This window comes from Triticum aestivum, chromosome 5D, assembly GCF_018294505.1.
Source record: "Triticum aestivum cultivar Chinese Spring chromosome 5D, IWGSC CS RefSeq v2.1, whole genome shotgun sequence".
Lineage (NCBI taxonomy): Eukaryota > Viridiplantae > Streptophyta > Magnoliopsida > Poales > Poaceae > Triticum > Triticum aestivum.
This window is the reverse complement of record NC_057808.1, coordinates 407,325,548-407,397,636: the sequence shown is the minus strand read 5'-3', so window position 1 is coordinate 407,397,636 and position 72,089 is coordinate 407,325,548. Positions and strand designations below refer to the sequence as shown.

The following is a 72,089-nucleotide window of genomic DNA, read 5'->3' as shown; positions in this document are numbered from 1 at the left end:
ATCAAACATGTCTTGACCATATCACATCACAACATGCCCTGCAAAAACAACTTAGATGTCCTCTACTTTGTTGTTGCAAGTTTTACGTGGCTGCTATGGGCTTCTAGCAAGAACAGTTCCTACCTACGCGTCAAAACCACAATGATTTTTCATCAAGTGTGCTGTTTTAACCTTCAACAAGGACCGGCCGTAGTCAAACTTGATTCAACTAAAGTTGGAGAAATAGACACCCGCCAGCCACCTGTGTGCAAAGCATATCGGTAGAACCAGTCTCATGAACGCAGTCATGTAATGTTGGTCAGGGCCGCTTCATCCAGCAATACCGCCGAATCAAAGTAAGACGTTGGTGGTAAGCAGTATGACTATTATCGCCCAAAACTCTTTGTGCTCTACTCGTGCATATAACATCTACGCATAAACCTGGCTCGGATGCCACTGTTGGGGAACGTAGTAATTTCAAAAAAAATCCTATGATCACGCAAGATCTATCTAGGAGATGCATAGCAACGAGAGGGGAGAGTGTGTCCACGTACCCTCGTAGACCGAAAGCAGAAGTGTTTAGTAACGCGGTTGATGTAGTCGAACGTCTTCACGATCCAACCGATCCAAGTACCGAACGTACGGCACCTCCGTGTTTAGCACACGTTCAGCACGATGACGTCCCTCAGACTCTTGATCCAGTTGAGGACGAGGGAGAGTTCCATTAGCACGACGGCGTGGCGACGGTGTTGATGATGTTACCGGCGCAGGGCTTTGCCTAAGCTCTACGACGATATAACCGAGGTGTTAAATTGTGGAGGGGGGCACCGCACACGGTTAAGAGAACAACTGTTGTGCTTTGGGGTGCCCCTGCCCACGTATATAAAGGAGGGAGGAGGAGGAGGCCGTCCAAGGAGAGGGCGCGCCTATAGGGGAAGTCCAACTAGGATTCCCAATCCTAGTTGGAGTCCCCTTCCTATTCCAAGAAGGGAGAGAGGGAAAGAGGTGGAGAGGGAGAAGGAAAGGGGGGCCCTCCAAGTCCTATTCGGACCAGCCATGGGGGGGGCGGCCCCCCGCCTAGTCCTATTCGGACCAGACATGGGGGGCGGCCACCCTGCAGCCCTCCTCTCCTTTTCCACTAAACCCCATAAGGCCCATTAATCCCCCGGGGGGTTCCGATAACCTCCCGGTACTCCAGAAAATGCCCGAACCATTCTGAAACCTTTCCGGTGTCCGAACATAACCTTCCAATATATCAATCTTTACGTCTCGACCCTTTCAAGACTCCTCGTCACGTCTGTGATCTCATCCGGGACTCCGAACAAACTTCGGTCATCAAAAACACATAACTCATAATACAAATCGTCATTGAACGTTAAGCGTGCGGACCCTACGGGTTCGAGAACTATGTAGACATGATCGAGACACATCTTTGAAAAATAACCAATAGCGGAACCTGGATGCTCATATTGGCTCCTACATATTCTATGACGATCTTTAATGGTCAAACCGCATAACCACATATGTTGTTCCCTTTGTCATCAGTATGTTACTTGCCAAAGATTCGATCATCGGTATCATCATACCTAGTTCAATCTCGGTACCGGAAAGTCTATTTACTCATTACGTAATTCCTCATGCCGCAACTAACTCATTAGTCACATTGCTTGCAAGGCTTATAGTGATGAGCATTACCGAGAGGGCCCAGAGATACCTCTCCGAAACACAGAGTGACAAATCCTAATCTCGATCTATGCCAACCCTACAAACACCTTCGGAGACACCTATAGAGCATCTTTATAATCACCCAGTTACGTTGTGACGTTTGATAGCACACAAGGTGTTCCTCTGGTATTCGGGAGTTGCATAATCTCATAGTCTGAGGAACATGTATAAGTCATGAAGAAAGCAGTAGCAATGAAACTGTAACGATCATAATGCTAAGCTAACGGATGGGTCTTGTCCATCACATCATTCTCCTAATGATGTGATCCCGTTCATCAAATGACAACACATGTCTATGGTTAGGAAACATAACCATCTTTGATTAACGAGCTAGTCAAGTAGAGGCATACTAGGGACACTTTGTTTTGTCTATGTATTCACACATGTATTAAGTTTCCGGTTAATACAATTCTAGCATGAATAATACATTTATCATGATATAAGGAAATAAATAATAAGTTTATTATTGCCTCTAGGGCATATTTCCTTCACAACCATCATTTAGTCTTCTATGATTGCTAACACTCACCGCGTACACATGAGCAAAACGTTTCAACCAGCCACAAAGAAAGATAGGGGCTTATAGTTTCGCGTCCCAACACACTCACCTCAAGGGTGATGTCAACAATAATAACTTATGCTACCCATATTCAACTGGACATATGTGCCTAGATCTTTCTTCACCACATGATGCTTGCCAAAGGAGAAAAATAAAAGGAATAGGAAGAGAAACTTTGACTCTTGCATAAAAGTAAATACATGAAAGAGAACGTCATGTTATATTGCCCCTTGTGATGGCAACCTTTATTATGCAGTATGTCGCTTTTATTCTTCACCATCACAAGTTCAGACAATGCTCAATTTTCCCTTACACTAAATGATGTCACATTTTTATAAGAAATTTTTATTGCCCTTTTTACACCAATGAAAACTTACTTGAAGGATCTTACTCAATCCATAGGTAGGTGTGGTGGACTCTCAAACAAGATTGGGTTTAAGGGTTTTGGATGCACAAGTAGTATCTCTACTTAGTGCAGAATTTTTGGCTATCAAGGATAGGGGCAAGCACCACATGTTGAAGGATCTATGACAGTATGACTTCTGTGTGAATATGAACAAACATAAATCATTAAGTTGTCTTCCTTGTCCAATGTCAACAATTTTGGCATATAATATTTTGATGGGTGCTCACAATCACAAAAGATTTCCATGATAATAATTTATATGTGAATATTCTCTTCCCTTATTAATTCTTTCATGTGTTGCATCATTGACCAATGCTATGTTTGTCAATCTACAATAAAATTTTCTACTTATATTTTTCCTTGTGTAATGTCGTCACTTACCATAAGATTAGCATATGTTCTTTTCTTTTTATTTCCTTTCTTTTTATTGCAGCAAGAAAGTAAAGAAGGCAAAACTCAAACTAACTTTATTATATATTGCACACGATTACAAGGATTGCTCACTAAGAAAACTCACAAAAAGCAAGGATCGAACTAAACTTTTATTCATCTAATAGCAAAAGATAACCATTGATAGAACTAAGAAAGTAAAGGCAAAAGATAGTGGAGGTTGATATGATACCGGGGCACCTCCCCCAAGCTTGGTGGAAGCCAAGGGGAGTGCCCATACCCAATACTCAGTTTTATTTTGGTGGTGATGAAGAAGATGGTGGTGATGAATTAGAAGGTTACTTGTCTTTCCTCCTTAGATTACGCTTGAGGACGGAGTTCTCATCTTTCAGTTCTTGGATCTCCACTCAAGCTCCAACACCTTTTTGCATAAATCATGCTTATTTTCCTACAAGAGACGAAAAGGGATAAACTGGATCTTAGGCCTCTTTTCTTTATTGGGAAGACTTGACTTCTTACAATGTGCATGTCCCCAGATTGGGGCAATGGAACTTCATCTTCCTCCGAGATTGTCTCCTCCTTCCTCTAAGGATCAAAGTCTTCTTCTTCTTCTTTCGAGGTCCAGCCATAGTGCTCCACATCCCCATAGGCCTTGGGGTTTGTGATGAGGTCAGCAACATAGCTCTCACCCTCCGAGTCTTGGGACGACATTATTCCAGATCTGACAGGAAAACAGAGAGAAAACAAAACAGGACATTTCTCCGCGATACGGAGGTTAACAGGTTTGGGAAGTATATATAGGTTCTTATCTTGGGGAACAAGCAAAACGGAAGAAAAACAGAGACCGGAAAGCACCCGATGTGGGCACAACCCACCTGGGGGCGCCAGGCAAGCCTGGCGCGCCCTGGTGTATTGTGCCCACCAGGGTCACTTTCCTGGAAGTTTCTTATTTTCCTACTTTTCTAAATATTCCAAAACTGACAAAAAATATTTTTACGGATTTTTAGGAGTCTATTTACTTACCGTATCACGTACCTCCTTATTTTCATGATTCTGGAGTGTTCCGGAAGGACTCTTTTATGTGTTCTTCCAGTGTCAAAGTTTGGAGAACATTGCTTTCAACATTAATGGGTGTACCTGAGATATAGTGTTTTATTCGTTGCCCATTGACAACCTTCGGGTTAGTCCCTTCGGCATTATTTATTTTGATAGCTCCGGATCGATAGACCTCCTCGATCACATAGGGTCCTTCCCATTTGGAGAGGAGTTTTCCTGCAAAGAATCTGAAATGAGAGTTGTACAAAAGAACATATTCACCTACTTTAAACTCACGCTTTTGGATCCTTTTGTCATGCCATCTTTTAACTTTTTCTTTGGATAACTTCGCATTTTCATAAGCCTGGGTTCTCCATTCATCTAATGAGCTAATATCAAATAACCTCTTTTATCCCGCAAGTTTGAAATCATAATTAAGTTCTTTTATTGCCCAAAATACTTTGTGTTATAACTCAAGAGGTAAATGACAAGCTTTTCCATAAACCATTTTAAATGGTGACATATCCATAGGATTTTTGTAAGCTGTTCTATAAGCCCAAAGTGCATCATCCAATTTCTTAGACCAATTCTTCCGGGACCTATTAACAGTCTTTTGTAAGATTAGTTTTATTTCTCTATTGCTAAGTTCAACTTGACCACTAGACTGGGGATGATGAGGTGACGCAATTCTATGATTAACATCATACTTAGCAAGCATCTTACGGAAAGCACCATGAATAAAGTGTGAACCACCATCGGTCATTAAATATCTGGGTACTCCAAACCCTGGGAAAATAACTTCCTTAAGCATTTTAATAGAGGTGTTGTGATCAGCACTACTGGTTGGAATAGCTTCTACCCATTTAGTAACATAATCAATAGCAACCAAAATATGTGTATACCCATTAGAGGAAGGGAAAGGTCCCATAAAGTAAAATCCCCAAACATCAAATGGTTCAACAGCAAGTGAATAATTCATAGGCATTTCTTGATGCTTACCGATATTACCTATTCTTTGGCATTCAACACATGATGAGACAAACTTATGGGCATCTTTGAAGAGAGTAGGGCAATAAAAACTAGATCGCAATACCTTATGAGCGGTTCTGTCTCCCATGTGATGTCCTGCATAAGCTTCGGAGTGACATTTCCATAGGATTTGTTCCTATTCATGCTTAGGTACAGAACGTCTAATAATACCATCTAGTCCTTTATAAAGATGTGGGTCATCCCAAAAGTAATGTCTTAAATCATAGAAGAATTTTTTTTTCTTTTCTTGGTATGTGAAGCTAGGTGGTTTGTATTTAGCAACAATATAATTACCATAGTGAGCATACCAAGGTGCACTATGAGAAACATTTACTGCAGCTAGTTGTTCATCAGGGAAGCTATCATTAATTGGTTGTGGGTCATCAAGAATATTTTCATGTCTAGACAAGTTATCAGCTACGGGGTTCTCTGCTCCTTTCCTATCAGTGATATGCAAATCAAATTCTTGTACCAGAAGAACCCACCTAATGAGTCTAGGTTTAGCATCTTTCTTTTCCATAAGATATTTTATAGCAGCATGATCGGTGTGGACAATTACTTTAGAATCAACGATGTAAGATCTGAATTTATCACAAGCAAACACCACTGCTAAGAATTCTTTTTCAGTAGTACCATAGTTTCGTTGAGTACTGTCTAGAGTTTTACAAGCATAATGGATAACATTCAGTTCCTTATGAACTCTTTGTCCTAGAACAGCACCAACAACATAATCACTAGCATCACACATAATCTCAAAAGGCAAGTTCCAATCAGGTGGTTGAACAACAGGTGCAGTGATTAAGGCTTTCTTTAGTGTTTCAAAGGCTTCCATATAATCATCATCAAACACAAAGGGAATATTCTTTTGCAAAAGATTAGTAAGAGGCCTAGAAATTTTAGAAAAGTCTTTGATAAACCTCCTATAGAAACCAACATGACCAAGGAAACTACGAATACCTTTGATATCTTTAGGACATGGCATTTCTCAATTGCATCAACCTTGGCTTGGTCCACCTCAATGCCTCTTTCAGAAATTTTATGGCCCAAGACAATACCTTCATTAACCATAAAGTGGGACTTCTCCCAATTCAATACAAGATTTGTTTGTTCACATCTCTACAAAACTCGATCAAGATTGCTTAAACAATCGTCAAAAGACTTCCCATAAACAGAAAAGTCATCCATGAAAACCTCAACAATCTTTTCACAAAAATCAGAGAAGATAGCAGTCATGCATATTTGGAAGGTAGCAGGTGCATTACATAAACCGAAAGGCATACGTCTATAAGCAAATGTTTCAAAAGGACAACTAAAAGTGGTATTTTCTTGATCAGATTGTAAAACAGGTATTTGTGAAAAGCCAGAGTATCCATCAAGGAAGCAAAAATTGTATGCTTAGATAATCTTTCTAACATTTGATCAATAAAAGGCGGAGGGTAATGATCTCTTCTAGTAGCTTTATTTAATTTTCTATAATCAATTACCATTCTATAGCCCGTGACAATACTTTGTGGAATAAGCTCATTCTTGTCATTAGGAACAACATTAATACCTCCCTTCTTAGGGACACAATGAGTAGGACTTACCCATCTACTATCAGCTATAGGATAGATTATACCTGCTTCCAGATGTTTCAGTATTTCCGTTCTTACCAGTTCTTTCATTTTCAGATTTAACCGACATTGGTGATCAACAACGGGTTTAGCATCAGGTTCCATATTAATCTTGTGCTGACATAGAGTGGGACTAATGCCCTTAAGATCATCAAGAGTATATCCAATAGCAGCCCTGTGCTTCCTTAGAGCTTTCAAAAATCTTTCTTCTTCATGTTTTGAAAGGTTAGCACTAATAATAACAGGATATATCTTCTTTTCATCAAGATAAGCATATTTCAAAGTGTCTGGTAATTGTTTTAGTTCAAACACAGGATCACCTTTAGGTGGAGGAGGGCCTCCTAGAGTTTCAATAGGCAAATTGTGTTTAAGCAAAGGTATTTGTTCAAAAAAGATTCTATCTATTTCATTTCTTTCACGCATATGCAAATCATTTTCATGGTCTAGCAAATATTGTTCCAAAGGATCAGTAGGAGGCACAGCAATAGAAGCAAGACCAATAATCTCATCCTTACTAGGCAAATCTTTCTTATGAGGTTGTTTCCTAAACTTGGAAAAATTAAATTCATGAGATTCATCACCAAAGCTAACACCGACAGTTTGTTTCTCACAATCTATTTTAGCATTGATGGTGTTCAAGAAAGGTCTACCAAATATAATGGGACAAATCAGTAGGGTATTTTATTTTCCCACACAAGACTTCAACATCTCTAAGAATCCCAATTGGTGATATAGTATCTCTATTAGCAAGTTTAATAGTAACATCTATGTCTTCAATCTCAGCAGGTGCTATTTCATCTTTAATTTCTTCGTATAAGGAGAAAGGAATAGCACTTACACTAGCACCTAGGTCACATAACCCATGATAACAGTGATCCCCTATCTTAACTGAGACAACAGGCATGCCAACTACCGGTCTATGTTTATCTTTTCCTTCAGGTTTAGCAATTCTAGAAGCTTCAGCACAGAAGTAAATAACATGCCCATCAATATTATCAACTAAGAGATCTTTAATCATAGCAACACTGGGTTCAACTTTGATTTGTTCAAATGGTTTGGGTGTTCTAACATAACTTTTGTTAAACACAGTTGAAGCTTTAGCATGTTCCTTCATCCTAACAGGAAAAGGTGGGTTTTCAATATAAGCAGTGGGAACAACTGGATCAACATTGTAAATGATAGTTTCTTCTTTATCTTTTACCGGTTCTTTAGTTTCTTCTTTAATTGGTGGGTGATATTTAAACCACTTCTCCTTAGGGAGATCAACATGGGTATCAAAAGATTCACAGAAGGAGCTACTATCTCAGAGCCAAGTCCATATTTAGTGCTAAACTTTCCAAAAGCATCGGTATTCATAAAGGATTTAACACAATCAAACTTAGGTTCAATACCTGACTCTTTACCTTCGTCGAGTTCCCAATATTCAGAGTTGCGTTTAATTCTTTCTAAAAGATCCCACCGGAATTCAATAGTCTTCTTCATAAAAGAACCAGTACAAGAAGTATCGAGCATGGATTGATCATTACAAGAAAGTCGAGCATAAAAATTCTAAATAATAATTTCTCTCGAGACCTCATGATTGGGGCATGAATATAACATTGACTTAAGCCTCCCCCAAGCTAGAGGGATGCTTTCTCCTTCATGAGGCCAAAAATTATATATATAATTCCGATCACGATGAACTAGATGCATAGGATAAAATTTCTGATGAAATTCCAATTTCAAACGGTTCCAGTTCCAAGATCCAATATCATCGCATAGCCTATACCATGTCAATGCTTTTCCCTTCAAAGATAAAGGGAAAACCTTCTTCTTAGCTTCATCTCCAGGCAAACCTGCAAGCTTAAATAATCCACATATATCAAGTGCATATCAGGATGTTCGGTTCTATCTCCTGCATAAGGATTAGCTAGCAGTTGTTCTAACATACCCGAAGGAATTTCATATTCAATATTTTCTGTAGGTGAAGTAGGTTGAGGGGTAACTAATTGTGGTTCTGGTCGAGGTGAAGATACCTCGAACAAACCCCTCAAAGGATTGTTTTCCATAGTAGCAACTGACAATAAATTTCAGCACGTAGTAATGATGTTTCCTTACCAATTTCCACTTACCAAGAGCGCTTCACTCCCCGGCAACGGCGCCAGAAAATTGCCTTGATGACCCACAAGTATATGGGGTCAATTGTAGCTCTTTTAGATAAGTAACAGTGTCGAACCCAACGAGGAGCAGAAGGAAATGACAAGTGGTTTTCAGCAAGGTAATGTCTGCAGGTGCCAAAATTATAAGTAGCAGAGTAGTTTGGTAGCAAGATAATTTGTAACGAGCAAGTAACAACAGTAGTAACAAAAGTGCAGCAAGGTAGCCCAATCCTTTTGAGGCAAAGTACAGGACAAAACAGTTTCTTATGATAAGCAAAGTGTTCTTGAGGGTACACGGGAATTTCATCTAGTCACTTTCATCATGTTGGCTTAATTCGTGTTCGGTACTTTGATAATTTGATATGTGGGTGGACCGGTGCTTAGGTGTTGTTCTTACTTGAAGAAACCTCCTACTTATGATTAACCCTCTCGCAAGCATCTGCAACTATGAGAAAAGTATTAAGAATAAATTCTAACCATAGCATTAAACTTTCGGTCCCTTACGGAATAGCACATAAACTGGGGTTTAAGCTTCTGTCACTCTCGCAGCCCACCATCTAATAACTACTCAACAATGCATTCCCTTAGGCCCAAATGTGGTGAAGTGTCATGTAGTCGACGTTCACATGACATCACTAAGAGAATGGCAACATACATACCATCAAAATATCGAACACATATCAAGTTCACATGATTACTTGCAACATGATTACTCCCGTGACCTCAAGAACGAAAGTAATTACTCACAAATGATAAACATGCTCAAACTCAGAGGGGTATTGAATAGCATAATGGATCTGAGCATATAATCTTCCACAAAATAAACCATATAGTAATCAACTACAAGATGTAATCAACACTACTAGTCACCCACATGCACCAATCTATACTTTTGATACAAAGATTGAACACAAGAGATGAACTAGGTTTCGAGAGGAGTTGGTGCTGTGAAGATGTTGATGAATATGGCCCTCCCCAAGATGGGAGAGTTGTTGGTGATGATGATGACGATGATTTCCCCCTCCGGGAGGGAAGTTCCCCCGGCAGAATCGCTCCGCCGGAGGGCAAAAGTGGTCCTGCCCAAGTTCCGCCTCGAGGCAGCGGTGCTTCGTCCCGAATGTCCTCTCCTTATTTTTTCTAGGTCAAAATGACTTATATACCAGAAGATGGGCACCGGAGGTGGGCCGAGGAGGGCAGCACCCACCAGGGCGCGCCTGGGCCTCCTGGCGCGCCCAAGTGGATTATGCCCACCTGGTGGCCCTCCTCGTGTACTTATTTGCTCCAATATTCCTTAAATATTCAATAAAAAATCCTCGGGGAGTTTCAGCTCATTTGGAGTTGCGCAGAATAGGTAGCTTGACGTAGCTTTTTTAGGTCCAGATTTCTAGCTGCTAGAATTCTCCCCCTTGGTGTATACCTTGCATATTATGAGAGAAAAGGCATTAGAATTACTCCAAAAAGCATTATTATACAATAAAACAACATAAATAACAGTAGGAAAACATGATGCAAAATGGACGTATCATGCCCCCGACATGTGTACCTACAAGAAGCAAGTAAATGTTAGAAGCCAAACTGCAATTGCACAAATGATGTAAAATACTGTAAGACATGGGATGCAGCTAACCTCGACGTCAAACAACAACATCGCCCATTATGGCCCTACGTAAGTACATGGATAGGCATGTTAAGTACAACAGGGTTAGCATCCATCCAAAATAGCAAATGGGCAGCATCTCTAGTATATCTTCATTGCGGAGAGTAGCATGGTAGCAAAGTTTGTTGCTGGTATTGGTGAAATTGAACTGAATAGTTAATGCTTGAACATCACACCGTGTGCAGTACAAAAATAAACAAGGCACAAACATACTTAATACATCAACCATACAAAACTAGCCATTGCAAGTGGTAATGGTAAGATTTAGCTGGTCAGATCATACCTGTTAAGTCCTGGGGGTAGTCGCCGGGGCACTTCTTCTGGGCCAGAGCTTGCACCATGTCGGCGGCGGCGGAGGCGAGGTGTTCCTCCGGGACAACAGGCCCAGCGGCCATCGCACCATGGACCGCCATCTGCTCCTCGACCTCCACGTGATATATGGTTGGGCTTGCGCAGTGATGCTTTGGAGGTAGGGACGGTGGGGATTTGGAGGCATGAGGATGTTTCCCAGGTGCCATTTAAGAAATCAAGCCGGGGCTGTGATAGAGATCGGTGGGTTACCTGACTGGATCCGAGCAGAACATAGATGTGGTTGAAGCTGTGGTTGCGGCAGCGGCGGTTTGAGCTGCCAGTAGGGGAAGGCGCGCGGGGGGCGGGGGGAGGGGGAAGTTGGGGTGGGGGAGATACTGAGGAAATTTGATGTGTGGGGATGTGGTTGGAGGAATAAATTCTAAAATCGCGCGCCTAATGAAAATTTCGCTGCGAAACTTGAAACTTGGGCGGGGGAAACACACAACGGAGATGAAGCGCGTAAAATACTCGTGTGCGAGAAAACAAGAAATTGGCAGTTCCCGTCGCCAAAAAAATGTACACGTGTATTTGATTTTTTTCGGTCAGTGGTACGCCTGGTTTATTAGGAACCATCGCAGAGGTAACACACTTATGGATCATTAACGCAAAAAAATGCACACGGGTATGGCATAGAAACCGTGTGTTTTGTGATCTTCTAATGATTAACGCAAAAAGCGCACACAGCCACACATGCTAATCAACGCTCAAAGCCCTCAAAGGATGCTCATTGTACGTTAATACTACAAACTTAAAGTACTACTGGTAATTTACTCTAATACTACAAACTTAAACTACTTCTCACATGCTGCCATCGGGGCATGTTGGCCAGACGCCAGCGTTCTCCTTCCTGGCCTTGTAGGCGGCAATCAACCGTGCTTCGATCTCCGCCAAGCTCTCCTCATCACGGTGTGCGGCCTCTTCTTTCTTGTGACGGCAGGTGACGGTGTCCTGGACCAGGGGGTACTCACCACGTCGTCTCCCGATCAGTTGGATTGGGCCGAGGACCCCCACGGCCATTTACTCATGGGCCAGTTCGGACAACCGAAGTATACACGAGGAAGATTCCACAAGACTTGGTGATCAAGACAAGGACTCCTCTCCACCAACGTATTCGGCTAGGACTCTTGTTATCCTAGGCCTCTGGTGCATTATATAAGCCAAGGCCAGGCTAGTCGATAGATGATTATGACATTATTCATCATACCTCAAGGGCTTAGACCTCAACATATGATCTCGAGGTAGATCAACTCTTGTAATCTCTATATTCATCAAGATCAATCAAGCAGGAAGTAGGGTATTACCTCGATAGAGAGGGCCCGAACCTGGGTAAACATCGTGTCCCCTGTCTCCTGTTACCCATCGATCCATGATCCATAGCTTGGGACCCCCTACCCGAGATCGGCCGGTTTTGACACCGACAATGGTGCTTTCATTTAGAGTTCCGCTGTGTGATCGGCAAAGGATCAATGGCTCGACTGCAGATCAACTGCGACGTCGGCATCTTCGTCGCCAGCTTGACTGGTCACCTTGGCTTGACTGAGGACTGCGCCCTACCTCCGATCATCATGTTCGGATGAGGGCCTTCATCAAGATCAACTCCGATCTCTATCATGATCATGGCGGAATTATCCTCGGAGCTCGGGGGCTCAACGTCAACATTGCCCTCGGGCGACCATGCTGTTTTTCCGGATAGCGAACTTGTATCCGCTGCCACCACCTCCTCAAGCATCGCTTTGACGATTCCTTCAGTGGAATTGTGCGGAATTAAGTCTACAAGAACTATGCAAAATTTCGTCGAGTTCCAATGGAGGAATCTCCGGCACTCTACGATATACCGGAGCCCTGTCAAATCTGGATGGGAATCTGGACGAGTTTAGGGCATGGTCTCCAGAGCCAAGCTCGGAGGTCCTTTGGAAGATTCAACCGTTCATCTGCGGTGGAATTCCCATATCTACCACCCCTAAAAAATTTAGCTCGATCCGACCGTCCAAACTCCCGGAACCTTCCGATTAGTGCATCACTTTTCAGATCTGTTTTCTGCACGAGAACGAATCCGACCCGAGTAAATATTTTTTTATGAACGGGATTTCGGACATCCTTTTGAAGGAAGTTTTGTATGGGGTATTGTGTTTTGTTCCCAAACACATCCCACCAATTTTAAAGTCTTTTCCAATATGATCTTCACCATCGCGCCAGTGTCAAACCAGCCCGACAACGTTGCTCCACGGCTGCTGACCTTCGCTAGACACGTCGTCGCTTTGTTGAGCCAAGCTCGACTTCTTCGGATCATCATCTCGGCAAGCCGAACAAGAGTTCGGCATTGCGAAGGATAAATCATCACCAACCTCGCCGCCCCACGGATTACACGGAGCGGGCACATCGGCATCGCCGCACGGTCACTTCATCAAGCCGGCATTGACCACGTCACGAGTTATGACCTGCATCGGCATGGCCGCACCGTTGCTTCTTCGAGCCGATGTCCATCACGCCAAACTACTTCAACACCTCGGCTGACATGGAAGTAGCGACATCTCCTTACCGACCGGCTCCATCACCTCGTCTGGACCGGGGGCTTCGCCATCCCTTCTTCAACCTACTCAGGAGACTTCGCCGTCGTCGGCCGACCGGCTTCGTCACGTCAGCTGGACCGGGGGCTTTGCCTCGGCGAGCCAATCTTTACCAACATCACCATGTCGTCGCTTCACCGCCCATCAGGCAATGGGTGTGCGGATCGATTCCCAATTTTGGGAGTCACTTTTCTTCGGACTGCTACAACAAATAAACCAAGTGCTATTAATCCTAGCAATTTTTGCTTGTTTGGGTTTATTTTTCTCAAGGATTATTACTCTGGTTTGTTCCGTCCTCTATACACAGGTCTATCAAATGGCGGCTGCATTAACGACGGTCGCGTGGTGGTTCGGTCAGTTTCCATACATAGTTCGGCGAAACGCTGCATCCGGAACTCGGACCGACCAGTGAATTCAGGCTTTGCCACGCCTTTACCGCATCACGCCGATGCCCTGCATCGACATTGACTTCGGTGCAATGCCACATATTTTTAAATAAATTATCTTGCGTAAATTAATTACGCGAGGATTTTTATATATTTATATTACTATTGTTGGCCTGCACTATTTTACATGTGCAGGTAATCGACTTCGACTGCGTCACATGGTCACTTCGGCAAGCTGACGCCGTCGTCCCAATCAGCATAAATCGGCTCGCGTGATCACCTTGTTGGTCGAATTGCCATACCGACATGCTCGGTTGCCTTGGGGACTTCGGCATCGCTAAGAGAGCTCTACCCTGTCGAGTGTTCGGCACACGGACCATATTTCTTTTATTACTCACTTTCCATAAATTATTAATTATGCAACATTTTTTATTTATTTATTATTACTACTATTATCTCTGGTTTGCACTATTTTCTATGCAAGGGTAAATGATCCGGGTCGGGCAGTGCTGTCTCCTCGGCGTACTGGCATACCACGTCACCTCGGCTGGACTGGGGGCTTCGTCATCACTTCATTAACCCATGCCGGGGACTTCGGCGTCACTCTGCTGGCCTGCATTGGCCGAGCTGTGTCACTACCTCGGAGTGTTGAACTCCTTGCTCGGACACCTCGGGCTTGGAGGCTGGGACCTCGGCCATCCCAAGGACTGCGCGCCTTGTCGGATCTGTCACCGAGCAATGGGCGTATTCGTCCCGCCACAAGCCCGAATCGCGTCATCAACACCGAGCACATTAACCAGCTAAGTCGCTTTCATGCTCAAAAACTTTCAGTTTTAAATTTTGTTCGGTTCGACCAAGCATTATCCTTTTTGGCAAAAAGTTGTTTGTGACAAAGTTCCTTGTCAAAACTTTGTTTGTGACACACAAATTCAAATACCTCGTTTATTTGGGGGCTTCCTTTATGAAGCCTTTCCTCTTGCATATGATTATACTTGTATGGCTTCGTTGCTTGTTCGTGTATTACGCCACAATATGCACCATGTTGACTTAAGTGTTCTGCAAGCTAGGTTGCCTTGCTCCTGTGTTTACCCCTACGTTCTCGATTGTTCGGCTAGGGAGTAAAGGGAGCACCTCTGCGATTGTCACGATCGGGTCATCCGAACTCGGACCTCGGACTGGGTGAAGCCGAAAGCTAGCGCTCTTATTGTTTTCAATCATGGTCGGCACACAACGGAACTCATGAGTACAAAAAATCTATTGCACAAGTCTCATAGTAACAATGAGCAACCAAAGAAATGTATCGGTGGGGTACTATTTTCTTCGAAGATGCTTCTTACACTTCGTCAGTAATATAGCATAAGTTCCCCGAGCGCACTTTGTCTGTTACAGCCTTATGGCCTGATTGCCTGGTTATCAGAAACATCATCGATATTCTCGACAGGTGGAGTACATAACACTTTTCGGCCCTTGACCGAAGAGGGAGAAGCCAACGGTCGGTTAAGACACGTATAAAGTTCGGGTGAACACATATATGATATAAGTACTTCGGTACATACAATCATTATACATAAAATTCTTTTACCCAAGTCACTTGGGGGCTATTAAAATTTATGTGAGCTGTTTAATAGTAAATGTGTTTTCTTCTTGGTCGTTGCCAAGTCTTTTTCTACCGCTCCTTTTTCGACTCGAGTGTATGGTCAATAGCATGTCTTCTCTCTAAAAGTCACTCGAGTTTAGTTTGCTAAACTGGCCTCGGAGAAGTACTACGCCTTTGGGATAAGGAGCTTGAAGCCGTAGGCTGACCCGCGTGAAGTCTTGAGATCGGATGTGTCATGTTAAAGCACGACAGAAGCACAATTTTTTCCAATTTTCGGATTGGCACCGAACACTTGATCTTGTTCGGACGCCAAGTTTTTACTGACGTTTTTTGGTTTTCCAAGCTTATGGCACTTTTAAACTATTTGTGTGTTTCCAGCATAAGTCTCGCAGTGCAACGCCGGACACCTTTAGAGATTCGGCAAAAACATTCTCGGATATTGCTATATATGCATCGGTTTCGAATTGTGTCTTCGGTCAATAGTTGGGTTGCCCGGCTCCTGTGCTTGCCTCCTACGTTCCGCTTTGTTCGGCTAGGTGCGCAAAGGGAGAACCATTGCGATTGTGCTTCCAGCTAGCATGGTTAAGTGCCTCAGTGGAGAAAGCCAAAAACTGACTGTCACAATAAGTGTAAACTGGTCAGTGATCCGACGACTGTGTTAAATTATAAGATCGATAGAGGTCACCCCATGTTAAATGACGGTCCGTTCATAACATTGGCCGAAGTGTTTACGGCTTGACCTTGACTGCCGCCGAACACTAACTGGGGGCTAGTAACTGGCCTCCCAACTTTAAGCTCCTATGACTAAATGAAAGTTATAAAGCCCGCATATCTGATTGCCTCGTTTCCGCTGACACAACTGCCTTCGGGCACCGAGACGTCGGCTAAGGGTTGTTTTGTTATTGCGAAAACACCCTGTGTAGCATATACAAGGGGGTGGAAGCCGACGATGGGCCACTTTCAAATGATAAACGGTCCCAACAGAGTCAAAATAAACATATCATCGGCATTTGTATTTAATATACGAGGGCCTCCTTTTGCAATCATCGTTATAAAGCCACAAATATGCATCAATTTGACTTAAGATTTTGGCCAAGCTGGGTTGCCTGGCTCCTGTGCTTACCCCTACGTTCCCGATTGTTCGGCTAGGTGGTAAAGGGAGCACCTATGTGATTGTTACTACCGGGTCATCCGAGTAAGTACCTCAGACTAGGTGAAGCCGAAAGCTAGCAATCTTAAAGGATCACATTTGTCGGCAACGACGGAAGTGAAAATTTTGGTTCATTAATACCATAGAGTTCGGGCTTTCCCCGAACTAAATCCTCAATATTTTCCTCCTACATTGACCAGAGATGAGGTTTCATGATCATGATAAGCATGACGACCCAAAGAAAGGAACCGATAGCGGGACTATTTTCATTGGAAGATGTTTCTTATGTTAAAATGTAATATAACATATCTCTCCATGTACCTTTGTTTATAAAACCGTATGGCCGGTTGCCTTGTTTTCCATAAATCTTTGCCCTTATAACGGCTTTATAAAGTAAGACAACACTCCTCGGCTAATGGCCGAAGAGGTTGAAGCCGATGGTCGGTCAACAAAGTCTTGTACAATGCAGATTCGAGCATTAATGATGTAAAGTACTTGGATACATAGAGTCATTACACATAATTTGTGATTTTACTATGGATATCGATCCTTAATTCGGCCACTCGTGCCCGCATTAAGGCTCGGGGGCTACTGGGCTTCGGGCTTGTTATTTACAAATATTAAAGGGGCACATCAATCCCCTGATCTGGTGTTGCCACCCGACCAGTGTCTCGGGGGCTACTGTGTTGCCTGTTCAATGCAGAAAATTCAAAGTGCTTAGTGTTCGGCTTGACCAAACTATGGGCAAACGCGTCTTCGGACAACAATATTTACCATCTGGACCTATCTGGCGTCAAGCTAATATATTGCAGCAACTTCTCAAGACCCTCTCTCAAGGGCCCATTCTCCGATCACTATTATCTCTAATATATTACACTGCGTTTCTATTCCTACGTATGCTGCCGAGCTAGGAGTTGATCCTCAGGCGGATTTCGCGCATCGACCTGAGTCTCAGGGGCTACTAGGATCAGCGGTTTCATGTTTTCCTTTAGGTGCATCTCGGGTTTTAGACTGACACACACCTTGAGGGCTACCGGATATACATATACTGGCTATATATCTCGGCAGAGAATAAATTGCACCAGTCAAAAATATTCACAAAACATCAGCCCACGGTCGGGGTGGTGCACCACCTCGGAAGCAGTCCAGCATAAAGCTCGGGCGCCAGTGGCTAGCTCCATAGAGGGCATTTCCGGCATTAAGCTCGGCTAAACTCCTTCAACTTTTTTGAACCAGGGTGATCTATGACACCTCCGATATAGTCCGGCGTTGGAGCTCGGATACATTCCGGCGTTGGAGCTCGGAAGCAGTCCGGCGTTGGTGCTTGGCTGCAAAAGATACCTCGAATGCAGTCCAGCATTGGGGCTCGGATGCAAGAGGACACCGCCGCATGGGAACAACTTCAAACCCGAGGTGTGGCGTAAAAAATAACAAGGCATTGACAAAGGCCGAGAACTTAAAGGGGCTCCTCGGATACCCGACGTGTAAACTCTTCGGACTCACCTCAGCGATCCTCAAGATCGAAGAGAAGATTTCTTGAACCAGTTTTCAAGACCGACGACTAAAGATGAGGAACAGTTCGGAAGAATCCAGGAGTGTCCCCAACTTGAAGACCGGTTCAGGGGGCTACTAACGGTGTCCTGGACCATGGGGTACTCACCACGTCGTCTCCCGATAGGTTGGATTGGGCCAAGGAACCCCATGGCCGTTTACCCATGGGCCAATTCAGACAACCGAAGTATACACGAGGAAGATTCCACAAGACTTGGTGATCAAGATAAGGACTCCTCTCCACCAACGTATTCGGCTAGGACTCTTGTTATCCTAAGCCTCTGGTGCATTATATAAGCCAAGGCCAGGCTAGTCGATAGATGATTATGACATTATTCATCATACCTCTAGGGCTTAGACCTCAACATATGATCTCGAGGTAGATCAACTCTTGTAATCTCTATATTCATCAAGATCAATCAAGCAGGAAGTAGGGTATTACCTCGATAGAGAGGGCCCGAACCTGGGTAATCATTGTGTCCCCTGTCTCCTGTTACCCATCGATCCATGATCCACAGCTTGGGACCCCCTACCTGAGATCTGCCGGTTTTGACACCGACAGCGGGAGTATCTTTTCTTAACTGCCTTCTGCCTTTTCCGATCCTCCTGTGCGGCTTTGGCCGCCTCTAGATCCACCGCCCATTCGGCCATGGCAGCCTCAAAGTCCACCCACGTAACTGTGTGGACGCCGGCGGTGATGAACTCGGCATGGCGAGATGCCAAAGCTTCCTTACCATGTGTGCGGTCGCGCACGGCGAGGAATGCGGCGCCACGGGATGCCATCGCTTCCTTACCAGTTATTGTGCGTCGCGGTGCCATGAACATCGCTTGGAGAGAGCTCTGGGATGGACGGGCCGGGCAGCCGTACTGTGCGGTGGTTTTTAAGAGCTCAACGACAAACGACAAAGGAAATTTGGCTTCCCTTACAATTTTGCTCGTTCATTATCGCACACGGTTCATCTCGGTCGCTTCTGGAAACAGTGTGCGCGAAGGCTATTGTGTGTTGCGTTATGATTGGCCGGAACCCCAGCCACGTGAATCGCGCGTGTGCACCGTAGGATGCACCGCGATCGAACGGCAATCCATGTCCCTCACATCACATCTGTGCTGCTGTAGCTGGATTGGATTTATATGCGCCAAATGCCTAGATAATGCACATAATCCCTTAAATATGGTAAATGAGCCTGGAGAAATGCCAAATTTGAACACAGCGATTTGTAGGGTGTATGTTCTTCGTAGAAAAAAAATCCTCGGCAAAGAACAAAGAAAATTTGGATTCCCCTTCAATTTTGGTGATTTCCCTCTCGAAAGCATGGAACTTCCCTGGCGATGGTTCGATTTATGAAGGGCGTGCAAGACGACATAAGCCAAACCTTCTCAAATTTTCACCAGGGCATGGTGAGGTCATACCATGGCACCATGCCAGGCGTCATGTTTTTCAATCATTTATTTCATTTTCCTATAGTTGAAAACCCAATAAACAAACGTTTGTGGCTGACTATTGCCACACATTTCATCCAAATATCTGTCCATTCCTTGTAAAAGGCATGAGAATTTACTAAATGGCACGAGCATCGTTTTCCAGACCATTCTTGTGCACCCTTTCATGCACCGATTGTTTGAACTTGAATTATGTGCATTAATGCCTAGAAAATGCACATAATCCCCTAAATATGGTAAATGAACCCGAAAAAGTGTCAAATTTGAACGTGGTGATTTGCAGGGTGTATGTTCATCTTAGAAAAAAACTCATGGACAAAGGACAAAGGAAATTTGGATCCCCCTTCAATCTTGGTAATTTCCCTCTCGAAACCATGAAACTTCCTCGGTGATGGTTCGATTTATGAAAGGCGTGCATGACGACATAAGGATAACATTCTCAATTTTTTAGCGGGGCATGGTGAGGCCATACCATGGCACCACGCTAGGCGTCATGTTTTTCAAGCATTTATTTCATTTTTGTATAGTTGTTACCCAGTAAACGACGCGTTTATGGTTGACTATTGCCACACATTTCCTCGAAATATCTGTCCATTCCTTGTAAAAGGCATGAGAATTTACTAAATGGCACGAGGATGGTTTTCCAGACCGTTCTTGTGCACCTTTTCATGCACCGATTGTTCGAATTTGAATTATGTGCATTAATGCCCAGAGAATGCAAATAATCCCCTAAATATGGTAAATGAACACGGAAAAGTGCCAAATTTGAACGTGGTGATTTGTAGGGTGTATGTTCATCATAGAAAAAAACTCATGGACAAAGGACAAAGGAAATTTGGATCCACCTTCAATCTTGGTGATTTCCCCCTCGAAACCATGGAACTTCCTCAGTGATGGTTCGATTTATGAAAGGCGTGCATGACGACATAAGGAAAACATTCTCAAATTTTCACCAGGGCACGGTGAGGCCATACCATGGCACCACGCCAGGCGTCATGTTTTTCAAGCATGTATTCCATTTTTGTATACATTAATTCCGAGTTCGTTTGGCCTTTTTTATACATTAATTGAATTTCTGCGCATGTAATGTGCATAATTCAAATTTGAACTACAAGCACATGCTCCAGTGCACTAAAGTTGGTTGAAAAGTCACATGTGTGTCCTTGGGTGAATTTCTAGGTCCCATGTAAGAAATGGGAATGAAATTCAAACATCTCGGCGTCGTGGCTCGGCCGGAAAGATTGAGAAACTTGGTTTTTTAATTCATGTAAATCCAAAACGCGCCTTAAAATCATGAAACTTGGAATGGTTTCATGACATGGCACCAACATGCTGCGGTAAATTTTTTGACCGAATTGGGACAAGCTTTGGTATAAGCTGCTTGCAAACTGGAGCTTCTCTCAAGAAGGCTCGTGGTTCTGAGAGGGAACGTGTCACCTCTGTGTGCGAAACGACATATGTACACTGCCTTCTCCCGCCTTAATTTGTTTACACAGGCAGATTAGACCAAATAGAAGTATCGTGCTAAATTTTGGAATTATTCCGGGTTCGTTTGGCCTTTTTTGTACATTAATTGAATTTCTGGGCCTTTAATGTGCATAATTCAAATTTGAACTACAAGCACATGCTCAGTGCACCAAAGTTGGTTGAAAAATCACATGTGTGTCCTTCGGTGAATTTCTAGGTCCCATGCAAGAAATGAGAATGAAATTCAAACATCTGGGCGTCATGGCTCGGCCGAAAAGATTGAGAAACTTTGTTTTTTAATCCCTGTAAATCCAAAACACGCCTGAAAATCATGAAACTTGGCGTGGTGTCATGACATGGCACCAACATGCTGTGGTAATTTTTCTGTCCGATTTGCGAAGGCACACACATTAAAAATCAACAAAGTCATTTTGGAACAAGTGTTGTCATGTTACAAATCGGAAACACAACTATTATTGAAACCGTGGGCGTTCTACTTACCAATTACGTGCCGCCACGCGTCCCTTTTTTTATTGGCTAGGAGGTGCCGTGCGGGGGTAGCTATTTGAGCACGGGAGGCGTGCGATCAGACCCCTGTGCATGCTCATCGGGAGGAGAGCCCTTTGACCTCTATCCGTCGCGCACCTCCCTCCCAACATCCCCATTAATGGCGCACGAGCCCCTGTTTCACGACGTGGCTATGTCTCACTGGACTTAGATTTAAGAGAGAAAAGTGAAAATCCGAAAAGAAAGTTTTGCACGGATCTTGATGTAAGATCCGACGGATCTATATAGCATCGACTGCGACTTATAGCAAGCATGATGAATATAAGGATGATGACAGTGGATAATAATTGTCTTACATATCTAGGAAGATAACTAAAAAGCCACATGCGGCTACGCCCGAAATACACAAGGGCAAAAGAAGAAGGAAGACGCATACAACGATCTGGCTCGCTGATCTCTACTTTCCTGATGCGCTGCAGGTCGCGGAGACTAATTCCCGCCGCGAGCGGCGATAATCTCTTTCATCAGCTTCATGTCCTTAATACGCTGCTCGGAAGCAACCACGGATTCCTCCACCAGCCTTTCGCGCTCGATGCGGAGCATGGCATTCTCATCCATAAGTTTCTTGACGATGATGCCCATCCTCTTCAACAAGGCAACAGTCTCCTCCGCCTGCTCCGCCCTTCCGGCGATCTTCGCCCTCAGCAGGTCGCGGTCGGCCCGGAGTTGTTCAAACGAGGCATTCAACTCGTCCTGCAGCTTCATCCAGCCGGAGATCTGATCCATCTGACTATGGACGATCGCATGCATGCGCCTGTAAGAGTCCTCGCCTGCCCGGTAGAGATTTTCCCAGGCCGCCGCGGCGCGGGAGGACATCTCTGCTGCTTCCGCGGCGCGACCGGACCAGTCTGCTGCATCGACGGCGCGGCGGGACCTCCGTGCTGCTTCGGCGGCGCGGCGAGACCTCCGTGCTGCTTCGGTGGCGCGGCGGGACATGTCGGCTGCTTTCACGGCTAAGCAGGACATCTCTCGTTCTTCCGCTTCCATGCTTGCCTCTCCGTGGTGGTAATCTCTTGACCGATAACTCAATCTGGCCATGGCAGATGCAAGAGAACGATGCTGAATGACTTATTTGCTTTTGTGGATGAGGAGTTGAGGAAGGAATGTGCAGTCATCTTGGCATAGTACAATATTTATAACTGAGTACTAATACGCTCCTAAGTGGGAAATCTTCAAGGTTTGATCAGTGTGAACAGGTTTGCAATTTGGAAGGTGAAGGGGCGCAGTCTCAAAATTTATTGACGGTTCTATAATTTCTAAGTGTGGCACTATTCCCGGACAGCGTAACATGGGCACGCTTTCTCGGCCGCGTACGTGGCATTTGGTGCACCGCAATAGGCAATGTCAGCACACGTCTTGTTCCAGGAACCGTGCACGCTCGTTATTACCATCGTGCACGCTTCTTTTAATTAGAATGTGTGCCCATCTAGTGCACACACGTTTCTGTCTAACTATTTCTGTTTGTTGTGGCTAATCGCAAACAGTTCATCCGTGTGAAGTGTATGCCATCAATCGCACACACCTTTGATCTGGCTGACCGTTTCTGTTCTGTTGCCTAATCGCAAACAGTTAATCCTTCTGAACGTATGCCCTCAATCGCACACACCTTTATCTAGTTGTCCGTTTATGTTGTTCCGCCTCATCACAAACAGTTAATCCGAGTGAACCGTATGCTGTGTATCGCACACGCCTTCATCTGGCTGCCCGTTTCTTTTGTTTCTCCTCAATGCAAACAGTTCATTGAACTGAACCATATGATGTGCATCGCACGCGCAACAAAGATCTGAACCGTGTTTGATGCATCCATCATCGCAAACGTTTTGGACATTTTTGACGGTTCTCTGACACCACCGTTTGCGATTATTGCATCGCACGCAGTTTCTTGAAGGGTCTCTGATCGTAGTGTCACGTTAGCAGCATCCTGCAGTAGTGTTAGTCCATGACACTCTTGCACTACTATTATTTCAAATCGTTCGCTCGTGCAAGTGAAAGGCAATAATGACGATATTAGATGAACTGGCTGTGGCAGAGAGAAACGGGTATGAACTCGACTTGTTCTGTTTTTGTAAATATGTTTAACCTAGTATCCATGCTTCAGCCTATTATGATCAAACATGTTTGCAATGACAATTAGAGATTATAGTTTCTCATGCCATGCATAAGCAGCTAGGAGTGAATAATGATTTATCTTGGATATCAACATTGCGTTAAAATGATTGTGATGTAGTATGATGATATGGTATCCTCCTCTGAATGTTCCAGTGGCTTGACTCGGCACATGTTCATGCATGTAGTTGAATGAAAACCAACATAGCCTCCGTGATATTTATGTTCATGGTGTTCATATCCTACTCATGCTAGTATCCAATGTTACTTATGCATAATGCATGTTCATGACCGTTGTTGCTCTCTAGCTGGCCGCTTCTCAACCTATTTGCTAGCCTTCGCCTGTACTAAGTGGGAACTCTGCTTGTACATCCAAAAACCTGAAACCCAAGTTATTCTAGATGAGTCCACCATACCTACCTATATGCGGTATTACCCTGCCGTCCAAAGTAAATTTGCATGTGCCACCTCTAAAAACATCAAACAAATATCCTTTTTGTGTGCCTGGATCGTTTATGGAACGACAGGAGGTGGTTGGTATCTTCCATGCTAAGCGGGTTATTCTTAGGTCGAGTGTTTATTCACTCGCTATCGCACAAGAAAAAGGGAGGTAATAGGGATGCCCAGTCCCAAGCTGCAAAAAGAAAAGAGCTTACAAATAATCAAACAAAAACTCCCAATGGAGTCATAACCTTTACCTTTCCGCTTGGAAACCGCCACTAGCGTGCTTAGCATGGAAGATATTGATAACTGATGGTCGTGAAGTGAATAAGAAGAGTGCATGTCTCAAAATATCATTTACCTATGTTTTAAAAACTTGAGGTCTGGCACCTCTGCAAATCACTGCTTCCCTCTGCGAAGGGACTATCTGTTTACTTTTATGGTGTGTCATCACCTTCTCAAATAAGCGCCAAAACCTGAGAGCACTGCTGTCATGCTGATGCATTGTGTATAGCTAATGTTGGGTGCATCATGACTGGATCCTTTCTACCATGAATTACAATGTTTAGTCGCTCCTTGAACTTTGGGGGGTGCTCTGCATTTATGTTTTGCGGTCTCAGAAAGGGCTAGCGAGATACCACTATTGTCATATTATATCATGGTTGTTTTGACAACGTGTTGCTATTTGAGATATTTATTATTTCTATCTAGTTGTTTATGTCATTGATATGAGTTATTATAATTTTTAAGAGTTATTGTCGACATGGTTAGTATAATCTTTGCTGAAAACCTGGGTGCTGTTTAAGCTCATTTATGAAACAAGAGCAAAAGAGTTCATAAAAGTTTTTCTTTTTCACTTTTAGTTTATCAACTAAATTGCTTGAGGACAAGCAAAGGTTTAAGCTTGGGGGAGTTGATACGTGTCCAACGTATCTACTTTTCCTAACGCTTTTCCTCTTGTTTTGGCTCTAATTTGCATGATTTGAATGAAACTAACCCCGGACTGACGCTGTTTTCAGCAGACCTACCATGGTGTTGTTTTTGTGCAGAAATAAAAGTTCTCGGAATGGAACGAAACTTTGCGAGGATTTTTTTATACAATAAAAGAGAATTTTTGGAGCCAGGATGGACCTGAGGGGGGCACCTGGGTGGGCACAACCCACCAGGGCGCCCCCCAGGCGCGCCCAGGTGGGTGCTGCCCACCTGGTGGCCCTGCTGACCCTCAAACTGACACTATAAAATCCCATATTTCCAGAAAAAATCAGGGAGAAAGAATTATTGCGTTTCACGAGATGGAGCCGCCACCAAGCCATGTTCTTCCTCGGGAGGGCAGATCTGGAGTCCGTTTGGGGCTCCGGAGAGGGGGATCTTCGATCTTCGTCATCACCAACACATCTCCATCGCTAATTACATGATGCTCCCCATAGTGAGTGAGTAATTCCTTTGTAGGCTCGCTGGTCGGTGAGGATTTGGATGAGAGTCATCATGTAATCGAGTTAGTTTTGTTAGGGCCTGATCCCTAGTATCCACTATGTTCTGAGATTGATGTTGCTATGACTTTGCCATGCTTAATGCTTGTCACTTTGGGCCCGGGTGCCATGATTTCAGATCTGAACCGTTTATGTTATCACCATTATATCCATGTTCTAGATCCGATCTTGCAAGTTATAGTCACCTACTATGTGTTATGATCCGGCAACCCCGGAGTGACAATAGTCGGGACCACTCCCGGTGATGACCGTAGTTTGAGGAGTTCAGGTATTCACCGTGTGTTAATGCTTTGTTCTGGTGAGGCCTTAATATCCCTTAGTTTCCAATAGGAACCTGCTGCCACGGGAGGGTAGGACAAAATATGTCATGCAAGTTCTTTCCATAAGCATGTATGACTATTTACGGAATACAAGCCTACATTATATTTATGAAATGGAGCTAGTGCCGTATCGCCCTAGGTTATAACTGTCTCATGATGAATATCATCCAACGAGTCACCGATCCAATGCCTATGAATTTATCCTATATTGTCCTTGATAATTTACTACTGTTGCTACTGCTATCGTTACTGCCACAATATCACTGTTACTGTTACCATTACCACTGCTGCTATCATCAAAACTATCAAACTATTGTGCTACTAATCACTTTGCTGCAGATAATTAATCTCCAGGTGTGGTTGAATTGACAAATCAGCTGCTAATACCTTCAAATATTCTTTGGCTCCCCTTGTGTCGAATCTATAAATTTGGGTTGAATACTCTACCCTCGAAAACTGTTGCGATCCCCTATACTTGTGGGTTATCAGATGCACAAAATCTTAATGCAAAATAATGTCAATTTATATTTCTGCTTGTGATAAAGACATTTATTATGCAGTCGGTCACTTTTATTTCTTCCATATCACAAGTTCGTATAAAGCTTATTTTCTTCACACTAATAGATCATACATATTTAGAGAGCAATTTTTATTGCTTGCACCGATGACAACTTACTTGAAGGATCTTACTCAATCCATAGGTAGGTATGGTGGACTCTCCTGGCAAAACTGGTTTAAGGGATGTTTGGAAGCACAAGTAGTATTTCTACTTGGTGCAAAGAATTTGGCTAGCATGAGAGGGAAAGGCAAGCTCAACATATTGGATGATCCAAGACAATATAACTTCTATTCGGATATAAGAAAACATAACCCATTAAGTTGTCTTCCTTGTCCAACATCAACTTTTTAGCATTTCAAATTTTAATGAGTGCTCACAATTACAAAAGATGTCAAAGATAGTATATTTATATGTGAAATCTCTCCTCCTTCAATATTCTTTCATGAATTGTTCAAGTGACCAATACCGCGTTTGCTAACTTTCAATAAATTTACCACCTATACTTATTATGTGTGAAGTCATTACTCCCCATGGTATAAGCATATGAAACATATATAATCCAGATTTATGATATTCAATTCATTGAACCATTTACTCATAGGATATACGTGAAGCACGTGAGTAAATGTCAAACTACTCCAGAAAGATATAAGGGAAGGGCAATGAGTAGTCAAATAATTAACTAGCCATGGGAGGATTCTCTCTCATTCAAGATTTCATATCCAATGGTTTTATTCAAACAGTAAGTAAAATGAAAATACGCTCCAAGCAAAACACATATCATGTGACGAATAAAAATATAGCTCCGAGTAAGGTATACCCATGGTTTTGAAGACGAAAGAGGGATGCCTTCCAGGGCATCCCTAAGCTTAGGCGCTTGAGTCTTCCTTGAATCTTACCTTGGGGTGCCTTGGGCATCCCCAAGCTTAGGGTCTTTCCACTCCTTATTCTCCTCATATTGACATTTCACCCAAAACTTGAAAACTTCAATCACACAAAACTTAACGGAAGTTTGTGAGATGGGTTTGTATGATAAAGAGCAAATCATTCACTTTGGTTCTGTCAAGACAAGATCCATAATTGTTCTCACACAATGCCTATGCTACCTCTTAAGCTTGCGTTGGTTTTTTCCATGAAGAGGAAAGGGTGATGCAGCAAAGTAGAGTAAGTATTTCCCTCAGTTTGAGAACCAAGGTATCAATCCAGTAGGAGACAACGCACAAGTCACCGAATACCTGCACAAACAATCAACAACTTGCACCCAACGTGATAAAGTGGTTGCCAATCCCTTCACGGTTACATGCAAAAGTGAGATCTGATAGAGATAGATAAACGGTAAAGTAAATATTTTTGGTATTTTTGGTTTATAGATCGGAAAGTAAAAGATTGCAAAATAGTAGATCAGAAACTTGTATGGTGTAAAAGATAACTTATATGATGGAAAAGAGATTCAATATAATGGAAAAGAGGCCTCGGGGGCATAGGTTTCACTAGTGGCTTCTCTCAAGATAGCAAATATTACGGTGGGTGAACAAATTACTGCCGAGCAATTGATAGAAGAGCGCATAGCTATGACGATATCTAAGGCAATGATCATGAACATAGGCATCACGTCCGTCTTAAGTAGACCGAAACGATTCTGCATGTACTACTATACTCCACACATCGACCGCTATCCAGCATGCATCTAGAGTATTAAGTTCATAAAGAACAGAGTAACGCATTAAGTAAGATGACATGATGTAGAGGAATTAACTCAAGAAATATGATGAAAACCCCATCTTTTTATCCTCGATGGCAACAATACAATACGTGCCTTGCTGCCCCTACTGTCACTGGGAAAGGACACCACAAGATTGAAACCAAAGCTAAGCACTTCTCCCATTGCAAGAAAAACTAATCTAGTAGGCCAAACTAAATCGATAATTCGAAGAGACTTGCAAAGATATCAAATCATGCATATAAGAATTCAGAGAAGAACCAAATAATATTCATAGATAATCTAATCATAAATCCACAATTCATCGGATCTCGGCAAACACACCGCAAAAGAATATTACATCGAATAGATCTCCAAGAACATCGAGGAGAACATGGTATTGAGAATCAAAGAGAGAGAAGAAGCCATCTAGCTACTAGCTATGGACCCGTAGGTATGTGGTAAACTACTCATGCTTCATCGGAAGGGTAATGGTGTTGATGTAGAAGCCCTCCGTGATCGAATCCCCCTCCGGTAGGACGCCGTAAAAGGTCCCTAGATGGGATCTCACGGGTACAGAAGGTTGCGCCGGTGGAAAAGTGGTTTCGTGGCTCCCCTGGATGTTTTCAGGGTATAAGAGTATATAGAGGCGAAGAAACTAGGTCAGGAGACCCACGAGGGGCCCACGAGGCAGGGGTGCACCCTGCCCCCTGGGCGCGCCCTCCACTCTCGTGGTCGCCTCGTTGAGTCTCCGACTTCATCTCCAAATTTCCTGGTTTGCTTCTGGTCCAAGAAAGATCATCGCGAAAGTTTCATTCCCTTTGGACTCTGTTTGGTATTCCTTTTCTACGAAACTCTAAAATAGGTTAAAAAAACAGAAACTGGCACTGGGCTCTTGGTTAATAGGTTAGTCCCAAAAATAATATAAAATAGCATATTAATGCATATAAAACATCCAAAACAGATAACATAATTGCATGGAACAATCAAAACTTATAGATACGTTGGAGACGTATCAAGCATCCCCAAGCTTAATTCATGCTCGTCCTCGAGTAGGTAGATGATAAAAACAGAATTTTTGATGTGGAATGCTACCTAACATATTTATCCATTTAATTTTATTTATTGTGGCATGAATGTTCAGATGCGAAAGATTCAAAACAAAAGTCTAATATTGACATAAAAATAATAATACTTCAAGCATACTAATAAAGCAATCATGTCTTCTCAAAGTAACATGGCCAAACAAAGCTATCCCTACAAAATCATATAGTCTGGCTATGCTCTATCTTCATCACAAAAAATATTTAAATCATGCACAACCCCAATGACAAGCCAAGCAATTGTTTCATACTTTTGATGTTCTCAAACTTTTTCAATCTTCACGCAATACATGAGCGTGAGCCATGGATATAGCACTAAGGTGGAATAGAATATGGTGGTTGTGGAGAAGACAAAAAGAAGAAGATAGTCTCACATCAACTAGGCGTATCAACAGGCTATGGAGATGCCCATCAATAGATATCAATGTGAGTGAGTAGGGATTGCCATGAAACGGATGCACTAGAGCTATAAGTGTATGAAAGCTCAAAAAGAAACTAAGTGGGTGTGCATCCAACTCGCTTGCTCACGAAGACGTAGGGCAATTTGAGGAAGCCCATCATTGGAATGTACAAGCCAAGTTCTATAATGAAAAATTCCCACTAGTATATGAAAGTGACAAAATAGGAGACTCTCTATCATGAAGATCATGGTGCTACTTTGAAGCACAAGTGTGGAAAAAGGATAGTAACATTGCAACTTCTCTCTTTTTCTCTAATTCTTTTATTTGGGCCTTTCTCTCCTTTTTTATGGCCTCTTTTTTTAGTTTATTTTTCATCCGGAGTCTCATCCCGACTTGTGGGGGAATCATAGTCTCCATCATCCTTTCCTCACATGGGAAAATGCTCTAATAATGAAGATCATCACACTTTTATTTACTTACAACTCAAGAATTACAACTCAATACTTAGAACAAAATATGACTCTATGTGAAGCCTCCGGCGGTGTACCGGGATGTGCAATGAATCAAGAGTGACATGTATGAAAGAATTATGAACGGTGGCTTTGCCACAAATACAATGTCAACTACATGATCATGCAAAGCAATATGACAATGATGGAGCGTGTCATAATAAACGGAACGGTGGAAAGTTGCATGGCAATATATCTCGGAATGGCTATGGAAATGCCATAATAGGTAGGTATGGTGGCCGTTTTGAGGAAGGCATATGGTGGGTGTATGGTACCGGCGAAAGTTGCATGGTACTATAGAGGCTAGAAATGGTGAAAGGGTGAGAGTGGGTGTAATCCATGGACTCAACATTAGTCATAAAGAACTCACATACTTATTGCAAAAATCTATTAGTTATCGAAACTAAGTACTACGTGCTTGCTCCTAGGGGGATAGATTGGTAGGAAAAGACCATCGCTCGTCCCCGACCGCCACTCATAAGGAAGACAATCAACAAATAAAACATGCTCCAACTTCATCACATAACGGTTCACCATACGTGCATGCTACGGGAATCACAAACTTTAACAAAAGTATCTCTCAAATTCACAACTACTCCACTAGCATGACTCTAGTATCACCATCTTCATATCTCAAAACAATCATAAAGAATCAAACTTCTCATAGTATTCAATGCACTTCATATGAAAGTTTTTATTATATCCCTCTTGGATGCCCATCATATTAGGACTAAATTTATAACCAAAGCAAATTACCATGCTATTCTAAAAGACTCTCAAAATAATATAAGTGAAGCATGAGAGTTCAACAATTTCTATAAAATAAAGCCACCGCCATGCTCTAAAAAGATATAAGTGAAGTACTAGAGCAATATTGCCTAGCTCAAAAGATATAAGTGAAGCACATAGAGTATTCTAATAAATCACGATTTTTGCGTGTCTCTCCCAAAACGTGTGTACAGAAAGTATGATTGTGGTAAACTAAAAATCAAAGACTCAAATCATACAAGACGCTCCAAGCAAAACACATATCATGTGGTGAATAAAAATATAGCCTCAAGTAAAGTTACCGATAGACGAAGACGAAAGAGGGGATGCCTTCCGGGGCATCCCCAAGCTTAGGCTTTTGGTTGTCCTTGAATATTACCTTGGGGTGCCTTGGGCATGCCCAAGCTTAGGCTCTTGCCACTCCTTATTCCATAGTCCATCAAATCCTAACCCAAAACTTGAAAACTTCACAACACAAAACTCAGCAGAAAATCTCATGAGCTCCGTTAGTATAAGAAAATAAACCACCACTTTAAGGTACTGTTGCAAACTCATTCTTTATTTATATTGGTGTAATATCTACTGTATTACAACTTTTCTATGGTTCATACCCCCCGATACTACCCATAGATTCATCAAAATAAGCAAACAACACGCAAAAAATAGAATCTGTCAAAAACAGAACAGTCTGTAGTAATCTATAACTCTCGAATACTTATATAACTCCAAAAATCCTGGCAAATTAGGAAAACCTGAGAATTTTGTGTACCAATCCAGAGCAAAAAGAATCAAATCAAAATCACGTTTCTGTGAATTTTGAAAACTAATTTACTGGGCACAAAAGTTTCTGATTTTCAGCAGGATCAACACAATTATCACCGTAAGCTATCCTAAAGGTTTAACTTGGCACAAACACTAATTAAAACGTAAAACCACATCTAACCAGAGGCTAGATGAATTATTTGTTACTAAACGGGAACAAAAAGCAAAGAACAAAAATAAAATTGGGTTGCCTCCCAACAAGCGCTATTGTTTAACGCCCTTAGCTAGGCATTGATAATTTAAGTGATGCTCACATAAAAGAAAAGAATTGAAGCACAAAGAGAACATCATAAAATACGTGATATACACATCTAATTCTAACATACTTCCTATGCATAGGCATTTTATAAGCAAACAAATTATCAAGGCAAGCAAAAACTAGCATATGCGAGGAAGAAGAAAGAGACAATAGCAATCACAACATGAAGAGAGGTAATTTAGTAATATAAAAATTTCTACAACCATATTTTTGTCTCTCATAATAATTACATGTAGGATCATAAGCAAATTCAACAAAATAGCTATCACATAACATATTCTCAACACGATCCACATGCATGCAAAGTTGACACCCTTCCAAAATAGTGGGATTAACATTAACAAAAGTCATGACCTCTCCAAACCAACTATTATCAAAAATTTCATAAGATTGAACATTCTCCAAATATGTGGGATCTAAAGTTGAAAATCTTCCAAACCACTTTCAATATTATTGCAAACATTATTATCAATCTCATATTCATCATGGGGCTTAAATAACATTTTAAGATCATAAGAAGAATCACCCCAATCATGATCATTGCAACAAGTAGTAGACATAGCAAAACTAGCATCCCCAAGCTTAGGATTTTGCATATTATTAGCATAATTTACATCAATAGAATTTATAGTAAAATAATTGCAATCATGCTTTTTATTCGAAGATCTATCGTGAATCACTTCATAAAGCACTTCATCACAATTTTCACATTCACAGATTTCAAGCAAAACGTCATAAAGATAATCTAGTGCATACAACTCACTAGCGATTGGTTCATCATAATTGGATCTCTTAAAAATATTAGAAAGTGGATGAGGATCCATAAACTTTTAGCAAGCGAAGATGCAAGCAAAAAGAAGGCACATGGTAACACAAGCGAACAAAAGATCGAACGGAAGAAGGGCGAAGAAAAGGCACATCTTTTCGAAAATCGTTTTAGAGGTGGGCGAGAGGAAAATGAGATGTGAATGGCGAATAGTGTAATGCAAGAGATGAGAGTTTATGATGGGTACTTGGTATGGCTTTACTTGGTGTAGATCTCCCCGGCAACGACGCCAGAAATTCTTCCTGCTACCTCTTGAGCTTGCGTTCGTTTCCCTTGAAGAGGAAAGGGTGATGCAGCAAAGTAGAGTAAGTATTTCCCTCAGTTTGAGAACCAAGGTATCAATCCAGTAGGAGACAACGCACAAGTCACCGAATACCTGCACAAACAATCAACAACTTGCACCCAACGCGATAAAGGGGTTGTCAATCCCTTCACGGTTACTTGCAAAAGTGAGATCTGATAGAGATAGATAAATGGTAATGTAATATTTTTGGTATTTTTGGTTTATAGATCGGAAAGTAAAAGATTGCAAAATAGTAGTTCGGAAACTAGTATGACGTAAAAGAGAACTTATATGATGGAAAAGAGAATCAATATAATGGAAAAGAAACCCGGGGGCCAAAGGTTTCACTAGTGGCTTCTCTCAAGATAGCAAATATTACAGTGGGTGAACAAATTACTGCCGAGCAATTGATAGAAGAGCGCATAGCTATGATGATATCTAAGGCAATGATCATGAACATAGGCATCACGTCCGTGTTAAGTAGACCGAAACGATTCTGCATGTACTACTATACTCCACACATCGGCCGCTATCCAGCATGCATCTAGAGTATTAAGTTCATAAAGAACAGAGTAACGCATTAAGTAAGATGACATGATGTAGAGGAATTAACTCAAGAAATATGATGAAAACCCCATCTTTTTATCCTCGATGGCAACAATACAATACGTGCCTTGCTGCCCCTACTGTCACTGGGAAAGGACACCACAAGATTGAACCCAAAGCTAAGCACTTCTCCCATTGCAAGAAAAACTAATCTAGTAGGCCAAACTAAATCGATAATTCGAAGAGACTTGCAAAGATATCAAATCATGCATATAAGAATTCAGAGAAGAACTAAACAATATCCATAGATAATCTAATCATAAATCCACAATTCATCGGATCTCGGCAAACACACCGCAAAAGAATATTAGATCGAATAGATCTCCAAGAACATCGAGGAGAACATGGTATTGAGAATCAAAGAGAGAGAAGAAGCCATCTAGCTACTAGCTATGGAGTTGTAGGTCTATGGTAAACTACTCACGCTTCATCGGAAGGGTAATGGTGTTGACCTAGAAGCCCTCCGTGATCGAATCCCCCTCCGGTAGGACGCCAGAAAAGGTCCCTAGATGGGATCTCACGGGTATAGAAGGTTGCGGCGGTGGAAAAGTGGTTTCGTGGCTCCACTGGATGTTTTCAGGGTATAAGAGTATATATAGGCAAAGAAACTAGGTTAGGAGACCCACGAGGGGCCCACGAGGCAGGGGGCGCGCCCTACCCCCCTGGCGCTCCCTCCACCCTCGTGGCCGCCTCGTTGCGTCTCCAACTTCATCTCCAAGTCTCCTGGTTTGCTTCTGGTCCAACAAAGATCATCACGAAAGTTTCATTCCATTTGGACTCCGTTTGGTGTTCCTTTTCTGCGAAACTCTAAAAAAGGTAAAAAAACAGAAACTGGCACTTGGCTCTCGGTTAATAGGTTAGTCCTAAAAATAATATAAAATAGCATATTAATGCATATAAAACATCCAAAACAGATAATATAATAGCATGGAACAATCAGAAATTATAGATACGTTGGAGACGTATCAGCCTATTGTACCATACATTTCTACAATTTATATTGAGCAATATAAGCCATAGAAACTAGAAATCAAGCAAACTATGCATTGAAAACAGAATCTGTCAGAAACGGAACAGTCTGTAATGATCTGAATAACAACCATACTTCTGCTACTTCAAAAATTCTGAAAAATTAGGACACCCTGGGCAATTTGTATATCAATCTTGTGTAAAAATTTCAGATCAAAAGCACGCTTCTGTGATTTTTTAAAATTCTAGCAATGAGTGCAAAAGTTTCTGTTTTTTAGCAAGATTAAATTAACTATCACTGTAAATCATCCCAAAAGGTCTTACTTGGCACTTTATTGAAACAAAAGCTATAAAACATGATTACTACAATAGCTTAATCATGTGAACGCACAAAACTAGTAAGGGTAAATATTGGGTTGTCTCCCAACAAGCGCTTTTCTTTAATGTCTTTCTAGCTAGGCATGATTATGTCAATGATGCTCATATGAAAGATAAGAATGAAAACATAACGGGAGCATCATGAAGCGTATGACTAGCACATTTAAGTCTAACCCACTTCCTATGCATAGGGATTTTGTGAGCAAACAATTTATGGCAAAACTAAAGGAAATATGCCCTAGAGGCAATAATAAAGTTGTTATTTTATATTTCCTTATTCATGATAAATGTTTATTATTCATGCTAGAATTGTATTAACCAGAAACTCGATACATGTGTGAATACATAGACAAAACTACGTGTCCCTAGTATGCCTCTACTTGACTAGCTCGTTGATCAAAAGATGGTTAAGTTTCCTAGCCATGGACATGAGTTGTCATTTGACAACGGGATCACATCATTAGTGGAATGATGTGATGGACCAGACCCATCCGTTAGCTTAGCATAATGATTGTTCAGTTTTATTGCTAGTGCTTTCTTCGTGTCAAATATATATTCCTCCGACGATGAGATTATGCAACTCCCGGACACTGAAGGAATACCTTGTGTGCTATCAAATGTCACAACGTAACTGGGTGATTATAAAGATGCTCTACAGGTATCTCCGAAGGTGTTTGTTGGGTTGGCATAGATCGAGATTAGGATTTGTCACTCCGGGTATCGGAGAGGTATCTCTGGGCCCTCTTGGTAATGCACATCATATGAAGCCTTGCAAGCAATGTGACTAATGACTTAGTTACAGGATGATGCACTAAGGAATGAGTAAAGATACTTGCCAGTAACGAGATTGAACTAGGTATGAAGATACCGACGATCGAATCTCGGGCAAGTAACATACCGATGACAAAGGGAATAACTATATTGACATTGCAGTTCGACCGATAAAGATCTTCGTAGAATATGTGGGAACCAATATGAGCATCCAGGTTCCGCTATTGTTTATTGACCGGAGAGGTGTCTCGGTCATGTCTACATAGTTCTCGAACCCGTAGGGTCCACACGCTTAACGTTCGATGATAATTGGTATTATATGAGTTATGTGTTTTGGTGACTGAAGGTTGTTCGGAGTCCCGGATGAGATCACGGACATGACGAGGAGTCTCGAAATGGTCGAGAGGTAAATATTAATATATTGGAAGGTTATATACGGACACCATAATGGTTCCGAAGAGGTTCGGGGAGTTTTCGTAGTACCGGGAGGTTACCGTAACCCCCCGGTAAAGTTAATGGGCCACATGGACCTTAGTGGAGAGGAGAGGGCAGGCCACAGGAGGTGGCACGCACCGCACCTTGCCAATCCGAATTGGACAAGGGGTGGGGCGCGACCCCCCCACCTTTCCTTCTCCCTCTCCACCTCTTTCCCCTTTCCCCCCTACGTAAGAAGGAAAAAGAGGGGGGACAATCCTACTAGGAGTGGAGTCCTAGTAGGACTTCCCCCTCCATGGCGCGCCCCCTGGTGGCCGGACTCCACCCCCTCCTCCTTTATATATGGAGGCGGGGGCACCCCAAAGGCACAACAATTGTCTTAGCCGTGTGCGGTGCCCCCTCCACCGTTTACTCCTCCAATAGGATCATCGTAGTGCTTAGGCGAAGCCCTGCGCGGATCACTTTACCAACACTGTCACCACGCCGTCGTGATGACGGAACTCATCGACTCCATCGACACTCTGCTGGATCAAGAGTTCGAGGGACGTCATTGAGCTGAACGTGTGCAGAACTCGGAGGTGCCGTACGTTCGGCACTTGGTCGGTTGAATTGAGAAGACGTTCGACTACAGCAACCACGTTAAGTTAACGCTTCCGCTTTCGATCTACGAGGGTACGTGGGCACACTCTCCCCCTCTCGTTGCTATGCATCTCCTTGATAGATCTTGCGTGAGCGTAGGATTTTTTTTTTGAAATTGCATGCTACGCTTCCCAACAAAAAAGAGTCAACTAGCATAGGAAGGCAAAACAAGCATAACTTCAAAACTTTAAGCACATAGAGAGTAAACTTAATATTAGTTCAATTCAACAAGCATATATTCCTCCCTCATAATAATTTTCAGTAACATCATGAATTAATTAAATAATATAACCATCACCTAAAGCATTCTTTTCATGATCTACAAGCATAGAAATTTTACTACTCTCCACATGAGCAAATTCTTCTCATCCGGAATAGTGGGAGCAAACTCAACAAAATAACTATCATGTGAGGCATAATCCAATTGAAAATTAAAATCATGATGATAAGTTTCATGGTTAACATTATTCTTTATAGCATACATGTCATCACAATAATCATCATAGATAGTAACTTTTTTCTCATAATCAATTGGAACCTCTTCCGAAATAGTGGAATCATTACTAAGTAAAGTCAAGACCTCTCCAAATCCACTTTCGTAAATATCACACTAACATTCAACACCCTCCAAAATAGTGGGATCATTACTTCCTAAAGTTGACACTCTTCCTAACCCACTTTCGATGATAGTCTTATTCATACTCCAAAATGTTGGGGAACGTGGTAATTTCAAAAAAATTCCTACAATCACGCAAGATCTATCTATGTGATGCATAGCAACAAGAGGGGAGAGAGTGTCCACGTACCCTCATAGACCGAAAGCGGAAGCGTTTAGTTAACGCGGTTGATGTAGTCGTACGTCTTCACGATCCCACCGATCTCAGCACCGAACGTACGGCACCTCCATGTTCAGCACACGTTCAGCTCGATGACGTCCCTCGTACTCTTGATCCAGTTGAGGCCGAGGGAGAGTTCCGTCAGCACGACGGCGTGGCGACGGTGATGATGAAGTTACCGGCGCAGGGCTTCGCCTAAGCACTATGAAGATATGACCGAGGTGTGTAACTGTGGAGGGGGGCACCGCACACGGCTAAAACAATTGTCAACTTGTGTGTTCTAGGGTGCCCCCTTGCCCCCGTATATAAAGGAGCAAGGGGGAGGCCGGCCAGCCCCTGTAGGGCGCGCCCCACGTAGGATTCCTACTAGGAATCCAATTCCTAGTAGGTTTCCAACTTGGGGAAGGGAGGGGGAAGGAAAGAGAGGGAGAGAGGGAACGCAAGGGGGGCGCCGCCCCCCTTCCTTGTCCTACTCGGACTCAAGGGGAGGGGGGCGCGGCCTGCCCATGCCGGCCCCTCTCTCTCTCCACTAGGGCCCATCGAGGCCCATTAGTTCCCCGGGGGGTTCCGGTAAACCTCCGGCACTCCGGTTTTATCCGAAACTTCTTCGGAACACTTCCGGTATCAGAATATAGTCGTCCAATATATCAATCTTTATGTCTCGACCATTTCGAGACTCCTTGTCATGTCCGTCATCACATCCGGGACTTCGAACAATCTTCGGTACAACATATCACATAAACTCATAATACCAATCGTCATTGAACGTTAAGCGTGCGGAGAAAGCAGTAGCGATGAAACTAATACGATCATAATGCTAAGCTAATAGATTGGTCATGTCTATCACATCATTCTCCTAATGATGTGATCCCATACATCAAATGACAACACATGTCTATGGTTAGGAAACATAACCATCTTTGATTAACGAGCTAGTCAAGTAGAGGCACACTAGGGACTATATGTTTTGTCTATGTATTCACACATGTACTAAGTTTCCGGTTAATACAATTCTAGCATGAATAATAAACATTTATCATGAATTAAGGAAATAAATAATAACTTTATTATTTCCTCTAGGGCATATTTCCTTCAGTCTCCCACTTGCACTAGAGTCAATAATCTAGATTACCTAGTAATGATTCTAACACCCATCGAGCTTTGGTGCTGATCATGTTTTGCTCGTGGAAGAGGCTTAGTCAACGGGTCTGCAACATTCAGATCTGTGTGTATCTTGCAAATCTCTATGTCCCCTTCCGACACTTGATGACGGATGGAATTGAAGCGCCTCTTGATGTGCTTGGTTCTCTTGTGAAATTCGGATTCCTTTGCCAAGGCAATTGCACCAGTATTGTCACAAAAGATTTTCATTGGACCCGATGCACTAGGTATGACACCTAGATCAGATATGAACTCCTTCATTTGTTGCTTCCGAAGAAGCAATGTACTCCGCTTCACACGTAGATCCCGCCACGACGCTCTGCTAGGAACTGCACCAACTGACAGCTCCTCCATTCAATAAAAATACGTATCCGCTTTGCGACTTAGAGTCATCCGGATCAGTGTCAAAGCTTGCATCGATGTAACCGTTTATGACGAGCTCTTTTTCACCTCCATAAACGAGAAACATATCCTTAGTCCTTTTCAGGTATTTCAGGATGTTCTTGACCGCTGTCCAGTGCTCCACTCTGGGATTACTTTGGTACCTCCCTGCTATGCTTATAGCAAGACATACATCAGGTCTGGTACACACCATTGCATACATGATAGAACCTATGGCTGGAGCATAGGGAATGACTTTCATATTCTCTCTATCTTCTGCGGTGGTCGGGCTTTGAGTCTGACTCAACTTCACACCTTGTAACACAGGCAAGAACCCTTTCTTTGACTGATCCATTTTGAACTTCTTCAAAACTTTATCAAGGTATGTGCTTTGTGAAAGTCCAATTAAGCGTCTTGATCTATCTCTATAGATCTTGATGCCCAATATGTAAGCAGCTTCTCCGAGGTCTTTCATAGAAAAACTCTTATTCAGCCATCTCTTTATGCTATCCAGAAATTCTATATCATTTCCAATCAACAATATGTCATCTACATATAAGATCAGAAATGCTACAGAGCTCCCACTCACTTTCTTGTAAATACAGGCTTCTCCAAAAGTCTGTATAAAACCATATGCTTTGATCACACTATCAAAGCATTTATTCCAACTCCGAGAGGCTTGCACCAGCCCATAAATGGATCGCTGGAGCTTGCACACTTTGCTAGTACCCTTTGGATCGACAAAACCTTCCGATTGCATTATATACAACTCTTCTTCCAGAAATCCATTTAGGAATGCAGTTTTGACATCCATTTGCCAAATTTCAGAATCATAAAATGCAGCAATTGCTAACATGATTCGGACAGACTTAAGCATCGCTACGGGTGAGAAAGTCTCATCATAGTCAACTCCTTGAACTTGTCGAAAACCTTTCGCAACAAGTCGAGCTTTGTAGCAGTAACATTACCGTCTGCGTCAGTCTTCTTCTTAAAGATCCATTTATTTTCTATGGCTTTCCGATCATCGGGCAAGTCCACCAAAGTCCACACTTTGTTCTCATACATGGATTCCATCTCAGATTTCATGGCCTCAAGCCATTTTGCGGAATCTGGGCTCATCATCGCTTCCTCATAGTTCGTAGGTTCATCATGGTCTAGTAACATGACTTCTAGAATAGGATTACCGTACCACTCTGGTGCGGATCTTACACTGGAAGACCTACGAGGTTCGGTAGCAACTTGATCTGAAGCTTCATGATCATTATCATTAGCTTCCTCACTAATTGGTGTAGGAATCACTAGAACTAATTTCTGTGATGAACTACTTTCCAATAAGGGAGAAGGTACAGTTACCTCATCAAGTTCTACTTTCCTCCCACTCACTTCTTTCGAGAGGAACTCCTTCTCTAGAAAGGATCCATTCTTAGCAACAAAGATTTTGCCTTCGGATCTGTGATAGAAGGTGTACCCAACAGTTTCCTTTGGGTATCCTATGAAGACGCACTTCTCCGATTTGGGTTCGAGCTTATCAGGTTGAAGCTTTTTCACATAAGCATCGCAGCCCCAAACTTTAAGAAACGACAACTTTGGTTTCTTGCCAAACCGTAGTTCATAAGGCGTCGTCTCAACGGATATTGATGGTGCCCTATTTAAAGTGAATGCAGCCGTCTCTAAAGCATAACCCCAAAACGATAGTGGTAAATCAGTAAGAGACATCATAGATCGCACCATATCTAATAAAGTACGGTTACGACGTTCGGACACACCATTTCGCTGTGGTGTTCCAGGTGGCATTAATTGTGAAACTATCCCATGTTGTTTCAAATGAAGACCAAACTCGTAACTCAAATATTCTCCTCCACAATCAGATAGTAGAAATTTTATTTTCTTGTTACGATGATTTTCCACTTCACTCTAAAATTCTTTGAACTTTTCAAATGTTTCAAACTTATGCTTCATTAAGTAGATATAACCATATCTGCTCAAATCATCTGTGAAGGTAAGAAAATAACGATACCCACCATGAGCATCAATACTCATTGGACCGCATACATCGGTATGTATTATTTCCAACAAGTCAGTAGCTCGTTCCATTGTTCCGGAGAACGGAGTTTTAGTCATCTTGCCCATAAGGCACGGTTCGCAAGCACCAAGTGATTCATAATCAAGTGATTCCAAAAGTCCATCAGCATGGAGTTTCTTCATGCGCTTTACACCGATATGACCCAAACGGCAGTGCCACAAATAAGTTGCACTATCATTATTAAACTTCAATCTTTTGGCTTCAACACTATGAATATGTGTATCACTACTATCGAGATTCAACAAAATAGACCACTCAGCAGGGGTGCATGACCATAAAAGATATTACTCATATAAATAGAACAACCATTATTCTCTGATTTAAATGAATAATTGTCTCACATCAAACAAGATCCAGATATAATGTTCATGCTTAACGCTGGCACCAAATAACAATTTTTCAGGTCTAAAACTAATCCCGATGGTAGATGTAGAGGTAGCGTGCCGACCGCGATCACATCGACTTTGGAACCATTTCCCACGCGCATCGTCACCTCATCCTTAGCCAATCTTCGCTTAATCCGTAGCCCCTGTTTCGAGTTGCAAATATGAGCAACAGAACCAGTATCAAATACCCAGGCGCTACTGCGAGCATTAGTTAAGTACACATCAATAACATGTATATCAAATATACCTTTCACTTTGCCATCCTTCTTATCCGCCAAATACTTGGGGCGGTTCCGCTTCCAGTGGCCAGTCCCTTTGCAGTAGAAGCACTCAGTTTCAGGCGTAGGTCCAGACTTGGGTTTCTTCTCTTGAGCAGCAACCTTTTTGCCGTTCTTCTTGAAGTTCCCTTTCTTCCCTTTGCCCTTTTTCTTGAAACTAGTGGTCTTATTGACCATCAACACTTGATGCTCCTTTTTGATTTCTACCTTCGCGGCTTTTAGCATCGCGAAGAGCTCGGGAATAGTCTTGTTCATCCCTTGCATATTATAGTTCATCAAGAAGCCTTTATAGCTTGGTGGCAGTGATTGAAGAACTCTGTCAACGACATAATCAACTGGAAGATCAACTCCCAACTGAGTCAAGTGATTATGATACCCAGACATTTTGAGTATGTGTTCACTAACAGAACTATTCTCCTCCATTTTGCAGCTGTAGAACTTGTTCGAGACTTCATATCTCTCAACTCGGGCATTTGCTTGAAATATTAACTTCAATTCTTGGAACATCTCATATGCTCCATGACGTTCAAAACGTCTTTGAAGTCCCGATTCTAAGCCGTAAAGCATGGCACACTGAACTATCGAGTAGTCATCAGCTTTGCTTTGCCAGACGTTCTTAACGTCATCAGTAGCATCTGCAGCAGGCCTGGCACCTAGCGGTGCTTCCAGGATGTAATTCTTCTGTGCAGCAATGAGGATAATCCTCAAGTTACGGACCCAGTCCGTGTAGTTGCTGCCATCATCTTTCAACTTAGCTTTCTCTAGGAACGCATTAAAATTCAAAGGAATGGTAGCACGGGCCATTGATCTACAACAACATAGACATGCAAAATACTATCAGGTACTAAGTTCATGATAAATTAAAGTTCAATTAATCATATTACTTAAGAACTCCCACTTACATAGACATCCCTCTAATCATCTAAGTGATCACGTGATCCAAATCAACTAAACCATGTCCGATCATCACGTGAGATGGAGTAGTTTTCAATGGTGAACATCACTATGTTGATCATATCTACTATATGATTCACGCTCGACCTTTCGGTCTCAGTGTTCCGAGGCCATATCTGCATATGCTAGGCTCGTCAAGTTTAACCCGAGTATTCTGCGTGTGCAAAACTGGCTTGCACCCGTTTTATGTGAACATAGAGCTTATCACACCTGATCATCACGTGGTGTCTCAGCACGACGAACTGTAGCAATGGTGCATACTCAGGGAGAACACTTGTACCTTGAAATTTAGTAAGGGATCATCTTATAATGCTACCGACGTTCTAAGCAAAATAAGATGCATAAAGGATAAACATCACATGCAATCAAAATATGTGACATGATATGGCCATCATCATCTTGTGCTCATGATCTCCATCACTAAAGCATCGTCATGATCTCCAACGTCACCGGCGCGACACCTTGATCTCCATCATAGCATCATTGTCGTTTCGCCATCTATTATTACTACGACTATCGCTACCACTTAGTGATAAAGTAAAACAATTACATGGCGATTGCATTGCATACAATAAAGCGACAACCATATGGCTCCTGCCAGTTGCCGATAACTTTGTTACAAAACATGATCATCTCATACAACAATTTATATCACATCATGCTTGACCATATCACATCACAGCAAGCCCTGCAAAAACAAGTTAGACGTCCTCTACTTTGTTGTTGCAAGTTTACGTGGCTGCTACGGGCTTCTAGCAAGAACCTTTCTTACCTATGCATCAAAACCACAACGATTTTTCGTCAAGTGTGCTGTTTTAACCTTCAACAAGGACCGGGCGTAGCCACACTCAACTCAACAAAAGTTGGAGAAACAGACACTCACCAGCCACCTATGTGCAAAGCACGTCGGTAGAACCAGTCTCGCGTAAGCGTACGTGTAATGTCATTCTGAGCCGCTTCATCCAACAATACCGACGAATCAAAGTATGACATACTGGTAAGCGGTATGACTAATCGCCCACAACTCTTTGTGTTCTACTCGTGCATATAACATCTACGCATAGACCTGGCTCGGACGCCACTGTTGGGGAACGCGGTAATTTCAAAAAAAATCCTACGATCACGCAAGATCTATCTATGTGATGCATAGCAACGAGAGGGGAGAGTGTGTCCACGTACCTTCATAGACCGAAAGCAGAAGCGTTTAGTTAATGCGGTTGATGTAGTTGTACGTCTTCACGATCCGACCGATCTCAGCACCGAACGTACGGCACCTCCGTGTTCAGCACACAATCAGCTCGATGAAGTCCCTCGTACTCTTGATCCAATTGAGGCCGAGAGAGAGTTCCGTCAGCATGACGGCGTGGCGACGGTGATGATGAAGTTACCAGTGCAGGGCTTCGCCTAAGTACTACGACGATATGACTGAGGTGTGTAACTGTGGAGGGGGGCACCGCACACGGCTAAAACAATTGTCAACTTGTGTGTTCAAGGGTGCCCCCTTGCCCCCGTATATAAAGGAGCAAGGGGGGAGGCCGGACGACCCCTGTAGGGCACGCCCCAAGTAGGATTAGGAATCCTATTCCTAGTAGGTTTCCAACTTGGGGAAGGGAGGGGAAGGAAGGAGAGGGAGAGAGGGAAGGCAAGGGGGGCGCCGCTCCCCTTCCTTGTCCTATTCGGACTCAGGGGGAGGGGCGCGCGGCTTGCCCTGGACGGCCCCTCTCTCTCCACTAGGGCCCATCGAGGCCCATTAGTTCCCCGGGGGGTTCCGGTAACCCTCCGGCACTCCGGTTTTATCCGAAACTTCTCCGGAACACTTCCGGTGTCCGAATATAGTCGTCCAATATATCAATCTTTATGTCTAGACCATTTTGAGACTCCCCGCCATGTCCGTGATCACATCCGGGACTCCGAACAATCTTCGGTACAATATATCACATAAACTCATAATACCAATCGTCATCGAACGTTAAGCGTGCGAGCCCTACGGGTTCGAGAACTATGTAGACATGACCGAGACACGTCTCCGGTCAATAACCAATAGCGGAACCTGGATGCTCATATTGGTTCCTACATATTCTACAAAGATCTTTATCGGTCAAACCACATAACAACATATGTTGTTCCCTTTGTCATCGGTATGTTACTTGCCCGATATTCGATCGTCGGTATCTCAATACCTAGTTCAATCTCGTTACCGGCAAGTCTCTTTACTCGTTCCGTAATACTTCATCCTGCAACTAACTCATTAGTCACAATGCTTGCAAGGCTTATAGTGATGAGTATTACTGAGAGGGCCTAGAGATACCTCTCCGAAACACAGAGTGACAAATCCTAATCTCGATCTGTGCCAACCCAACAAACACCTTCGGAGACACCTGTAGAGCACCTTTATAACCACCCATTTGCGTTGTGATGTTTGGTAGCACACAAAGTGTTCCTCCGGTATTCAGGAGTTGCGTAATCTCATAGTCTGAGGAACTTGTATATATAAGTCATGGAGAAAGCAGTAGCAATAAAACTAACACGATCATAATGCTAAGCTAATAGATTGGTCATGTCCATCACATCATTCTCCTAATGATGTGATCCCGTTCATCAAATGACAACACATGTCTATGGTTAGGAAACATAACCATCTTTGATTAACGAGCTAGTCAAGTAGAGGCATACTAGGGACTATATGTTTTGTCTATGTATTCACACATGTACTAAGTTTCCGGTTAATACAATTCTAGCATGAATAATAAACATTTATCTTGAATTAAGGAAATAAATAATAACTTTATTATTGCCTCTAGGGCATATTTCCTTCACAAAAGATATAAGTGAATTTTATTGAGCATTCTACAATTAATATAGATTAACAATTATCCAAGCTCAAAATATATAAGTGAAGCACACGAAGCATTCTATAAAACCATACTGAAAAGATTTAAGTGAAGCACAAAGAGCATTCTATAAGGTCATACTCAAAAGATATAAATGAAGCACATGAAGCATTCTATAAATCAATGAAGGGCTATCTCATACTAGCATGGTTCTTAAAGGAAAAGAAAAACGCAAAGGACACAAATCATGTGAACAAAACAAAAAACCGAGGTATACTGATAATTGTTAAAGAAGAAAGATGGGATGCCAACCGGGGCATCCCCAAGCTTAGATGCTTGAGTAATATTTACTTGGGGTACCTTGGGCATGCCCAAGCTTGAACTCTTGCCTCTCTTTATTCTTCTCACATCGGCAACTCCTCGTTCTTTGAACACTTCATCCACACAAAACTTAACAAAAAATTTGTGAGATCCGTTAGTATAATAAAGAAAATCACTACCTTTAGGTACTGTTATAAACTCATTCCAATTTCATATTAGCATTATATCTACTGTATTCCAACTTCACCATGGTTCATACCCCTCGATACTACCCATAGATTCATCAAAATAAGTGAACAACACATAGAAAACAAAATCTGTCAAAAACAGGACTGTCTGTAGTAATCTAGAAACTTCGTATACTTCTGTAACTCCAAAAATCTAAAAAATTAGGACAATCTAAACAAATTGTATAGAAGTACTGTGAAAAAAGTTTCAGAAGCATTTGACATTCCAGTAAAAAATGTAAATTCACGCGCTACAGCCAAAGTTTCTGTTTTTGCACTGCACATAGCAAACAAGCAATCTAGAGATCCTAAAACCAAATATTGGCACATTATTTTTATAATATAAAGGATAAATACAAGAGGATAATTATTTTCTGAGAAACTTCCATGAAATTCTACATTGTTTCCATGAGCATGAACACAAGTGTTCAAGGTCGACCCTCACTTCTCCAATGCATAACTTTCCAATCACTTCTCTTTTTGAAAAAAACTTTTTAGGCATAAGAGGCAAGTAATTGTTTTTATTTTCATTTTTATAATTTTTTTGTTTGTTTCACCCACGACTAAACAGAAACAAAAGGGAAAACAAAACTACTTAGTGAAGAAAGCAAACAAGCATACACAAGAATATCAACCTCACGCTATTGCTCCCCGGCAAAGGCGCCAGAAAAGAGCTTGATAATCCCCAAGTGCAGGGAATCATGTAGCAATTTCCAAAGATGGAAGCGATAAGTATGGAGTGCTGAACCCACAAGGAGCTAAAGGTAGGATCAATATTCTCTCAAGTCCTATCTGCCACTGATATGACTCTACGTACACCGAACGTTTGCTTCCAACTAGAAACGAGAAATAAAACTATGTTGTGGGTATGAAGAGGATAACTTTGCATGATATTGGAGAGCTAAAATATAAAAATAGGTGTTGTTACCATAAAGTTAGAATATATTACTTAAGTACTATAAATAGCGAGTTTGGAGTAATGATGGCTCGGTGTGCGGAATTTCCGATCTCTCTTCTGTTCTGGGGTTTTTAGGATTTATAGGAGGGGTTGGCGTCGGTTTCATGTCAAGGGGGGCCACGGGGAGTCCACGAGGTAGGAGCACCCTCCGGGGGGTAGGGCGCGCCCTCCACCCTCGTGGTGGCCTCGGGACTCCCCTCCGATAGCTTTTTGTTCCAGTATTTTTATATTTTCCAAAAATATTGTTCGTTGATTTTCAGCGTATTCCGAGAACTTTTATTTCTGCACAAAAACAACATCACGGTAGTTCTGCTGAAAACAGAGTCAGTTCGGGTTAGTTCCAATCAAATCATACCAAAATCATGTAAAAATATTATAAACATGGCATGAATACTTTATAAATTATAGATACGTTGGAGACGTATCAGGCCAGCCCACGGGAACGCTGTCTCCCAGGCTGCGGCGACATCGTCCGCCGGTGGCTGGGCTGCGCCACCGCGGGCAAGGCGCTCCTCCTCCTCCGCCTCGCGACGCTCCTCATCGGTGTCGCGCTCCAGCTGCTCGAGGTACTCGCCCTCGCGGTGCTCCTCCGCGAGCCTGCGCTGCGGCCATTGCTCCAAGTACATCTACTCCTGGGTCGGCGTTGCCCCAAACCAAACGGGAGGCGCGCTGACCCACTCGCAGACATACCCAGTCCATGTGTAGCGCTCGGGCTTGACGACGGGGGTCAGCATCGGCTCGGGGGACGGTGGGGCCAGCGGAGCGACGACGCGGTCGCCGGCAGCGGAGAGCGCCATGGCCTCCGCCCGCCGCGCCTGACACGTAGGCCAGGTTGAGGCGCTGCTCTAGCGTGAACTGCTGCTGCCGGCGTCGCACCTCCTCCGCGTGTGCCTGTGATACGTCTCCAACGTATCTATAATTTTTTATTGTTTCATGCTATTATAGTATCAATTGATATTTTATGTACATTTACAAGCAACTTTATATCATTTTTGAGGGCTAACCTACTAACTTAGTGCCCAGTGCCAGTTGTTGTTTCTTAATTGTTTTTGACTTTGCAGAAAATCAATACCAAATGAAATCCAAATGCCACAAAACTTTTTGAAGATTTTTTTTTCTGGCGATAAGAAACCCTGGAAGCTTTGGGAGGCCATGAGAAGATGGAGGAGTGGCCCGCCCTGGTGGGTAGTGGGGCCCATGAGTCTCCGTTTGACCTAGCTCCGCCTCTATAAATACTCTAAAATCAGGAAACCTACCAAAGAGTCCACGAAATACTTTTTACGCCGCCGCAAGCCTCTGTTCTCAAAACAATGTTTAATTGTGTGTTGTTCGTTTCTGCAACACGCATGCGATAACAAGAGGTTTTACTAATACTCCTATAATCTCTTGTGTTCGGGATTGTAAAAGGAATGTTATAGGATGTATTAGTATATACTTTCTCTGTAAAGAAATATAAGAGCATTTAAATCAGTACTTTAGTAAATATGTAAGTTATAAATTACATACTTCCTTCATTGCAAAGCTATTCATTTCTAAATTAGCTGAGATGACCATTCACATTAGTTAACTCCTAACAGAGGGAGTATATATATATCAGAAAAGGGTAAAAAAAATATTATAGTTTGCACCTTCAAAATAAATTTTTCTACATGAAACAGTTGAAAAAAAGAGGCGGTAAATAAATAAAGCGGGAATGAAAAAGAGAAAGAAAATACAAGAAACAAATGAGGGGTTTTTGGATGCGGAGTTTCTGCTCCCGAGCTCATCTGCATCCGTATTGACGAAAAAATCAAACAAATACTACAAAAATTCAAAAAATTCTATTTTTTCGTATGATAGATAATTTGATGCGTGAGGTCCGCTTCAAATTTCAATTCATTTAAACATCTGAGCAGCTATCGGCAAAAAAACAAAATTAGGATCTGTAAAATAGTTTACTGTTCACGCACTGTTCTGACCCGATATGGTTTTTTTACAAGAGCTGCTCAGATGTCCAAATGAATTGAAATTTAGAGCGGACCTCACGCATCAAATTACCTACCACACATTCTCAAAAAAATTACCTACGACACAAAAAGTTAGATTTTTTGAATTTTTATAGTATTTGTTTTGATTTTTTCCGGACCGGAGCAGATGAGCCTGGCCACCGAGTTGGATTTCCGGGGTTTTTTTTTTCTGAGTTTCGTTTTTTTCTTAGCGGAATACTAGTAGTCCGTACTCCTCGCCGCTACGACCCTGACCGCGCCGCCGCCGCCGCCGCCGCCGTCGCCGCCTCAACTTTGACGGCGAGCAGCCGCGTCGCAGCGGTCTGAGCAAGGGTACCACCACCCGGGCCGAGCTCCGGACATGGCGGCGGGGGCGTGGGCCGCGCTCAGGTCGGTCGTGAAGCCCTGCATCGCCGCCTCCCTCATAGGCCTCACCGTCTCCGACCGCTACTTCTCGGTCGCCGCCGTCCGAGGCGCCTCCATGCACCCTACCTTCGAGGGCAGGACAGGTAAGCCCCACCTCTCCCCTCTTCGCCCACGGGCCACGGACACAACCCGCCGGATTCTTGTTCGATTTCTTACCGTCGCTGGCGTCTCCGCCAGGTGAATACGCGCTGGTGTAGCGGCTATGCCTCGAGCGCTATGACTTCTCCCGCGGCGACGTCGCACCTTCGTGTAAGCTCGCTCGCCGCCCCCGCCGCCGACGCCCCGGCCGGACTGCTTCCAGGCCGTTCCCTGATGCTTCCAGTGGGTCATGGGTGTGGTGGTGCAGATATATACCGGATCTTGATTCTTTTTATCTTCTAGAAATGGCGGATCTTGATTCTTGGTGCTGCTGTATATATGTGTGTATGCAGGACGCCGGTGGACCACCAGAGGAAGGCGATCAAGAGGGTGATTGGGCTGCCCGGCGACTGGATCAGCGTCCCGGAGACGAAGGAGATCCGGAAGATACCGGAGGGCCACTGCTGGGTCGAAGGGGACAATGGCAGCGTCAGCCGGGACTCGAGAACCTACGGCCCTGTAAGACATTCTACTGCTCCCTTGAATTTACCCATATTTGGTGTCATCTTGCTAGAAATATCTTTTTTGTAAATATTTTAGTCCTGGAATGTCACCCACCCACTCGTCGCTGTCAACGATTTAGTCACCCCTGGAGTCTCTCCGAAACTTTGTTTGGCAGAGGCCACTGAATTTGTCCTGAGAGATTTGTTTCGAATAGGATTACCATCAGGCCAAGCCTGAACTATGAAGAATGCATTGGATTAGGGAGAACTAACCAAAGGAGCAAATGTACAAACAGACTGGTTACATGTCCTCTGGAAGATTACTACTAAAGTATGGACTTCCATATCAAAGTGAATATCAAGATGATTTAAGTATGGAGTTGTGATTCTCATCATCACTGGCCAAGAAAGAGCCCCTTGCCAATGAGTTGCCCCCCTGCTTTCTCCACCAAAGTTCATCTGGAAAACCCCGAACAATTTCCACGGTCAAACTTTGCTAGAACAGAGTGCACATATGTAAAGTGTAGAAGCAATCCAATGAAAGACACGTGCAAAGATAATTGACAACAGTTAGTTTTTATTACCATGACTATAAAATACTGGGATATCACCCAGTCATATGTAAAGTGAGAAAAGAGTCCAACGGCAGATAAATACAAAGATAACTAGCAACAATTAATTACCGTTAATATCAAATATTGCTGCATTTTTGCATGCTGCTTGGACAGTTGGCTTGTCCATGTCACATGTTTTAACGTTTAGACAAGTGTCCGTGAGTCTGCCGCCCACTTGTCAGTCGCAGAGTCAAAGTCATCTCTGGAGACTTCTCTATTTTTTCCAAGAGTCTGCGCGAGACTTGGCAGATGCCAGCCTAGTTAAATTTGTCCAGAGGCCGGCCAGCAGCTTACCTCATCAATCCCAGCCATGGAGATTTCTCATTTTGTTACAAGTCGTGCTCTGGGTACACATCAAGTTAGTGCCATGACAGGGAGGAAGCGGTGAGGAGTGCCAATCTAATTTTGTTTGACAACTCGTGTAATGTAACTTGTTGTATTTTCTGATATATGGGAAACATATGTGTTTGCATGGACATAAAGCATTTTATGGAGTGATTATACACCAACAACAACAACAACAAAGCCTTTAGTCCCAAACAAGTTGGGGTAGGCTAGAGGTGAAACCCATAAGATCTCGCAACCAACTCATGGCTCTGGCACATGGATAGCAAGCTTCCACGCACCCCTGTCCATAGCTAGTTCTTTGGTGATACTCCAATCCTTCAGGTCTCTCTTAACGGACTCCTCCCATGTCAAATTCGGTCTACCCTGCCCTCTCTTGACATTCTCCGCGCGCTTTAGCCGTCCGCTATGCACTGGAGCTTCTGGAGGCTTGCGCTGAATATGCCCAAACCATCTCAGACGATGTTGGACAAGCTTCTCTTCAATTGGTGCTACCCCAACTCTATCTCGTATATCATCATTCCGGACTTGATCCTTCCTCGTGTGGCCACACATCCATCTCAACATGCGCATCTCCGCCACACCTAACTGTTGAACATGTCACCTTTTAGTCGGCCAGCGCTCAGCGCCATACAACATTGCGGGTCGAACCGCCATCCTGTAGAACTTGCCTTTTAGCTTTTGTGGCACTCTCTTGTCACAGAGAATGCCAGAAGCTTGGCGCCACTTCATCCATCCGGCTTCGATTCGGTGGTTCACATCTTCATCAATACCCCCATCCTCCTGCAGCATTGACCCCAAATACCGAAATGTGTCCTTCTGGGGTACCACCTGGCCATCAAGGCTAACCTCCTCCTCCTCACACCTAGTAGTACTGAAACCGCACATCATGTACTCGGTTTTAGTTCTACTAAGCCTAAACCCTTTCGATTCCAAGGTTTGTCTCCATAACTCTAACTTCCTATTTACCCCCGTCCGACTATCGTCAACTAGCACCACATCATCCGCAAAGAGCATACACCATGGGATATCTCCTTGTATATATCCCTTGTGACCTCATCCATCACCAATGCAAAAAGATAAGGGCTCAAAGCTGACCCCTGATGCAGTCCTATCTTAATCGGAAAGTCATCAGTGTCGGCATCACTTGTTCGAACACTTGTCACAACATTATCGTACATGTCCTTGATGAGGGTAATGTACTTTGCTGGGACTTTGTGTTTCTCCAAGGCCCACCATATGACATTCCGTGGTATCTTATCATAGGCCTTCTCCAAGTCAATGAACACCATATGCAAGTCCTTCTTTTGCTCCCTATATCTCTCCATAAGTTGTCGTACCAAGAAAATGGCTTCCATGGTCGACCTCCCAGGCATGAAACCAAACTGATTTTTGGTCACGATTGTCATTCTTCTTAAGCGGTGCTCAATGACTCTCTCCCAAAGCTTCATTCAGCTAAAAGTATTAAGAGATCCCAATTACACCATTCAGCTAAAAGTATTAGAGATCCCAATTAAGATATAATTGGATGTTCTATCAGATCGAGCAACCCCCTGCACTTCTTGTTCCAATGAAACCCAAATATCACCCATTACGGTTCGGGCTTAAGCATGGGATCGAGCTAACATGAAGCCGCTCCTGTGCTCTGAGTTTTGCTATCTTGTATTCCTCTGTTTATATCTGCTGCTTTGATCTAGTTCCAGCTTGTATTGTAGTAAATCAAACAGTATTGCATTAGCTCAATGGAATAAGTGTCTAATCCAGCTTAGCAGAGCGGGGCTTGCAGTTGTCTCGGTGCTATTTTTGATACTGCTATGGTGCTGTGTCCAATTTGGTTACTGTCACCATTGAAATTGAAATACAGTCCATCTGCAGTTTGAAATTATAGTGTTTTTGCTTTGAAAAGTAGCAGCACACATGCTAGGGCAACTTACATTTGTGGCTGATGTTAAGTCAGGAGAATTTTTGATTTCTTGGGTTGCACAATTTTGGTGGGAAAACAGAGCACACCTGTGTATTTGATGTCAGCCGTAGTCCTGGCCATGATGAACATGTTTATTATCCTTTTGTTGTCTGCTGCATGCAGGTGCCGCTTGGTCTGGTGCAGGGGAGGGTGACGCATGTGGTGTGGCCGCCCCGTAAGATAGGCCGTGTCGACAAAAGGGTACCGGAAGGAAGGGTCATGCCGCAGCGGAATCTCTAGCCTCCCCATCTTCCTTCCCCGGTTGCTTTGTCCCACAGTTTTGTTTGTTCTCACAGGAGATTCATCATGTAACAATGTAACATCAGCGGCAGGAGGAGGCCATTCGCTGCTCCGCCGTCGCCCGAGTGTAGGCACAACAGTAGAGTTTCTTCTTCTGTAAGCTTTACCGGCTGTAGGAACTCATCATTGTAAGGGGAAGCAGAGCTTTTGGTAGGAGCCTGCTAGGCTAGGAGCTGTTGCCACTCAATTTGTCTGTGGATCTATGTGTTTTCGGTGGTTAAGATCCGCTTCTGATGAATCACTGTTGCTGTGATGATGTACGAACGTTTTGAATCCACAAGCCGATTGATTATCTATTATAATCGTGCTGTTATTTCGTTGTTTGCGAAGACAACATAGTTTGATATATTATAACATGTTATCACAGATTAAAAGATAAATGATCTCAAAGTACTTGCTGAAGGCAGCACGAAAAGAAACCCTGATCAACTTAATCTTATGAACTCTTGCACCAGCAAACTGAATCAGATGTCTTTGGTCGTTTCAGTATGCCGAGAACAAGTGCAAGCAGATTTAAGGCAACTGCATGGTGACATCTTCAGGGTTCTCTCACGAAGGATATGGAGGTACTTCTTCTGCTGCTATGATCTACTACTAGCTGTGATACAGTATTTTGGTTCGTTTGTCTTCCGGAATTATCCTGATGGTTGGCATGTGCATATAAGTAATTGATTCATGCAGGGGGTTGTTAGAGATATCAGGTCTCTGAATACTAGGCCTAACAATGCAAATGGTGCAAGTATGTTTACTCATCACTCGACTAACTGAATCCGTAAGTCTTCCTTTATTCTTTTCTCACTATTTTTTCTCTCTTGGCTGAAGGACCAGAGCTGCTCCCCCAATGAAGACCACAGAGAAACCAAGATGTAGAAGCAAATGGATAGCCCCCTGATGAACCAAACATCAGCAGCAAATGGAAGCCCCATGATCACCCATACACCAGTAGGAAATGGAAGGCCCCAGATGAATCAAACACCAGTAACAGATGGAAGGCCACAGTTGTACCAGACACCAGGGATAAATAAAAGACCTCAGAAGGAACACTTATATACCCTCTAATCTGGATCACTGAAGTAACAGTTTTCACGATGGATGTGTTAAAAAAGGTTTCTGTTAGTATGCTTACTGAGACTCCAAATTCTGAAAACCTCGAACGGAACTGCTAAATATATGTAAACTTCTCAAAAGATGAGGAAATTGACATTCTTATCTGCATGATCTTGTGGAATATGCTTATTTTCATGACATAACTAGTTTAACGCTGGCAGTTCAAATCTTGAAATAGAACACATTGTATTGCTCCACCAGAACCCACACTTTCTCTTTCTTCAGGAAGATTATAGTCATGACTTTCGGTTGTAGTACAAATATGTCTCTGCTCTGCATATACATGTCTTCACTGTTTTGCTCTTTATGTCCTTGTCAGGTTTTGGATTCTGATAATGCTTGCTTCTTAATACCAGCCTCCCCGTACCTTCCATTTATTCTACTAGAGAGGGAGATCTGAATCCAAATGTAGAACAGGGAAAGGTAAAAGCAGCTCGATTGGTTGGTTCAAGATACAGGCTGGCACCAACACAGAAAGAGGTGACGGATTGAAAGGTCAATCCACAAGAGCGAACTAAGAAGGTAATCAGTGATACCTTGCCCCTTTGTGTCAATGAAATTGCCAAATTGATATATGATACCTCGAGCAAACTAAAGGTGTTGGCTAGCCTGAGTATGAATGCTTTCAGCGATTCATATTAACGTGCACCTTTGCAATACTGCTCACAATTCATGGCGAACATCCACCTAGTTCTGGTTCTGAAAAAAGCATACAACTGAATTTACTGAACAGTTGCGGCTTGCGTTATGTTTGCTGAGTATGTGAATAGTGGCTTTGTACTTCTGTTTGAAAGTGCAGGAACCACTCAGAATAATCATCGATCCAGACAATGATGGTGAAGGCCGTACTTCCCGGGCGATTCTCAACGTAGAACCAGGTATGCATTGTTGTTATCAAAGAAGCACGAAATCATCATTTGCAGCAGAAAGAAGTTGTAAATGAGACGAAGAAAATCACCCTCTGTTATGTATAATATATTCTGCAGCTGACCTGATGAAAGAAGCCGGCAGCGAGTGGGGCCTGCAGCTTGTGTGCGGGGCGAGGAAGAGGAGGACGAGAAGTGAAACACTGTCCATTGATGCTGCCGCCTTGCTGCTAGGAGAAGGCGAGAGGAGGAGGCAGGAACCTGGGCCAGAAGCACAGAAGGACGAGGCTATTCACGCGGTAAGCTGCTCCAGCAAAGCCAGCTTGCCGGTGCAACCCCAAGTACGACACGACCCAGGGGATCACCTGAGGCGGCCTGAGCAGCCATGTCGGCGCCGCACACACCAACGGAAAAAGGTTGTTCGACTTTGGCAAGATCGAAGCACATAGTATCACTTGACCCATGATCCCCACAACTCAAACACATGCACATTATAGATCTCCAGAGAGGTAAAGTCCTTTTTTCAACCATTTCAACTGTTGTTTACACGAGTTCCACATGATGAACAAACTGAAGAATTGCAAATGGAGGTATGACTAGCACTTGCAACATGGTTGCAGTGAATTTATTCTACATGCGTTGTATAGCTCCAACTTAGTCCACTGGCACTGGCTGCATTGCCTCAGCCTCCTTCCTCAGACCCTCAAATAGCGCCGACGACAAGTATCGCTCTCCCGCGCTCGGATGAACAGTCTGGAACAACAGGCAGGTGCATTGGTCACTCAGTCTTCTGAAACTTATCCATCTTAACATATTTTTTTATAAAGATATAGGTATGTATGTCGTACCACGATGAGCTTCCCTTTGTTTTCTGGCCTCTTTGCGAGTTCGATCGCTGCCACTGTGTTGGCTCCTGATGATATCCCCACCTGAGAAATGTATCAATTTCAGCACAAATTTGATGTAACCAGTCCAGTTTCACATGAGCCAATATAACCATTCCTTTCCTTTTCCGTAGGGGGCAGTTTATTTTTTTTGACTTACCAGCAGGCCCTCTTGCAGTGCCAACTGCTTCGCCATCTTAACGGCGTCTTCGCCTTTCACCTGTCAATTACATGCAGGAATTCAGTAAGAATTACAGAGTCTATTCTACCAAAAAAAAAGAAGTCCAGTTTGGTTCCTTACCTCCAGAACCTTTTCCATTATATCCATGTCCAAAATATCTGGCTTAAATCCAACTCCATTTCCAGTGATGAGGTGAGGCCCTGCAGTTAGGTTCAGTTAGCAATATGATCAGGAACTAACTAAAAAAGATATCTACTAGCATGAAACAAAGAAGAAGGTTTGATCATTTTCAGAAACCAATAACCTACCTGGCTTGCCACCGTTCAGTACATTTGCTTCGGCAGGTTCAACTCCATAGATCTTTGCGTTGGGGTTCTTCTCCTTGAGGTACTTGCCGACGCCGGTGACGGTGCCGCCGCTGCCGATTCCCATGACGAAGATGTCGACCTGCCCGAGCGTGTCCTCCCATATCTCCGGACCGGTGGTCTCGTAGTGCACCTGGACGTTGGCGGGATTCTCGAACTGCTGGAGCATGAAGGCGCTGGGATGGTTCTCATAGAGCTGGGTTGCTTTCCTGACGGTGCCTCCCATCCCCTTCGCCGGGTCTGTGAGCACGAGCTGCGCGCCGAAGGCCTTCATGACCACCCTCCTCTCGAGGCTGGTGTATGATGGCATCGTCAGCACGAGCTCGTACCCTTTGAGTGCAGCCATGAACGCCAGGCCGATGCCCATGTTCCCGGATGTAGGCTCGATTAGCGTCGTCTATTTCAGAAGCGACTTGCGGTTAGTTTCAGATCCATATGCAGGTGTGACAGTGTGACTGATTTCTTGCAGAACAACAGTGTGGTTTTCTCAACAAAAACTCTGAATCTTTGTCAAAAACCGACACAATGAAGCACATGCCTTCTATTGTTTCACCATTCTTGCAATCTTAGTGTCATTTCCAAGTGAAATAAGAACTCAATGATGAATGACCGGTTTTCTTTTATTCATTTTATTTATTTATATCAATCAATGTTGTTACTTCCTCTTGGCTGTTGAATGGGCCTGAGCTTAGCTCAAGAGGTACAGTACTTTTTACCGAGTACAGTTGTTGATTTATCTGAAGAATGAGTGATGACTGACCTTGCCTGGGGTTATCAGCCCCTTCTTCTCCGCATCTTCGATCATGGAGATTGCTGGCCTGGATCATACATCAGACGTATTAATCACTTATTCACACCGGAAACAGAGGTGGAATTCTTGTTTCCTTCAGATATACTGACGGATAATAAATAGGTTGGTGATTTTCTTATTCCATTTTACATGCTTGTTTTGGCTGTATATATATTCTTGCGAATAAAATAAGCAGAGTAAATCGTAGGCCTCAGGTTTGTTAACAGTTAAGGATCTTATAATTCAGACAAAACAAATTGTCCCAGCAGGATCAAGCATGCCAAGTTGTCAGCTCCACTAGAATAAGAATAGAGATCAGGTCCCTTCCACACTAGCTTCTAGATCTGGATGGAGAATGTATTGTACTAGTCTGCAAAGTAGTAAGACTTGAACGACCAAAATTAAGGTGGACTAGTCGCTCATCATGACTTGTATAACAGAAAAGACTAACTGCATCTGTCTCTAATTCTTTCCTTGGATCCCAGTGCATATCACTGTCGATGTATCACAATGAGGCAGACAGGAAGATATGGATCTGGATCCCCACTTGTCCCTTTATTATTTCCCCCCACGAAAGCGACCGGATCGATGGGGAGGTTATTTTAGTCGATTCCGGTCGCTATCTAGATCAGAACAAGAACAATAGTTTGATCGATGTTCTCTAACCAGTGTGTGTATTAGCATGATAATACCAATAGATTAACCAGTCCCCGTCGGTGAATATGACATGGATCGTATATATGCCGCTCGTGGGCGGTATTAGTTCAAGTAGGGATGGATGATAATAAATAGCTTGATGATCTTATGGTTTCATATAGATGGAGACTTGTTGGAGCCTGCCTACACACAGGTCAAAGATCTGGGGTTTTGATTATGACCATCAATAATTGTCATTATCAGACCGGATATTCGATTGGTTCCACTGTCTATTCTAGAGCAAAAGTGGATAAGCTGCTAGTTCTTGTCCACCAACCGACCAATCAAGCAGGAATTGATTTGCAGCCACTGGAACATGATCGACAACTGATTGATAACGGCCCACAGACACCACACGACATATACTATAGTAAGTAGTAGTAAATTAGGATCTCGGATATGCGTGACTGTCACGTGAAGAGGAGAGTAATTAAGGTAATAATGAGCAATTAACCTGTCCTTAACGCTGAAGGAAGGCTGGAGGAACTCGAGCTTGGCGGCGACGCGGGCGCCGCACCCCTCCGTCACCTTGTTCAGGTACACCAGCGGCGTCCGGCCGATGAGCTGCCATATCACACATCCGAGGGGGAGGAGGGAGCATCAGATGGAGCTACTAGCTGATTGATTAGAGGAGGAAGATGGAGCGGGGTGTAGGTAACGCACGTGGGCGGCGGTGTCCCTGATGTTGAGCACCCCGGGATGGTCCTCCTGCTGCTGCAGGGTGGAGAAGGGAGACGCGGCGGCGCCGGCGGCCGAGGAGGCGGAGGACGACGACGCTAGCACGCCGGCGGCGGCCCCTTGCAGCTGGCGGAGGGACTGGTTCTTGTTCCTCATCAGCCTCATCACCATCCTCTCCATCTCTCTCGCTGGTCGGTCGGAAGGTGCGTAGCTAGTGGAGTGGAGTTGATGGATCAGTGGCGCGCGGTTGGTGTGCTGTGGTGTGGTTCGTGGGCACGCTACGGGTATATATATATACTCGCTCCGTAATCTTGTTGGAGATAAGAGTAAAATGAATAAATCTGCATCCTAAAATGCATCTATATATGTCTGTATATGGTCCATAGTGAAATCTCTACAAAGACTTATATTTAGCAACGAGATTTTATTATGAACCAATTTAAGAACGAGATTTCACTATGGACCACATACAGAGTAAAATGAATGAATCTACACTCTAAAATGCATCTATATACATCTGTATGTTGTTAATTGTGAAATCTCTACAAATACTTATATTTAGCAACAAGATTTTACTATGGACCAATTTAAGAACGAGATTTCACTATGGACCACATACAGAGTAAAATGAATGAATCTACACTCTAAAATGCATCTATATATATCTGTATGTGATCCATAATAAAATCTCTACACATCAAAGACTTATACTTTAGGAATGGAGGGAGTACATAGTGGAGAGAGGGAGGCCGGCGGCTTGTAGCAGAGTGAGTGCGAAAAGCGGAGGGAAGGAAGATCCGCGTTGGAGATGCTCGTGTGTGGCGCGTACGGGAGGGAGGGGCCTTTTCTTTTTGGGAGGGGGTGGCTGCTCGATGGAGCAAGGAGGTGAGATGGCATCTTGGATTCTTGGGGCCAAATGCAGTGCATCCATCATCATCCATGACGCCAGCCAATGAGCACGAGGCTAGCTAGGAGATCCAGTCATCCATCCCATTCCCATGCATGGACAACAACCACCCTGACATGTACAGTAGCCTGTCTGTGATTGCTGGAAACCAAACCACTTCCATGCATCCATGCACGCGCGCCCGCGCGCTTTGGGGTGGGGCTGCTGCATGTACTGTCGGGGTGCACGAGGCCAATTAAGTCAAGTCATACGTCGGTGGCGGCTGCTTAGAGCATCTCCAACAGCCACCTAACACGCGGCACGCAAAAAAATACTTTACAGCGTGTCCATCGTCTGGTTTGGCACGGCGGGCAGCGCTAGCTCCAGCAGCCACGCTAAAATTTAGCGCGCGCGTAGCTCCAGCAGGCGCTCTAAAATGCAGCGCGTGCTCTCGCACGAACACTCTGGACTAGGTTGCATACATATTTTTTAGATAAAAACAATACATAGTTCATAGATAAAAAAGTGATACATAGATATTTTACATAGTTCATCATAGCATAGATAGATAAAACTATGATGCAACTACATAAAAACTATAGTGCAACTACATACTATGGTGCAACTAGATAAACTACAGTGCAACTACATATTACAGTGCAACTACATACTACTCCGAGTCGTCCTCATCATCATCATCCTTGCTGGTGTTGTCCGAGGTATCGAGCCAAATGTCCTTCCAACGAAGATCATTATCCCCAAAGATCGACTCCCCACCTTCTTCGACGATATCGCACTGCGATATCACCAGTGCCTTCCGCCGACGCCTGTCCGCCCGCTCCGCGCGGCGCCTTGCCGTCATTTTTGCCCAGTAGGCGCGCTCGTTGGCGACGTCCTCCGGGTGGCGCCGGCGCCACTCGCCATGGCTCGCTCGTCCTCCTCGGTGATGAGGAGGCGGCGCTGCCGCCGACGGTGCTCCGCACGGTCCTGGTCCGTGATAAGACGAGGCGGAGGGGCGACGACCTGCGCCTGCTCGCGCGTGTAGACGTCGCGGAAGTTCATCTGCGACGGAGGCCTCTCTAGGCGCCACGCCGCCGCGTCGTACGCGCGGGCGGCCTCGTGCGCGGTCCCGAACGTGCCGAGGCCGAGCCGGACGTCGCCGGACCGGATCTCGGCGTAGTAGGTGCCGCAGGGGCGCTCGCGGACGCTGCGGTAGCCAGACGATCTCTGGCGGCGCAGCGGCATGATGGCGCGGTGGTGGCGGGGCGACGAAGCGGCGAGCGAGCGGCAGAGAAGCGGCAGAGGGCGCGTGGCAGTGTGGAGGCCGTGTGGCGAGCGCCGCAATTTATAGGCGCGCCGGAAGCGGTGCGCCAAATCTAGCACGCGAGCTGCATCCTTTTCCCACGCGCGCGCAATCGTTTCCCGCGCACGCTACTTTCCCGCCGCCGCTGGAGCGCGCCAAAAAGTCCCGCGCGCGCTAAAGTGACAGTTTACCACGCGCGCGCGTCTTTTGGCGCCGCTATTGGAGATGCTTTTAGCCCAAGTCCAACCCGCCGACCCATCTGGTCCTTCGGCGTTCATTTGGGTCCGCGGGATAGAAAACGCGGTCCAATACGCTGACGCAAATGGACCAGAGTTCATCTTTTGTCCACCCGAAACTCTTTTCCGGCCTAAATTTAAGTTGAGTTTGCGACGGCGCAGACGCACACGACGCTCTCCCTTGTCCTTCCCCTCGCCCGTTCGTTGGTGGCACATCGATCATTCTCCCTCCATCCCTACACACCCGACGCCTTCGGCCACATCGTCCTCGCCGTCGTTGCCCACTTTTAGTCGCTTGGATGCTACCCAGGCCGCCGTTCGCATCCACACACACCCCCTACCTCCACGCCGCATCCGAGGCCCACTCTTGTCGGCGTTGGTGGCCTCTTATCAGCGCCGACATAGCATGAGAAGGCACGGTCTGGCAACGCCCCTCGCCTCCACAGTTGTCGGCCTCGCCCTCCACGTTTGCCGGCACCGCCCTCGCCTTCACTTCGACAGGCCTGTTGCCTGTACGGGGAGGGCACAAGGTTCTTTACCGGCCGCTACCCCATCATGCCCGTAAGGTGTTTGGAGTTTTGCCCACAAGGTACCATGGATAGTGGGGATGAGTTATTTTTCAATAACTTCATGTGTTCATCATATGATTCATCGCGGGACGATGAGGATTTTGTGGTCGCGACTATGGTCGTCAATGACCATATTACTAGGCAGCGGTCAAGGTTTAGGGGATCGATCTCGGGCCATGCTTCGGCGTTGAATCACAACAGAGAGAGCGGTCATTGCTTACTCTTCGTCGATTACTTTCAGTGCACGTCTCCGCCCTGTAATCACAAGCTTTTCCAACACTGCTTCTGGATGGCGAGACGTGTATTCAACCATATTCAGGAGGGAGTGATGAAGTATGATGATTACTTTAGATGCAAGGAGGATGCCTTTGGAAAGGTTGGCTTCTCCTCTTATCATAAATGCACTGCAGCTATTCAGATGCTTTGTATACGGAATTCTCGGTGATCTTGTGAATGAGTATGTCTGCGTGCAATGTTTCTTTTTGGTAAGATTTTTATATGCATTCAAGTATAAAATTGTGTAGATTTGGCCGCCTACCGTCTGGGCGGACCAAATGGGTCAGTTGGTTGGGCGCACTGGCCAGCAAAACACGGACGGGGCTGGATGCCGCCCCTACGACCGACCCAAACAGACAAGAAGCCGACCAAATCCGCGTCTGTTTGGGTCAGCGCGTCGAAGTTGGCCTTAGAGCATCTACAACCGAGATGCACAAATCTCACCCTTATACGTCTGCGAATGCGTCTGGGTATGTCCATCGACAGTGACTGGTCATCACCTATTTGTCCTCGTTTACACTCATGCTTCTCAAACGACTGTCTCTTAAACCCATGCAAACGTAGATAAACAATGAAACATAAATCAAACCAATATATAGCACAATCCAACCCAAAAGACATAGTTCACCATCACTGAGTTCATCGCATAGAGTTCATCATTGGACAGATTTAACCTACATAGATTAAAAAACTAGAAAAACGTAGCGGGGCCGCGGAGGTCACCATTTTCTCGTCGGGCCCGTCCCCTTGCGGTCACTAGAGTGGTGGTAGTACTCCTCCGTGTAGGTGTCCACGGCGGGAGGTGTGTAGTCGTGCCATAGTCGGACGATGACGAGATGCAGCTGGTGAGACGTCGGACGGTCTCCCTCACGAGCTACCTCCTTTGCCGCGGCGGTCTCCTTCTGCTACCTGAGGCGCTTCGATGCTTCGATGACGAGGAAAGAGTCTTGGTGCTCTTGCGGTGGAGGCGCCTCGCGTCCGTCTCCGCCGTTAGCAATCGACGAAGGACATTATGGAGGAGTTGCTGTTGGGGAACATAGTAATTTCAAAAAAATTCCTACGCACACGCAAGATCATGGTGATGCATAGCAACGAGAGGGGAGAGTGTTGTCCACGTACCCTCGTAGACCGAAAGCGGAAGCGTTAACACAACGCGGTTGATGTAGTCGTACGTCTTCACGATCCGACCGATCAAGTACCGAATGCACGGCACCTCCGAGTTCAGCACACGTTCAGCTTGATAACGTCCCTCGAACTCCGATCCAGCCGAGTGTTGACGGAGAGTTTCGTCAGCACGACAGCGTGGTGACGATGATGATGTTCTACCGACGCAGGGCTTCGCCTAAGCACTGCTACGATATTATCGAGGTGTAATATGGTGGAGGGGGCCACCGCACACGGCTAAGAGATCAATAGATCAATTGTTGTGTCTATAGGGTGCCCCCTGCCCCCGTATATAAAGGAGCAAGGGGGGAGGCGGCCGGCCTAGGAGGAGGGCACGCCAAGGGGGGAGTCCTACTCCCACCGGGAGTAGGACTCCTCCTTTCCTTGTTGGAGTAGGAGAAGGGAAGGGAGAAGGAGAAGGAAGGAAGGGGGCGCCCCCCCTCCCTAGTCCATGGGGAGGGGTGCGGCCACCCTTTGGGGCCTTTCTCTCCTTTCCCGTATGGCCCATTAAGGCCCAATACGAATTCCCGTAACTCTCCGGTACTCCGAAAAATACCCGAATCACTCGGAACCTTTCCGATGTCCGAATATAGTCGTCCAATATATCGATCTTTACGTCTCGACTATTTCGAGACTCCTCGTCATGTCCCCGATCTCATCCGGGACTCCGAACTCCTTCGGTACATCAAAACTCATAAACTCATAATAAAATTGTCATCGTAACGTTAAGCGTGCGGACCCTACAGGTTCGAGAACTATGTAGACATGACCGAGACACGTCTCCGGTCAATAACCAATAGCGGAATCTGGATGCTCATATTGGCTCCCACATATTCTACGAAGATCTTTATCGGTCAAACCGCATAACAACATACGTTGTTCCCTTTGTCATCGGTATGTTACTTGCCCGAGATTCGATCGTCGGTATCTTAATACCTAGTTCAATCTCGTTACCGGCAAGTCTCTTTACTCGTTCCGTAATACATCATCTCGCAACAAACTCATTAGTTGCAATGCTTGCAAGGCTTAAGTGATGTGCATTACCGAGAGGGCCCAGAGATACCTCTCCGACAATCGGAGTGACAAATCCTAATCTCGAAATACGCCAACCCAACAAGTACCTTCGGAGACACCTGTAGAGCACCTTTATAATCACCCAGTTACGTTGTGACGTTTGGTAGCACACAAAGTGTTCCTCCGGTAAACGGGAGTTGCATAATCTCATAGTCATAGGAACATGTATAAGTCATGAAGAAAGCAATAGCAACATACTAAACGATCGAGTGCTAAGCTAACGGAATGGGTCAAGTCAATCACATCATTCTCCTAATGATGTGATCCCGTTAATCAAATGACAACTCATGTCTATGGCTAGGAAACATAACCATCTTTGATCAACGAGCTAGTCAAGTAGAGGCATACTAGTGACACTCTGTTTGTCTATGTATTCACACATGTATCAAGTTTCCGGTTAATACAATTCTAGCATGAATAATAAACATTTATCATGATATAAGGAAATAAATAATAACTTTATTATTGCCTCTAGGGCATATTTCCTTCAGTCTCCCACTTGCACTAGAGTCAATAATCTAGTTCACATCGCCATGTGATTTAACATCAATAGTTCACATCACCATGTGATTAACACCCATAGTTCACATCGTCATGTGACCAACACCCAAAGGGTTTACTAGAGTCAGTAATCTAGTTCACATCGCTATGTGATTAACACCCAAAGAGTACTAAGGTGTGATCATGTTTTGCTTGTGAGATAATTTTAGTCAACGGGTCTGTCACATTCAGATCCGTAAGTATTTTGCAAATTTCTATGTCTACAATGCTCTGCACGGAGCTACTCTAGCTAATTGCTCCCACTTTCAATATGTATCTAGACCGAGACTTAGAGTCATCTAGATTAGTGTCAAAACTTGCATCGACGTAACCCTTTACGACGAACCTTTTGTCACTTCCATAATCGAGAAACATATCCTTATTCCACTAAGGATAATTTTGACCGCTGTCCAGTGATCTACTCCTAGATCACTATTGTACTCCCTTGCCAAAATCAGTGTAGGGTATACAATAGATCTGGTACACAGCATGGCATACTTTATAGAACCTATGGCCGAGGCATAGGGAATGACTTTCATTCTTTTTCTATCTTCTGCCGTGGTCGGGCTTTGAGTCTTACTCAATTTCACACCTTGTAACACAGGCAAGAAACTCTTTCTTTGACTGTTCCATTTTGAACCACTTCAAAATCTTGTTAAGGTATGTACTCATTGAAAAAACTTATCAAGCGTCTTGATCTATCTCTATAGATCTTGATGCTCAATATGTAAGCAGCTTCACCGAGGTCTTTCTTTGAAAAACTCCTTTCAAACACTCCTTTATGCTTTGCAGAATAATTCTACATTATTTCCGATCAACAATATGTCATTCACATATACTTATCAGAAATGTTGTAGTGCTCCCACTCACTTTCTTGTAAATACAGGCTTCACCGCAAGTCTGTATAAAACTATATCCTTTGATCAACTTATCAAAGCGTATATTCCAACTCCGAGATACTTGCACCAGTCCATAGATGGATCGCTGGAGCTTGCATATTTTGTTAGCACCTTTAGGATTGACAAAACCTTCTGGTTGCATCATATACAACTCTTCTTTAATAAATCCATTAAGGAATGCAGTTTTGTTTATCCATTTGCCAGATTTCATAAAATGCGGCAATTGCTAACATGATTCGGACAGACTTAAGCATAGATACGAGTGAGAAACTCTCATCGTAGTCAACACCTTAAACTTGTCGAAAACCTTTTGCGACAATTCTAGCTTTGTAGATAGTAACACTACTATCAGCGTCCGTCTTCCTCTTGAAGATCCATTTAATCTCAATGGCTCGCCGATCATTGGGCAAGTCAATCAAAGTCCATACTTTGTTCTCATACATGGATCTCATCTCAGATTTCATGGCCTCAAGCCATTTTGCGGAATCTGGGCTCACCATCGCTTCTTCATAGTTCGTAGGTTCGTCATGGTCTAGTAACATAACCTCCAGAACAGGATTACCGTACCACTCTGGTGCGGATCTTACTCTGGTTGACCTACGAGGTTCAGTAATAACTTGATCTGAAGTTCCATGATCATCATCATTAACTTCCTCACTAATTGGTATAGGCGTCACAGAAACTGGTTTCTGCGATGAACTACTTTCCAATAAGGGAGCAGGTACAATTACCTCATCAAGTTCTACTTTCCTCCCACTCACTTCTTTCGAGAGAAACTCCTTCTCTAGAAAGGATCCATACTTAGCAACGAATGTCTTGCCTTCGGATCTGTGATAGAAGGTGTACCCAACTGTCTCCTTTGGGTATCCTATGAAGACACATTTCTCCGATTTGGGTTTGAGCTTATCAGGATGAAACTTTTTCACATAAGCATCGCAACCCCAAACTTTAAGAAACGACAACTTTGGTTTCTTGCCAAACCACAGTTCATAAGATGTCGTCTCAACGGATTTAGATGGTACCCTATTTAACGTGAATGTAGCTGTCTCTAATGCATAACCCCAAAACGATAGTGGTAGATCGGTAAGAGACATCATATATTGCACCATATCTAATAAAGTACGGTTACGATGTTCGGACACACCATTACACTGTGGTGTTCCAGGTGGCGTGAGTAGTGAAACTATTTCACATTGTTTTTACTGAAGGCCAAACTCGTAACTCAAATACTCTTCTCCACGATCAGATCGTAGAAACTTTATTTTCTTGTTACGATGATTTTCCACTTCACTCTGAAATTATATGAACTTTTCAAATGTTTCAGACTTCTGTTTCATTAAGTAGATATACCCATATCTGCTCAAATCATCTGTGAAGGTCAGAAATTAATGATACCTGCTACGAGCCTCAATATTCATCGGACCACATACATCTGTATGTATGATTTCCAACAAATCTGTTGCTCTCTCCATAGTTCCGGAGAACGGCGTATTAGTCATCTTGCCCATGAGGCACGGTTCGCAAGCATCAAGTGATTCATAATCAAGTGATTCCAAAATCCCATCAGTATGGAGTTTCTTCATGCGCTTTACACCAATATGACCTAAACGGCAGTGCCACAAATAAGTTGCACTATCATTATTAACTTTGCATCTTTTGGCTTCATTATTATGAATATGTGTATCACTACGATCGAGATCCAACAAACCATTTTATTGGGTGTATGACCATAGAAGGTTTTATTCATGTAAACAGAACAACAATTATTCTCTAATTTAAATGAATAACCGTATTGCAACAAACATGATCAAATCATATTCATGCTCAACGCAAACACCAAATAACACTTATTTAGGTTCAACACTAATCCCGAAAGTATAGGGAGTGTGCGATGATGATCATATCAATCTTGGAACCACTTCCAATACACATCGTCACTTCATCCTTAACTAGTTTATGTTCATGCAACTCCCGTTTCGAGTTACTACTCTTTAGCAACTGAACCAGTATCAAATACTGAGGGGTTGCTATAAACACTAGTAAGTACACATCAATAACATGTATATCCAATATACCTTTGTTCACTTTGCCATCCTTCTTATCCACCAAATACTTGGGGCAGTTCCGCTTCCAGTGACCAGTCCCTTTGCAGTAGAAGCACTTAGTCTCAGGCTTAGGACCAGACTTAGGCTTCTTCACTTGAGCAGCAACTCGCTTGCCATTCTTCTTGAAGTTCCCCTTCTTCCCTTTGCCCTTTTCTTGAAACTAGTGGTCTTGTCAGCCATCAACACTTGATGTTTTTCTTGATTTCTACCTTCGTCGATTTCAACATCACGAAGAGCTTGGGAATTACTTTCGTCATCCCTTGCATACTATAGTTCATCACGAAGTTCTACTAACTTGGTGATGGTGACTAGAGAATTTTGTCAATCACTATTTTATCTGGAAGATTAACTCCCACTTGATTCAAGCGATTGTAGTACCCAGACAATCTGAGCACATGCTCACTGCTTGAGCTATTCTCCTCCATCTTTTAGCTATAGAAATTGTTGGAGACTTCATATCTCTCAACTCAGGTATTTGCTTGAAATATTAACTTCAACTCCTGGAACATCTCATATGGTCCATGACGTTCAAAACGTCTTTGAAGTCCCGATTCTAAGCCGTTAAGCATGGTGCACTAAACTATCAAGTAGTCATCATATTGAGCTAGCCAAACGTTCATAACGTCTGCATCTGCTCCTGCAATAGGTCTGTCACCTAGCGGTGCATCAAGGACATAATTCTTCTGTGCAGCAATGAGGATAATCCTCAGATCACGGATCCAATCCGCATCTTTGCTACTAACATCTTTCAACATAATTTTTCTCTAGGAACATATCAAAAATAAACACAGGGAAGCAACAACGCGAGCTATTGATCTACAACATAATTTGCAAAATACTATCAGGACTAAGTTCATGATAAATTTAAGTTCAATTAATCATATTACTTAAGAACTCCCACTTAGATAGACATCCCTCTAATCCTCTAAGTGATCACGTGATCCATATCAACTAAACCATGTCCGATCATCACGTGAGATGGAGTAGTTTCAACGGTGAACATCACTATGTTGATCATATCTACTATATGATTCACGCTCGACCTTTCGGTCTCCGTGTTCCGAGGCCATATCTGTTATATGCTAGGCTCGTCAAGTTTAACCTGAGTATTCCGCGTGTGCAACTGTTTTGCACCCGTTGTATTTGAACGTAGAGCCTATCACACCCGATCATCACGTGGTGTCTCAGCACGAAGAACTTTCGCAACGGTGCATACTCAGGGAGAACACTTATACTTTGATAATTTAGTGAGGGATCATCTTATAATGCTACCGTCAATCAAAGCAAGATAAGATGCATAAAAGATAAACATCACATGCAATCAATATAAGTGATATGATATGGCCATCATCATCTTGTGCTTGTGATCTCCATCTCCGAAGCACCGTCATGATCACCATCGTCACCGGCGCGACACCTTGATCTCCATCGTAGCATCGTTGTCGTCTCGCCAATCTTATGCTTCTACGACTATCGCTACCGCTTAGTGATAAAGTAAAGCATTACAGGGCGATTGCATTGCATACAATAAAGCGACAACCATATGGCTCCTGCCAGTTGCCGATAACTCGGTTACAAAACATGATCATCTCATACAATAAATTTAGCATCATGCTTTGACCATATCACATCACAACATGCCCTGCAAAAACAAGTTAGACGTCCTCTACTTTGTTGTTGCAAGTTTTACGTGGCTGCTACGGGCTTAGCAAGAACCGTTCTTACCTACGCATCAAAACCACAACGATAGTTTGTCAAGTTGGTGCTATTTTAACCTTCGCAAGGACCGGGCGTAGCCACACTCGGTTCAACTAAAGTGAGAGAGACAGACACCCGCCAGCCACCTCTGTGCAAAGCACGTCGGAAGAACCAGTCTCGCGTAAGCGTACGCGTAATGTCGGTCCGGGCCGCTTCATCCAACAATACCGCCAAACCAAAGTATGACATGCTGGTAAGCAGTATGACTTATATCGCCCACAACTCACTTGTGTTCTACTCGTGCATATGACATCTACGCATAAAACCTGGCTCGGATGCCACTGTTGGGGAACGTAGTAATTTCAAAACAATTCCTACGCACACGCAAGATCATGGTGATGCATAGCAACGAGAGGGGAGAGTGTTGTCCACGTACCCTCGTAGACCGAAAGCGGAAGCGTTAACACAACACGGTTGGTGTAGTCGTACGTCTTCACGATCCGACCGATCAAGTACCGAACGCACGGCACCTCCGAGTTCAGCACACGTTCAGCTTGATAACGTCCCTCGAACTCCGATCCAGCCGAGTGTTGAGGGAGAGTTTCGTCAGCACGACGGCGTGGTGACGATGATGATGTTCTACCGACGCAGGGCTTCGCCTAAGCACTGCTACGATATTATCGAGGTGTAATATGGTGGAGGGGGCACCGCACACGGCTAAGAGGTCAATAGACCAATTGTTGTGTCTACGGGGTGCCCCTGCCCCCGTATATAAAGGAGCAAGGGGGGAGGCGGCCGGCCTAGGAGGAGGGCGCGCCAAGGGGGGAGTCCTACTCCCGGTGGGAGTAGGACTCCTCCTTTCCTTGTTGGAGTAGGAGAAGGGAAGGGAGAAGGAGAAGGAAGGAAGGGGGCGCCCCCCTCCCTAGTCCAATTCGGACTAGTCCATGGGGAGGGGTGCGGCCACCCTTTGGGGCCTTTCTCTCCTTTCCCGTATGGCCCATTAAGGCCCAATACGAATTCCCGTAACTCTCCGGTACTCCGAAAAATACCCGAATCACTCGGAACCTTTCCGATGTCCGAATATAGTCGTCCAATATATCGATCTTTATGTCTCGACCATTTTGAGACTCCTCGTCATGTCCCCGATCTCATCCGGGACTCCGAACTCCTTCGGTACATCAAAACTCATAAACTCATAATAAAACTGTCATCGTAACGTTAAGCGTGCGGACCCTACGGGTTCGAGAACTATGTAGACATGACCGAGACACGTCTCCGGTCAATAACCAATAGCGGGACCTGGATGCTCATATTGGCTCCCACATATTCTACGAAGATCTTTATCGGTCAAACCGCATAACAACATACGTTGTTCCCTTTGTCATCGGTATGTTACTTGCCCGAGATTCGATCGTCGGTATCTTAATACCTAGTTCAATCTCGTTACCGGCAAGTCTCTTTACTCGTTCCGTAATACATCATCTCGCAACAAACTCATTAGTTGCAATGCTTGCAAGGCTTAAGTGATGTGCATTACCGAGAGGGCCCAGAGATACCTCTCCGACAATCGGAGTGACAAATCCTAATCTCGAAATACGCCAACCCAACAAGTACCTTCGGAGACACCTGTAGAGCACCTTTATAATCACCCAGTTACGTTGTGACGTTTGGTAGCACACAAAGTGTTCCTCCGGTAAACGGGAGTTGCATAATCTCATAGTCATAGGAACATGTATAAGTCATGAAGAAAGCAATAGCAACATACTAAACGATCGAGTGCTAAGCTAACGGAATGGGTCAAGTCAATCACATCATTCTCCTAATGATGTGATCCCGTTAATCAAATGACAACTCATGTCTATGGCTAGGAAACATAACCATCTTTGATCAACGAGCTAGTCAAGTAGAGGCATACTAGTGACACTCTTTTTGTCTATGTATTCACACATGTATCAAGTTTCCGGTTAATACAATTCTAGCATGAATAATAAACATTTATCATGATATAAGGAAATAAATAATAACTTTATTATTGCCTCTAGGGCATATTTCCTTCAGCTGCTCCTCCGGGTCGACAGGCATGGATGTTGTGAGAGCGGCTTTGACCTCCGGCTCGGGCATCCGCATTCACTGGCTCTCAGGCTGGGCGTC

The 72,089-nt window shown here is 43.8% G+C and overlaps 2 protein-coding genes across 2 annotated transcripts; one reads left to right on the top strand and one right to left on the bottom strand.

The window, feature by feature from the left end:
* The first annotated feature begins 49,753 nt into the window (after positions 1 to 49,753).
* On the top strand, positions 49,754 to 53,923 carry LOC123120743 (mitochondrial inner membrane protease subunit 2). The gene is made up of 4 exons (XM_044540727.1): positions 49,754 to 49,960; positions 50,016 to 50,158; positions 50,250 to 50,415; positions 53,445 to 53,923. The coding sequence occupies exons 1-4, from the start codon at positions 49,754 to 49,756 to the stop codon at positions 53,559 to 53,561; spliced, it is 633 nt and encodes a 210-aa protein (XP_044396662.1). The 3' UTR covers positions 53,562 to 53,923.
* Positions 53,924 to 56,094: 2,171 nt separating this feature from the next.
* LOC123122184 (bifunctional L-3-cyanoalanine synthase/cysteine synthase, mitochondrial) lies at positions 56,095 to 59,480 on the bottom strand. Its single transcript, XM_044542329.1, has 8 exons — positions 59,174 to 59,480; positions 58,965 to 59,074; positions 57,785 to 57,842; positions 56,968 to 57,421; positions 56,780 to 56,859; positions 56,639 to 56,698; positions 56,443 to 56,523; positions 56,095 to 56,347 (listed from the first exon to the last, which is right to left on the bottom strand). Exons 1-8 carry the CDS (start codon positions 59,366 to 59,368, stop codon positions 56,249 to 56,251), a joined length of 1,137 nt encoding a protein of 378 aa, XP_044398264.1. The 5' UTR covers positions 59,369 to 59,480; the 3' UTR covers positions 56,095 to 56,248.
* Between the last annotated feature and the right edge of the window lie 12,609 nt (positions 59,481 to 72,089).

Coding starts and splice junctions, on each gene's coding strand:
- LOC123120743 (XM_044540727.1), top strand. CDS start 49,754: ATGGCGGCGGGGGCGTGGGCCGCGCTCAGGTCGGTCGTGAAGCCCTGC. Junction 49,961..50,015: donor ACACAACCCGCCGGATTCTT/GTTCGATTTCTT, acceptor GCGCTGGTGTAG/CGGCTATGCCTCGAGCGCTA. Junction 50,159..50,249: donor AGTGGGTCATGGGTGTGGTG/GTGCAGATATAT, acceptor GTGTGTATGCAG/GACGCCGGTGGACCACCAGA.
- LOC123122184 (XM_044542329.1), bottom strand. CDS start 59,368: ATGGAGAGGATGGTGATGAGGCTGATGAGGAACAAGAACCAGTCCCTC. Junction 56,860..56,967: donor ACTGAACGGTGGCAAGCCAG/GTAGGTTATTGG, acceptor ACCTAACTGCAG/GGCCTCACCTCATCACTGGA. Junction 56,524..56,638: donor CACTGCAAGAGGGCCTGCTG/GTAAGTCAAAAA, acceptor TACATTTCTCAG/GTGGGGATATCATCAGGAGC.